A 70568-nucleotide genomic window follows, 5' to 3' on the forward strand; every position below is an offset into this window, starting at 1 on the left:
AGAGAAAGAGAAGGGCATTTAATGAGACCACAGCAAGGGGGAGGCATGGTGGCAGAGGCAGACACACAGACGCTTGGACAGATGGACAGAAGGCAGAGCCCTGGATCCCATGGGACATACTCTGAGGGAAGCACAGCCCAGCACTGGGTGGGAAAAGCCCCAGGGAGGGAGGGCTGGGGAGACTGGGATGGACAGACAGACGGACAGAGCTCCATCTCCCGGCCTGATTCCCCCACCCCCATGCCACCCCCCCATCTCTATCTCTATCTCTGTGTTTCTGTCTCTATCAGTCTCTCTTTTTCTCTCTGCAAACCACAGCTTTTTGGAGCCCCCAAGAGAAAAATGGGAAAAGAAGACAGAGATGAGAGAAAAAGACGAGGGATCATGTGTGTGTGTGTGTGTGTGTGTGTGTGTGTGTGTGTGTGTGTGTGTGTGTGTCCAGCACAAGGTCTAGTTGGAATTTTAGGAGGGAGGGAGGGAGGAGATGAAAGGAGCAGAGGATGAGCAAAGAGACCAACAGCAGCATGGAGCCTCAGCCTGGAAGGATCAGGAATGTGCACGTGCCCCAAACACTGCACACATCACACACACATTGCACACACTAGAAGTGCAACTGGTGGAAGGGAGGTCAATGAAACCATGGAGAAAGGAAGGCAGGGAGGGGGCTGAGAAAGAGCCGGCACAGAGGGCCTGACACAGATCCACAGGCAAGCGCGTGCACTCACACGGGCGAGCAGGGCTGCAACAGGATGGGGCCCGAGGTTCACCTTTAATATAAGTTTTACATATGAATATCTGAAAGAATCGATAGGCCAGCAACCCAGAGTGGCAGCCAGTAACTACGGGCCAGAGGATGGAGAGACAGAGAGACACACTCAGAGAGAGACAAGGAGACGCTGAAGCCAGTGGGCAGAGGACAGGAGACAGGCCCGGATGGACACACACCCAGAAACTTGCCCCATCCTTTCTAGGTGGGAGGGAGCGGGTAGAGAGCACAAATTACCATCTTCTTGTATATGCTTTTCTGTATCTTCCCTACCCTACTATAAGGAATTTTTTTTTTCCCATGGGGGCAAACATCATCTTACTTTTCTCAAAAAGAAAAAAAAAAAATGCATGTGGAATGAGAAAAACCACTGAAACCAGGAAGGGAAGGCGGACGGGACAAGGGGGTCCCAGGGTCTCCAATCGCCTGAAGTGGGCTGGAAACTGAACAGGGCAGCAGAAAGGGGAGCAGGCAGAGGGGCAGTGAAATGGGGGTCCCAGCAGAGTAGACGTCACTCGCCTTTTCGCTCTTTCTCTTGAAGAGTTGAGCAAAAGCAAACTGAACAGAGGCCCAGAGTGAGGAAGTCAAACACAGTGGAGCCAGAGACAGTAGGTGGGAGACACAGAGCAAACTTCTGCCTCCCTTCTCTGATCAGACAGCACCCCGGTGGGCCAGATCTGGGTGCATCAGCCAGAATTTCCCCCAGGCCCTCAAGCTCTCATTCTGGGGGGGGGGGAGCTGTGTGAACGGCTGTGACCACCCTTGCAAGTTCCAGGGGGTCAAGGAAAGCATCCAGAGGTGGTCTGTGGCCTTTGAGATGTTTTGAAGGATGAAGAGGAGTTTGCCAGGTTGCAGAGAAGAAAGAAAGGGCACCCTAAGTCGTGGAAACAGCCTGGGCAAAGGCACGGAGGTGTGAGAGGGTCTGGAGGAGAACCAGAGCCGTACAGAGATTGATAAGGAAATAAAATCTGAGACAGAGACACAGAGAGAGAGAGACTAGAGAAATAGAGATTGCCACGAGGCACAGAGAAAAAGAGAAATTAGCAACAGTGAGAAACAGACACATACAGAAACGCAGACAGAAAATCAGAAGCACACAGAGAAAGACCAATTAGTGCCGGGGGGAGGGGGTTCAGGGAAGAGGAAAGAAACACAAAAAATTGTGAAGACAAGAGAGCCAGGGCCAGAGAGCCAGAGAGAGCGCTGAAGAGTCACAGACAGACAAAGAGAGACAAAGACGGAGGAGGCAGAGAGAGACACACGCATTGAATCACTTGGTGAGACCGGCGAGAGATGGAGATAAAGGGGTCTCGGCTGGACCCGCTGCTCAGCGCCGCGCAGGCGCACTCCCGACCCGCCGCGGTAGCGCGGACGAGCGCTTTGTCCCCACCGGGGCTGGGGCGCGTCCCCGGGCTGGGCTGCTAGCACGTGTCCTTGCAACCCCCGGTGCATGTGGGCCCTGGCGGAGCGGCCGGCGCCCCGTGGACGCCCTGAGCCCACAGGCATCCGCGCGGACACACACACTGCCCCGCGCAGACAAGCAGAGCCCCGCCACACACATCGGGGCCCGCGCCCCCGAGGGAGTCCACAGATTCAGGCAGAACCACCTAGAGTGGTGTCCCCGCAGTACACACAAATCTCTGCACACAGGGCCAGGAAAAACAGGTTCACACATCCGGGCATCCAGACTCACAGGCCACCTGGACACGTGTCCACACACCAACACAGACACCCATGAGCAAACAGGGCCACACGCATACCCCAGTGAGCACAAAGGCACACACCCACGAGCGCACACTCACACCCATGCTCCAACCTCTGCTCCCAAGACACACGTACACCCATGGGGACTCCAGGTGTCCACTCTGACCGGACATTGTGGTATTTGGCTTGTGAAAATAACAGTGAACAGAGAAACATCCTGATTTTGAAATCTGTTTTTAATTATACAGATTAAACAGTGTTACTACGACCAGAGGTAACTTACATGGATCGGTGTGTCATCTGATATAAAATAAATTTCTTCCTATAGACTGTTGCAAATGAACTTCCCAGATTGTGTGCCTTGGTGGAGTGGATAAGGGAGGAGAGGAAGGGTCTTTGGATTTTTCTCCAGAGTGCCCAGGGCTTCTGCTAACCCAGTCTCACCACCACCACCACCACCCAGCCCAGCACTCCTGGGAAACACACAGCATGCACACAGCCACATCTCCCTGTGAGGACATCCATAACTCCACAAGAGCCTGACAGAGTGCAAAGAGTCTTCAACTGCTCACACTTCCTGCTCACAGGCCCTGGGCTTCGCCTGGTGCATCTCAGACACAAGCAAGGTTTCTGCCAGGCACAGTCACTCCCCCAACTCAGGGATGGATGTGCACACACAGCCGCATTCCAGAGATCTCCAATCTGATTATGTCCCTCTCTGGCCTCAAGCCCTCCAGTCACCAATGCTGCCTGCACAAAGGCCCCTCTGACACAGTCTGTCCTCACATCCCACCCCCTCTCACTCTCCAGCACACAATAGATACTCAAGAAACCTCTGACCAAACTCTGAGGTCTGTTTGTGTTTAATCAGACAATATGCAAAGTATTTACAACCAGTTCCAAATCCCCCCTCCCCCCACAGGCCTCGCCGTGGAACGCAGGAACCCCAGGCCCTGCCCAGAGCCGGGGGTCCCCTAGGTCTCTGCATAGTCATCTGAAATCTACAAAACACTGTTTGTTTTAAAAAAAAAAAAAAAAAAAAAAAGACGGTATTAGGACACCTTATACAAAGGACACTGGGCAGTCAGAAGGGGATTTGGGAGCACGCTGGGGTGAGTGAGTCCAGATTCGACTGGGAAGGAGACAGGACAGGAGAAGACTTGGGTGATAAACATGTATGAAAGGAAAAGTTGAAATTTCATAGGCAGGCACCACTTGGCCTCCCTCCCCACTGGCAGGGCCTGGCTGGCTCGAGAACCCCTGGCAGCGGGAACGTTATTGCTATGATGGGGGGCTGTGGGTGAAATGTACAACAGGTCTGGGGGACAGAGCAGGGGGTGTTTTTACATGTTAAATATGAACACACATGGAGGAACATACAAGTGCACACGCGCGCACACACACACACACACACACACGCACACAGGGGCCCTTGGCAAGATGCCTACAAACCGTTGGCTGCCCCGTTTAAGAAGGACACACTGAGGTCCAGGGAGAAGCCACCACGTAGCCCAAGGGCCAAAACACGGTCTCCTGATGCCATGGGCTGAGCTCACCACGTGATGCCAGGCCACGGGGTCTGGACGGGAGTGGGGCAGTTGCAGAGGCCATGGCCACAAATGGAGGCAGACGCTGCAGCCCAGAGAAGGAAGCAGGGGCTGCCCGAGGGCACACAGCCAGTCCTGGTGTGTGGCAATAGACACCCCAGTCCTCTCTCCTCACCCCAGTCTAGGCACTCCTTTCCGTACTCGCGAGTTAAGGGTGCCAACTTGGGGAGAAGAGCAGGGGCCAGGCGTTGAAATGACACTGGACAAACTGGGGCAAGGAGGACCTGGGGTTCCTTCCTGAGGCCAGGGCCTCCCAATCATTTGGATCTTCTTTTTCTGCTGGATTGCCTCCAGAGCCGGTGAGCTCACTCCCTTTCATGACTGGCTAGCTCCAAAGGTCAAACCACCCACCTTCTGATTGAAACCTGCCTCCCTACCCTTGTACCTTTCATTTCTAGCTCAGCCCCACATCTACCTCCATTCTCTCCCCCCACAACAGCCCACTGAGCAAGCAGTGGCAGCAGGACTCTCTGCTATCTCTAACCCGTCCTCAGGCCCCCTGTCCCCTGGGCTGCCCGAGTCTGTCCACAGTGTCTCCAAGGACAATCTTGTTGGTTCCTGAGGAAGACAGAGGGAGCACCAGGTTCCAATCCCGCCTCAACCCTGAACTGCTCTGTGGCCTTGGGCAAGTCACATTCCCTCTCTGGACTCAGTTTCCCCATGGGTAGTATGGGGACAAGGAATTGAAGATCTCTAAGGATCCCTCAGGTCTAAGAAGGGCAGGGTTTGAGGGAGGTGTCCACCCCACCCACCAGCATCAAGTCAAGCTAGGCCTCACCAGCCAGGGAGCCACAGCAGAGGGGCCTGGACCCGGCAGCCTCCACCAACAGGCGTTTCAGAAATGGATGGCAAGGGGCAGGGTGGTGGCAGGCAGGCCGAGGGCCAGTGGCCCATCACTCCTCTTTGGAAAGGCTCTTTGGCTAGCTCTGCAGACAGACCTGGGGTGGCGTGGAAGTGGGAAAGGGCCAGTGCGTGCAGTAGGTTGAGGCTAAGAAAAGGGTGCCCTCAGCCCAGCCCTTCTTCCCAGCTCCTCCTGCTGAGACGCGCAGAGCTCCAGGAGGGAACGCAGGGAGGAGGCGTGCGGCTGGCCAGGGGCCGGGGCACAGTCACTGCGCCAGCCTTGGACCCTGCCCCCAGGGCGGCCCCAGGCCCCAAGCCCTTCCATGCCACAAAAGAGGGAGGGGCCTCGTCACTGGCAATTCAGCCCCACAGAGAGGATCAACGGGGGGCGGGCAGGCAGAGGCAGGCAAGACCCCACGTCAGGGGCCACCCAGCTCAGGATCCAAGCCAAGAAGGCAGTCTGGCCCTGTAGCCCACGCCCTATAGGTTCTCTCCGGGCTGGTACTGGGGCTCGGTGGACGTGAAGTAGTCCTCCAGGAAGGCCTGCAGGTACTCGAAGGTGGGCCGTTCCTCTGGGTCCTTCCGCCAGCACTGGCACATGAGGTCATGCAGAGACTCGGGACACTCGGGCGGGCAGGGCATCCGGTAGCCCCTCTCCACCTGGTCCAGCACCTCGCGGTTCACCATCCCTGTGCGCAGAGGGAAGTCGATGGGGACAGCAAAGAGGGCTTCCTGCCTCAGAGAGGGTGGCTGTGACCGTGGGTAGGGCCCTCTCCAAGGCTGGGAAGCCCTGACCAAAGACAGAGCCTAAGATCAGATGGTCGACCTCTTTGTTATACAGATGGGGAAACTGAGGCCCTGGATGGGGTTTGACTTGCCCAAGGTCACCTGAGCAGAGGGGTCACCCGGGCAGGGGCGGAAGGACCCAAGATGGGCTGTGGGGAGCCCTCTTACCGGGATAGGGCACCCGTCCCTTTGTTGTGAGCTCTGTCAGCAGGATCCCAAAGGACCACACATCTGACTTGATGGTGAACCGGCCATAGAGGGCAGCTTCTGGAGCCGTCCACTTGATGGGGAATTTGGCACCTGCAGGACCAAGAAGGGTCGGGGGAGCTCAGGAGAACGTCGTGACCGTTCCGCCAGATAGGCACCATTCTTATCCCCACTTGACAGAGGAGGAAACTGAGGCTCAGAGAAGGGGTGTGACTCCCCACGGCCACACGGCATCTGCCGGGAGCCTGCCCACCTTGCCGGGCTGTGTACTCATTGTCTTCAATGAGCCGAGCCAGCCCGAAGTCAGCCACTTTGCACACGAGGCTCTCTCCAACCAGGATGTTGGCAGCACGGAGGTCTCGGTGAACATAGTTCATCCGCTCCACGTACGCCATGCCTGAAGCGATCTGTAGGCAGAACCCAGGAGCCTGGTTCAGGGGCCACCCCTTGCCCTTCCCAGATCACAGGGCACATGCCCAGGGGTGGTGTTATCCCCGGGAGTGGATAGCCAACCAAATGCCCCACCCTTCCCAGTTCTTCAGGCAATGAAGTCACTTTACAATAAATACTATTGGCACAAAAACAGGACCAGTGCCCAGCAAGAGGAGGTAGTATAGGGCAAAGGACAAAGGGGAGGCACAAGACAAGATGCAGCCAGGGAAGTGGGGTGACCACGCAAAAGAGGCCCCACATGCTCCCAGAGACACAGATGAGTGTCAGGTCCCGCCTGTTGTCCCAAGTCCCCTCCCTGAGCCTCAGTTTTCTCATCTGTCAAATGGAATAAGAGCCATCTCTACCACCTGATTGTATTAAGGATTAAATTTAAAAGTAGTTGTTGAGCACTGCCTACAGCAAGCGAGTACTAATACATGTTTGATGAGTGACTAACGTTGACAGAGAAGAAAACTGAGGTCTGAGGTCCCATAGCAAGTCAGTGACTCCTGATGCCCAGGTAAGGGCTCTTTCCTCTGCCTGAACCACCACTCACAGCACCTGTAAGTGGTCCCAGTAATACATGGGATGAGATCAGTGAGTGTGGGGCAATCAAGACAAGTTCCTTGGAGGGGGCAGTCAAGAGGTCAGACATGGCCGAGCCAGGTGGGCCAGAGAGCTCGAGGCCAGGTGTGGGAGCGGGGAGGGGCTGACTCACCTGAGCAGCCATGTCCACCAGCTGAGGCAGCCGCAGGTACTTGCCCGTCTCCCCCTTGAGAAAGTCCAGCAAACTCCCTGGAGAGAGAGAAAGCAGCTCTAGCCCCCGCCCTGTCCTCCCTGCGCCAGGAAGCAGTGATTCCCAGATCTTGTCCACCGGGGCAGGCCGGCCTCACTTTAACCACACAGCAGATTTTGTGCAAACCCATCTCTGAATAAAGTCTGTGTTTGTCACTCAAAAGGTAAGCAGGATGGGAAACAACCAAATGTCCGCCTCTAGGCAAACAGAACTGTGGTACACAGCTATACTACGGAATACTACTCAGCAACAAAAAGGAACAAACTACTGACACTCACAAGAAGGAAAACCCTTGGATGTAAAAGATTTACCTATACGAAATTCTAGAAGAAACAACTCTATGAAGACAGAAAGCACATCAGTGGCTGTGTGGGTTTGGCGCTGGACAGTACTATCTGCAAAGGGGTACAAGGGTGCTTTCTGGGGTGACGGCGATCTATATCTCGATTGTGGTAAGAGATACACAGCATACCCATTTGTTAAAACTCACCGAACTGGACACTTAAAATGGGTGTATTTTATCACATGTGACTTATACCTCCAAAAAGTGGAATTTTGAAAAATAATTAATTTCAAAACTAAGTAAAGTCAAGCCAGGAACTTGACCCAGATGTGGCTCAGCTTGGAGGATTCCGGGAGTTCTCCTTCCAGCCCCAGAATGGCAAATGGCTTTACAAAACCAGCAAACCGGGGGACACAGATGCATTGTGGGAAATCTTTAAAAACAAAATGAACGGAGAAAGGAAACCTTTGGTTTCACTTTCCATTGACATGGGAAGTTGATTCTTTCCATTCATTCCACCTTTAAAGGCATATGCTCTAGATGTGGTGGGAGGTGAACCACAGCCCACCTGCCCTTTTGTGAGGACCCCAGCCAGGGGCCACCCATGTGTCCATGCCATCACGCAGGCCTCACCCTTGCTCATGTACTCCGTGACGATGTAGATGGGCTCCTCAGACACCACCGCGTACAGCTGCACCAGCTTCTCATGCCTCAGTTTCTTCATGACCTGGGCCTCCTGAAGGAAGGCCTCCGGAGACATCGTGCCGGGCTTCAGAGTTTTGATGGCCACCCTGGTGGTACCATTCCAGGTCCCTGCACGGAAAGGGGTGCAGGCTGCCTCAGGGGAGGACCCCTATTCCCACCCAACAGGGACCAGGATCTGCCTGCCTGGGAACCAAATTTCAGCTCTGGCCTCCCAGGCCACGTGACAAGCCCAGCCAAGGCCCAGCCCCTTTCTGGACCTCAGTGTCCCCATCTGCAAATGGACAGGACACTCCTCACACAGGGCACGCTCAAGAAACAAGAGCTGTTGTTCGGACGCTGATTATTAGAAATGTCCCCCAAAGCAGCACACTCATCTGAGAGTTGGGGGACCATGGTTCCAACTCAACTGCCCTCTCCTGGGTAGTCAGGTTCCTTCTGGGTGGTCCAGGTGTTAGCAGATGGAGCATGTACTCGTGGGGGCGGGGGTGAGGCAGAGCCGGCCTCAGAACAAGGTCACCAGAAGAAGAGCTTGTCTCAAGCCACACTCCCCAAACAGTAAGGCATCACACTAAGTAGAAGGGCTCGGAGGTCAGTCTGGCAGGAGTTTGGCTCCCACCTCTGCCTCCTTGCAGCAGTGAGACCATAGGTGAATCAGTTCCCCTCTCTGAGCCTCGATTTTCTCATCTGGAAAATGGGGATGCTATAGTATCCACCTGTGGGCTGATTGAGGATTAAATGAGATTTTAGCCACTGGGCCAAGCCCGCCGTAAGGACACAGTTAATAATAGCTGCAGCTGTCATTTTATTATTAACTGGTTTTTAAATTGTGAGGCCTCAGGGGAAGCTGTGTTCTAAACCAGTGTGTTTAATCTGAGATGTGTCCCAGCCGGGCCTGAGGCGCCTTGGGCCCATTCTTCCCCATCTCTGGGCCTCCAGGTGCGAGTTGGGGCTCGAGCCCCTGTCTGTGGCCTTCCCGGCACAGGCCCTCTGGGCATGCGTACCAGGCACTTCGTGAGTCTACCTGGATCATCAAGGGAGGAACGGGGGCCTCCCCCACTGACTGTTCACCGCACGCCCAAGCCAGGAATGACTTCTGCAGCCACAGGAATGGCTGACGCCATGGATGTTTCAGGTTTTGCTCACGTCCTTTTTGTGCCTGTGCCTAGGAGCTGGCTTCTCATTCCCCTCCCCTCTCCCCAGCTCAAAGCCTCCCCTTTCCTGACTTGGCCTGACCTCCAGCCTGCAGGCCTCTGTCCCTGCAGTGCTGCCACCCAGGAACCCCCTCTGCTCTCCTCCATCATCTCTTCCTCTGAAGGGAGGGAAGTGGTGGCGGTGATGCCAAGTGAATACTGCGGCTCAGATGAAACCACCTTGAAAATAGCACACGGCCATCCACCGCCCCCCTCCCCCCGCTGGACACGCAGGCTCACGACAGCCAGGCCTGCCTCACTGCTGCCTCCGCAACTCCTGTGTCAGCAGAAAACAAAGCAGAAGGGGGCCTGGGTTTTGTCAGGGCTGCGTGGCATTTGTTTTCAAGGACAGTTTGGCCGTCTCTCCAGAGTTAGACAGGAGATCGTTAACAAGCCTGGAACATGCCAGACCCTGTACTGCTTCTGTGAGCGGGGGCTTCTCTTCCCACAGCTGAAGCTAACATGTGGACCCACACGGGGCCAGCGGTCTCTCAACCCCACCAGGGGGTCCTATTATCACCAGCCCCATTTTACAGTTGGGAAGATCAAGGCTCTGTCCACGAGTGTGACAGAGGACAGCTGTGCACGCAATAGCAGGTGGGCTGGGTGGCATCCTGGAAGGCTTCCCAGAGGAATTGGCACCTGAGCTTGGATCCGCAGGAGGGTGAGTGGTTGACTCGGGAAAATAGCCCTCCAGAGTGAAGCCACCCAGCCCAGGCCACAGGGCACGTCACTGGGGAGTCACGATGCCCAGCCCTGAGCAGTTCTGAGTAAACAGGTACCATGGTGTGCAGAGGTGTGGAGGTCTACACCCCAACTTGCTGTCAGCCACCACTGGGGGAGCTCCATGTTGAAAGTAGGGCCCACTGTTCAGCAGAGGTGATGGGACTCGTGGAGGTGAAGGCTGGGGGACTCATGGGGCCTTGAGCTGCCACTTTGGACAGACATCTGCCTGGTTCGCAGGTGGGCACATGGCGGGGTGTGCGGGGCTGGGGCAACGCCTTACCCATCCACACCTCTCCGAAGCAGCCCTGGCCCAGCTTGACCTCCAGCCGCAGCGACTCCCGGGGTATCTCCCAGGCGTCCTTGGCCAGGCCCTGAGTCTGTGGCTTGGACATGGGGCACACAGTGGTGAGGCGGTGGCACAGGCCATCAGTGTGTTCTGAAGACAGAGGCAAGGAGGTGGAGTTCAGGCCCGGCGTCCGTGCTGGGGTCTCCATGTCCCGCGGTGTGTGTGTGTGTGTAGACTTACACACTGTATGCACACAGGCTTCGGGGAGGCACAGGACACCCCCAAGGCCAGGCATCCATACCTGTGTGTATACAACCGTCCCCAACACAGGCCCTCACCGCCTCATGCATCTGCTCCCTGAGTCATTCATTCATTCATTCATCAGACTTTAAGCGGGGGCTACCTAGGCAGGTGCCAGGGACCCAGTGGAACCCTGCCCTCAGGAAGTGCACAGTCCAGGATGACACCCAACTTCCCTTAATCACCTCCCAGGACCACGAGTGTGACAGAGGAGAGCTGTGCACGCAATAGCAGGTGGGCTGGGTGGCATCCTGGAAGGCTTCCCAGAGGAAGTGGCACCTGAGCTTGGATCTGCAGGAGGGTGAGTGGTTGACTCGGGAAAATAGCCCTCCAGGCAGAGGGCACACTGCTTCATGCATGTGCAAAGGCCCTGAGGGAGAAATAAGCCCCTGGGTTGGAGGAACTGAAAGGAGGCCAGGGGGCTGCTGGAGAGTGACTGGGGGAAGGAGGGCCCCAGGTAAGGCAGGGAGGCCAGCCAGGTTTAGACTACCCAAGGCCTCAGAGGCCACATGGGGGTCTTTATCCTAAAATTCCAAGGTAACCCCTGGAGGGTTTTGATCTGGGGGAACGAGGTTCAGAATGAACCCTACAGTGGTGGCCAAGGGGACAGAGCGGGGTGGCAGATCCTAGAGGGAGTCAGGAGGCCTAGCCAACAGAGGAGGAGTAGCGGGCGCTCTCAGGAAAGGCCACACCTGCACGCCCAGGCCACGGCCACAGGCCCACAGACACACAGAGAGAGCTGTCCACATGGGAGTACCCAGGCCATGACGCCTCAGTCCAGCCGGGCAGCCCTGAACATCCAGATGGATCGGCCACACTCCTGCACACTCAGCCTGGCCCGCGCTCACGACCTGCGCGTGTGAGCTCCCCGCCTGCCTGCCGCTCTCTCGCTCTCTCGCTCTCTCTCCCTCCCGCTCTCTGCTAGCTCTCTGCTACAATCCAATCGATAGAGCCGCCCCCTCCTTGTCTCCCGGTAACCAGTTCTAACCGGTCCTAAGGCTGCAGGGACAAATGACACTGGCCGATACCCCCTCCCCTTCCTGGCTCACTCCTCCAGGCAGCCCCCTCCTCACCAGGCAGCTGCGGAGGAGAGAGGACAGAGGGGCAGGTTGGGGTTGGGGGAGGGAAGAGGGGAAACAAGGAGGAGAGAAGGAAAAAAGAGGGGGTGGGAGGAGGGAGAAAGGGGAAAGGAAGAAGGGGGAACGGAGGCCCCCCTCCTCAGGGTCTGCAGCTCATAGGATAGGTGGAGACCCCCCCCACCCCGCCATGCTCTCCGAGGGCCTACCCTCCCCTGCGCCCAGCTGGCCGCCCGGGAGGCCTGCCCGGCACTCACTGGAGTAGTAGGCCACGAGCTGCTGCAGGCTGTTGAACTGGGTGCGGGAGGTGATGTAGAAGCCGCCGCTGTCCAGCTTGCGGATCTTGTAGTGCTTCACGTTGAGGCCCTTGGCGTTGTCGAAGTCAGACACTGAGAGGCAGTAGGCGCCTGCAGGGCAGGCCAAAGAGAAGCCGTGACCACCATGCCGGCCCACCCATGGGCCACGGCACTGAGCACACCTACCCGACACGGGACGGAAGGGAGGCACAGGCAGAGCCAGGTCTGGGCCAGCCTGTCTCTGAGCACCCAGTTCTGGGGCGGCCACTGGGGCAGAGCCAAATGACAAAGGGGCACCTGACCGGAGAGCCTTTCCATGACCCCTTTCCATGGCCCTAGCAAGACCTCTGAAGCCCAGGTGTGCATCCCAACTGTGTGACCTGAGCAAGTGGCTAGCCCTCTCTGGGCCTCGGTTTCCCCCGCTGCACAATGGGGCTACTTCCCAGGCTGCTGGGGAGATTCAATGAGACTACGTATAAGAGGGCCTGACACACAGTAGGTGCTCGAAAAATGTTGGCAGGGAGCCTAACAGGAATGGTCCCAAGTGGCTGTGTGTCCCTGGCCTAACTGCCTCCCTTCTGTGGGTCTGCCCAAGGGCACACTGTCCGGGCCCTGCCCCTTCCTGAAGACTCCAGGCTCAGGCAGGAGCCAGTGGTTGGCTGAGGCTGGGGCGATCCCGGGCAGAAGACCACGTACCGGGTGTGGCCTGAAGACTGCCAAAGCTAAGCTGGGCCAATCCCAATGGCCTCCTCCCTGTTTCCCTTGAGCCTGGAAGAGCTCCGGGCTGGAAAAGTTTCCTTCTGCCCAACAGGCCTGGCTAGGCCTGTTAACCTGAGCCTAAGAGAGGCCTGGGGTGGCATCAGGGAACAAGGCTGAGCCCCAGGGGTAGGGGAGGAGGCTCCAGTGGCCAGACGAAGCCTTTCTCGGGAAGCAGCACACAGGCGTCATACTAGAAGCCCAGTCCCCACAGCCCACAAAACCTCTGGACAATCCTCAGGTGGCGGTTACAATCTCCAGTGTAAAGAAGGGAAAATGAGGTGCAGAGAGGGAAAGCAGCTAGCCTCAGGTCACCCAGCAAGTCAGGCACAGAGCTGGGACTTGAACCCATACCTGGGTCTCTAAAGCCTGCATTGGACAACCGTGACTTTCTACAGATGGCCAGGCCATGTGCATACAGAAGCCACAGGCCTGAGTCTAAGGCCAAGCCCTGACCACATGTGCACACACGCAGGCATGCCTGTGTCCAGTGGCTGCATGATCACACAGGTCCACACTCCCTAGGCCCTTGGGCACAAGGACAAACCCATAACAATTCACTCCCACACAGCAACCCACAGACAACTCCACCCCCACGTGTGCACACACATGCCTGGACCCACACACGGCATGCACAGCCACAGGACCTCTCATAAATGCACACACATGACACGGATGCTCTGCTTTCCCATCTCCCACTGAGCCCCAGGCCCACAGGAAGCGGGAGCTTCGTAGCTATGGTGGTGGAGAGTCTGCAACCCACGTGCGGAGGGGCTGGAGAGAAAGGGTTGATCATTCTCTGGTGGCGGGGAGGGACAGGAGAGGAAGGGAGGCCAGGACTGTTGGGGGAAGGGCAAAGCCAGGTCCCAGCACCCAGTCCAGCCCCTGAGGCCCCTGGAGAAGGGAAGGAGAGGGGCCCATTGCATCAGCACCCTCCCTGGGAACAGCCTTTTGCTCTGTGACCCTCAGACTCCCTGACAACCTGTGCCCATTCCTCACCTGAGGAACCTGAGGCCAGAGAGGCTGGCCTCTTTTGCTGCACCTGTTGCATCATCTTTTGCTGTATCTCTGGTCAACCCAAAGTGACTCAGTGTTCCTCAAATGGACCTCCCTGCCTTTAATCCTGTCTTTTTCTCTAGCTAGAGGGCTCTTCCCACCCCACTCCATATACCAAACTCCTATTCATTCCACAATACCCAGCTCAAATAACCCACAAAAGGCTCAGTTCCCACTGGTCAGCAGAAGCACTCATACCTTTCGTGGTCTCGCTTTCTCGCACTAGGAAGGTCCCTCTTGGGTTCTCCGCATTGAGCAGTAACCGCTCTGACTCCCGTCTGGTGATCTTGCCAAAGTACCACCTGGGGCGGGAGGGAGGAGGATGGTGCTGGTGGTCCAGGCTTCCGCCCACCCACAGTGCCTCTTCCTGGGATGTGGCTGGGGCCCTGGGCAGCCAGACCTCCCACTCTAGCCCAGGAGAGAAGCTCTGAACTGGCAGCGATGGTAAGCAAGCAGGAGGCCAGAGTCAATACTCACTCCTCGGCCTGGATGGAGTCGGAGGGCGCGACGTAGTTGCTGGGGATATAGCCCGTCTGTCCTGTGCTGAGTGAGTGGGCCAGCCACCAGTCTCCCTCTCTGAGCAGGGGGAGAGGGAGGGAGTAAAGGAGAAGGGAACCATCAGCAATGGACCCCGATGCCTGCAATCTTCATAGGGGCTGTGCTGGGGGCTCTTGAGGCTGAGTGAGGTGCAGGGAACAGTGAGATCAGGCCTCTCACAGCTGCCAGGCCGAGGTGGCCTGAGACTCTTCCCCTCCCTACCCCAGATGCCTCTTGGCCAAAGCTGACTCAGATGACAAGGCCCGAATTCATGGGGCAGAGTCCTGGGACAGGAAGTGATCTGCTTTCCTTCAGATAGACCAAGCAGTCTCGAGATGCCAAGAGCCGCCTTGGGATTGAGGGAGGGAGTTCCCTGTCTCTGGGGAGCAAGCAAGTTGTAACAGGAAGAGATTCCTCCTGAGATGGATGTCAAATCAGACCTTCAAAGCCTCCCCAAGTCCTGAGATTTGGAAGCCCACGCCTGGGAGCTGGTGAGACCTGAGTGGAGGCAAGGGGTGGCTCTTTGGGGGCTTGGTGACAATCCAGGCGCCAACCCCGCAAACTAGAGCAATGCTTGCCTTTGTCACAAATCATGGGTCACACCCACAGGGCTCCTTGACTGAAAACTACAGGCCTCCTCCTGCAGCCTACCCATCTATGGGGGAAACTGAGGCCAGAGGGGGCTGGGACTTGCCCAAAGTCACACAGCGAGTCGTGTCAGAGGGAGCTGAGGTGGCAGAGCCCCAGTACCCAGGGCCCTTCTACACTGATTGCCCCATGAGGAGGAGGAGGAGGAGGAGGAGGAGGTGATGGGGACAGGGTGATGGGCAGGAAGAGCCCCGGGCAGGGCGGGTCCCCGGGGTCTGGGTGGGAGTGGGGAGGGGGCAGAAGTACCTTTGCAGCCATCTGAATGTGAACCAGGTCTGGCTGGAGCGGGGGTCCAGAGACACAGAGGAGGGAGGAGAAAGCGAGAGCCCAACAGGAAAGAAGAGGCAGAAATGGGGGTGGTGAGAGAGAGAGAGGCAGAAAGAGCGAGGGAGAGAGCTGAGCGCCAGGCGGTGCTGGGGACGGGGGAGGGGGGACAAGGAGGGGCAGCCACTAGGGCCTCGCATCCAAAGCAATCAAAGGGCACAGGGAGAGGGTCTATGGGGAGGGAGGAGAGGCCAATGGGAAGGGCTGCCTGGGAAATAGGGTCCAGCCCCCTCCCATTCCCACTGTGCAGATGGGAAGACTGAGGCTAGAGAAGCAAAGGCCTCTGCTCAAGGTCACGTCACGCAGCCAGGCCCAGGTTCCTAACTCCCAGATGAGAAGGGAGCCTTTCCTACAGGGTGCAGCGGGGCTTGATACCTTGCTGAGCTTCTCAATCCAAGGCTGCCTTTGACCTCATCACAACCCTGAGAAGACACACAGCAAGCAGGACGTGCTCCCCCGCTCCCCATCACCGGGACCCAAAGAGAGAAAGGCCCTTGCCCACAGCCACAGTCTGGACTTGAACCTAGATCCCTGGCTCCTGGTTTTTCTGAGCTGCCTCTGACCCATATTCTTCAGCCCATTTTGAAGATGGAGAAGTTGAGGCCAGGAGAGAGTGGGGATGGGGGAGCTCTCTGAGAACAGGTGAATACAGGTGAGCATCCCAGAGACAGGGGCTCAGCCAGGTGGGCCGAGGCTCAACCACAGAGTGTGGGTCCCTTCTGGATGGAGTGAGGCGAAGAGAGAGAGAGATTGGGGCTGTGCGGTCTGACTTGGCTGTGAGATCACCGCACGCATGCTCAGGCAGGGGCACAAGCTCACATGGGGGTCTCTACGGGAGAGGGAGGGCCCTGGAGTAAGAGGGCGAGGCCCGCCTCAAGGAAAGAGCCTAAAGATGCCCAGGCCCTCCATCTACCTCTCTGTGTGCACCCACATGGGGTGGGGGATCCACACTTGTCTGTTCCATTTGACCCTCAAGGCCACCCTGCTAATAAGGAAGGCAGGCCTTAGCCCCCCAGATGATGAAACTATGGCTCAGAGATGTCTAGGCACCAGCCCAAGGACACACAGCACCCAGGCTGGAGTAACCCAGCACTTTCTTTGTAGAGTTGGGGAAACTGAGGCACAGAGAGGGGCAGAGACTTCCCAAGGCTACACAGCAAGGACTCAAATCACAGGGAAGAGCTGAGATCTTCCAGTCCCAAGTCTTCATTTCACCAAGGGGGAAAATAAGGCATAGAGAAGGGTGGTGATTTGCCCAAAGCCACACAGCGAATCGACAGCAGAGCAAGGGTGAGAACCAGGGCCCCTGTGTGCCTACAGCCAGACACAGCAGCCCTCCTGGACCCCTGCACCCTCCCCAGGCCTCTCAGAGGCTCAGAGACCCTCAGGGAAACCAGGGGAAGATGGAGGAGGAGGCAGCAGGACTGGGCCAAGGTCTAGGTCAGAGACTACAAAATGAAGCAGATTGACAAAGCCAGGGTGTGCAAGCTGGCTGGCCTCTGGGAAGCCCCCAGCCACCCACTCACAGTGGAAGGCCGGCAGGAGCATGCGCCCAGGGGCCAACCAAGCAGGGCCCCAGAAGCAAGGGTGAGGGTTCAGCTCTGCTGACACTACCCAGACTTCTGCCATCAGAGCCTCCACCTGCCTAACATCAGCCCATGTGTGAGTTTGGGCTCACAGTCCAGTTTGGGGGTTTTCTTTCACAAGGGCAGGGATGGAGGTGCACTGCAATCTCACTAAGGGTCCAAGGTCCACCTTCAGCCTGGCCCCAGCTTGAGAGGTACGGTACCTCAGAGCCTGAGCACCAGAATCAGAGCATCCTGGCGCCAGCCCAGCTCACCATTTGCAGGCTGCATTACCTTGGCCCTGCAGGACCTTGGTCCTCATCTGCAGGAAGGGGATACTCATGCCTCCCTCTGAGGATGTGAAATACCGGCACAGGGCCTGGCACATAGTAGGTGCTCAGCGTGCATGAGCTGTTAGTATCTTGATTTGGCTTAAAAAAGAAAAACAATTAAATCTGCAACTCTGTGGTACTCCTCCCCACTCTCCAAAATGTTTTTAAAAACCAAAGCAGCTCAGTTCCAGTCTCCGATAAGGATTTGCTGTGTGACCTTGGGCAAGTACCCTATCCTCTCTGGGTCTTAGTTTCCTCATCTGTAAAAAGGAGATAATATTCACAAAATCTCCCGTGCAGGCAAAGTGTGTAAATCAGTCAGCATCAAGCCAGGCTTTGGGTAAGCTGATTACTGTGATTATCGTCTGAGCCTCAGTTTGCCCACCTATGAAATGGAGATATCAAGCCCCATCTTCCCATGCCAATGGTCTGAGAGGCTCAAACCTGCCTCAGGTGGCTGTGGGCTGTCTCAGCCAAGGCCCAGGGACTGCCCTCACCATGAGGGGCCCCGTAGCTTCCCAGATCAGTCCAGTCTGGTGGGGATACCGATCTGCGCCCGGCTCAGAAGTAACAGCGGTGGAAACCTAACAGGTTGAGCAGATGTACTGCATCTGGCACCTTCCCTGGGGCCCGGTTCCTATCAGATAGGCAGGAAGAGGGAAGGAAGGGAATCACACATTCCCTGCCTGACCCCTCACCTTCCCACATGTGGCAAGAGGAGAAAGCACTGGACCAGGAGTCCCCAAGCAACAATTTTACATCCCAACTGCTCTCACTAGCTGTGTGACTTCACGCTACTGACCTCACCTCTCTGAGCCTCAGGATCCTCTTTTTGGAGCCTAATCCCGCGGCTGATTCAGGCTGGTGTGTGGATTGGGAGTGTGGCAGCTTTGGAACCTGGGACGTTATGCCAGTTTGGGCCCTTCTATTTAACTCATTTGGGCCGTTGGGACTGGCCAGAGGAGCCGTTCGGGGATTACAGGCAAGCCAGGGCAGCTGGGTACGGCCCAGGCAGTCAAGTTTCCGAGCCTTGAGGCCTGGACCCATGGTTGGTGGGGAGAGAGCAGGGTGAGGCCAAGGCAAGTCGTGTGAGGAGGGCAGGAAGGGGTCCCTCACCCCATGGTGGGAAGTAGAACTGGAGTGCCCAGGGCAAGGGGACAGAAGTCAGTGCCTGCTGGAGCACTCCCCCAGAGAAGCTGCTGGAATAGTCTGGGTAGAAAGGGCAATTCAGGAAGCATCCCAGAGTCAGACCCAGAGGGGCTCTGACTCCTGGAGACTTAGACACCGGGGCAGGGGCTCAGGGCAGTCACACCTCAGACCCCAGTGGCTTCCTCAGACCCCAGACCACACAGCACCCAGGATTCTAGGAGCAGAACCGTTTGGCATGGAGATCCAGGGAGTGCGGGCTCCAGGCTGCTACTGTGAGGACCCCAGCCCAGCCAGCCCTGGCCAACCCCCAACAGACAGGCTCAGCTTTAAGCTCTCCCTCCCCAACTCCCAGCCCAGTCACAGGCTCGACTCAGAAAGTCCCTCATTCCTACAGGGAGGGGGGGCTGGAGCAGGGGGTTCACAATAATAGACCTGAAGCAATAACAGTGGAAGGACATGCAGGGTGGTCCCTGGGTGAAGTATGAGACATGAGCACCTCAAATGTGGGTGGCCCATCTTCCACTAAGCCTCTCCCCCCATCCCATTATCCCCCTTCTTCCTCTAATACCAGCCCCCAACTCTCCCAGAGGAGCAGCTGAGCTTTGTGATGTGAGGAAGGGCTCCCCAACCACTCCCATCCTCCCCCACCCTCCAATCGGGGTGACTCACTGCCACCCAAGGGCTTCCCACGGATGGGACTCCATCACTTCCTGGCAACCCCAGCCCATCATGGAAGGCAGGAAGAAGGAAAGGGAAGGGGCTGGACAAAGGAAGAAGTGAGGGCTGCCCTCTGGCTCTGAGTGAAAGAGGCAGAATCAAAGTTTTGAGAGCTTTGCTCAAGCTGTGACACCCTGAGACACTCTTCCCATCGTTGCTGGTTGAGATCCTCCAGTACTTCAAAGCCTCTAAGCTGAGGCATCCTCCCCAGCTCGGGCCCTTCCCTCCTCCTGGCTCCTCTGCACCTCCACGGAGCTCCTCTTCCAAGGGCTCGGGGTCATACCTACCCCTCCCAGCTCTGCCACTACTAGCTGTGTGACCTTGAGCAAGTCACTTCACCTCTCTGGGCCTCAGTCTCCTCATCTGTAAAATGGAGCAAGTAAGCATTTCCACTCTCCAGGGCTGTGGTGCTGTGTAAATAAAACAACGCAACCGCTCCACATGAGAACGGGCCCACACTCGAGGCACCAGAGACGGGGGCTATTTTATGAGTGTTCACTCATCTCGTGCAAAATCACCACCCGGGCACCCACAGTGTGCTGAGCAACAGGTGATGGGGGACCCAGAAATGTGGCAGGCCCAAGAGCAGCCCTCAAGGAGTTCCCAGTTTGAGGGTAGGGAGATACAAACCCCCGGAACCATAAGAGAACTGGAGCAGCATTGGGACTCAGACAGAAGGTAGCTGGGAGGGGGGGCGGGGTGGAGCTGAGAAAGCCCTCTCCCCCCCTCCCCCGCCGGGGTGAGCAGCTTAAGGAAGGGAGAGAGCTGCTGCCCAAGTTCCAATCCTGACTTTGCTACTTGGTAGCTGTGTGACCTTGGACAAAGGCCTTCACATCTCTGAGCCTCAGTTTCCTCATTCGCAAAATGGAGATGGCCCCTCCCCCATCACTACAGCCCCGGTGGGAGGGCAGCAGAGCAAATACAAGGACATGGGTAAAAATGCCTGCTACCTCTTTTCCCCTTTGCCTCACAAAGGGGGCAGTTCTGAACTGGATCTTGAGGGATGAACAGGAGTTTGCCAGACAGAGATGGGAGAAAGGGCGCTTTAGGCAGCAAGAATGACGTGCACAAAGGGCAGGGAGTCGTGAAGAAGCAAGAAATGCTTGGAGACGGTGGAGACGTCCAACCTCCTTAGCCAGGCCTTCGAGGATGCTCATGGATCAATTCTACTCTACCCTCTAGAACCTTCTCGCCCTTCCACAGCCCCGAAGGCCACCAGCCCCCTCCAGCGCTGCACCCTCCCACGAGCCGCCTTTCTGTGAGGGGGACTGCCTTCTTCCACTTCCTCCATCCCCTCAGCTTCACTGTGCTTCCTTCAGGGTCCTGCTTGAAACCCCCAGCCCCTGTGGTCACCAGCAGAGGGGGGCACACAGCAGGGGCCCTAAGGCCTGAGCCGACCCGGCCCCACCCTCTGCCTGACACTTGGCCTGGACTGGGGCTGCATCCCGGCCTGTGGCTCCAGGAGGGCGTGGCCTTCTCCACCCGGGCCTCGCTGGGCCCAGCACTGGACCCTGCATGCGGCCAGCACTCAGTGTGGGCTGAACAGGGAGGGGGTGCGTTAGCATGAGGTGGACGGGGAGGAGTGAGATGGGGGGTGACAGGGGTGATGGGAGGACCCTCCCCATTCTCAGCCTGGGATTAAGCTAGGGATCTGGTCAAACCATTGCGGGGGAGGACAGAAGCTGGGGAAGCCGGAAGGGGCGCAACCAAGGGAGCCAGAGACCATATGAAGCACATGCTGGCAGCAGCCCACCCCCACCAGTGAAGCGCCCCTACCCAGCCCGCCACCCACGGAGTGTGTACACACCTGACATCCACCTTCCTCCTAGGGCCAGCGAGAGAGAAGCAGAGAGGGAGAAGCTGAGACAGAGCTGGAGGGAGCAAGCACGGGCCAGGAATGGGGACGGGGTTCCCCGAAGCTGTTGGGGGGACGGGAGGTGGCGGAGAGGGGACGCAGGCCCTCCGAAGGCAGGAATGCAGCAGGTGTGGAGCTGTACCCCGCCCTCTGTCGGCAGCTCCGCCCCCAGTGTGATCACCCCTGGGCTCATGACCCATAGCCTGCACCCCCAACCCGCCATGACAGGTGCTGCACCCCACCTCACTGCACTCTAGGCAAGGAAAGGAGGGGAGTGGGGAGGAAGGGAAGGACGCCACCCCATGGCCGGAGCCTCACCCACCCCTTGCCAGTTCACTAGCCCTGCTCACAGGGGCCCCCGAGCCTGGCAGGGGCCCCCATCCCCCCCATACGCCAGCTTGGCCCTAGGATGCCCCACCCCAAGGCTGGAGTCCCTGGAGGTGAAGCAGAGTTGCCCACCAGGGTGCCCCGTCCTACACACCCTATCCCAACACCTCATCCCCAGGCCCCATCCTGACCCCCCTCACGCTGGGTCCCCAGGATGGGTCCCCCAACCCTCCCAATGAGGGCCCTCTCTCTACCGCTGCAGACTCTGGCTTTACTCGTTGCCCAGGCTCTCCAGCACCTCTGTGGGTGCAGCCTCCAGCTCCACAGGCCCTGCTTTTTGTAGTCCTGGGTCCCCGGCCCAGTCCTGCGCTGATCACATGCCCCTGTGCGGGTTCTGGGATCTGGAGTGCTGTGCTCTGCTGTCCAGTTACTGCACCCAGATCCCTGTCCCTGGAGCCGTCCCAGACCCCCAACCCCTGGCGCCTGCCTCATCACCCCCAGAAGCCCCAGGACAGTTCCCTGCACCTCAGCTGCCTGGACACCCAGCTCTGCCTGCTGCCCATCAAGCTGGCCCTGGGACACTCAGAAGTGGCTCTGTCCCAAGACCAGGCCCAGGGTTGGGGTCCTGAGGGGCAGTGGGGTAGGGGGGCACTCACGTGTTGTTGACAATCTGGAGCCGCTCCCCTTTCTTGAAAGACAGGTCAGTCTCTGTCCGCGACTCATAGTCATAGAGGGCCACAAAGGTGGTCACTCCGCCTGCACAGAAGGTGGGGCGTGTCAGAACGGCCAGAGCCATGGCTGGGGGGAGAGGTGGACAAGAGAGCCCTGCACCCTGGGTGGGGGTGGGCTTGGTCTCCCACCGCCAGCCCAGAGGCCTGGTCCCATTCACCGGGGGTGGGCCTCTACGCATGCCCCCCTGTGTCTGTGTGTCCCGCACGCTTGTGAGGGCGTGTAGGAAGCATGTGCGTCTCTCCACCTCTGAGTGCGCCCACTAGGCTTGAGGGGATGCTGGGTGTTGGCTTCTCTGTTTGCTATCTGTCTTCCCCACAGCACCAGAAGTCCCCAATAACAGACATCTTTGTTTTGTTCCTAGAGCCTGGTGTATAGCACGTGCTCAAGAAACAACCATTAGATGAATGAAGCAGTGAATGAAGGAAACTGCACCTGGGGATGTGGCTGTGTTCTGGGGAGGCATGACTCTGGATGCTTCTGTGTGTCAGGAAAGATCTTGGCTGCAGGTAACTGTCCCCTCCAAAGCCCTCTCTGTCCCCCCATTTGAAGTTACAAACTCCAGCCACACATCCACCAACACCACTCCCTGCCCGTTTTGCTCTTTCACAGCAGTTACCACCCACTAACACCCTGCATGGTTTACACACCCTGCTCTTTGCTTCTCTCCCCCACAGGGGTTTTGTCTGTTTTACACTTTGCTGTGACCCCAGCACCAGAAGAGACCTGGCACACAGGAGGGGCGCCACAACTATCTCTTGAACAAACGAATGGGTATGTTTGTGGGTCTGTCTCACTTGGGTGGTGTCTGTGCCTGTCTGTTCTCACTGCACATATGTGCATCTGTGCGTCTGTGGGTCTCCGGGATGGCATTTCTAGCTGGGCACATGTGTGCTTTTGAAGGGCTTCTGACCACATGTGTCTGTCTCCATCTGGGAGTATGAGGTTTTTTGCATATGTGTGTTTGTATTTGTGTACATTTGCGTTGGGTGTGTGTCTGTGCCTGGAGGGTGCACATCCATGTGTCCCTGAGTGTGTCTCTATGTGCATGGTGTGTCTTTACGAAAGTGTCTCTAGCTCAGCACGTGTAAATGTCCTGTATGGGTGTCTCTGAATGAGTTGCTGACTGTGTGTGTGTGTATGTGGGGGGGGGGGCTCTGTGTGAGGGTGTCCGGGTAAGAATACACGAGTTTATGTGAGGGTCTTATGTCTGTGTGTCTCCAGGACCACTTCTGCATCTCTTAAACATCCTTTGCCTGGCGCTGCTATACCCCCAAAGCGCCAGCAGAGGGTGCAGGGGCGCATCTCGGCATTGGGCCGGGCCTCTGAAGACCCCAGTTCTCTTTCTCCCTTCTAACCCGCCCCGCCCCCTTGGCCATTCACCGCCTCCTGTCCTGATCCATCTCTGGGCTGACCAGATCAAAAAGCAATGCCTCAGACCTGTCCCCGTGCTTCCGAGAAACCCCCTGGCTCTCTGGGCCTGTTTCCGCCTATAGTCCTATATCTCTAGGGCCCTTTATACGCTACATCGGATTCACCCCTAAAGGCAACGGAGTGTGCACCACACTTTCCAGTTTATAAGGCCACCAGGAAACTCCCAATAGTCCCTAAAGCCAAGTAACCCCCAGACTCCTCCCCGTCACTGAGTGAAAGAAACAGCAGCCCAGAGAGGGGGCGTCGCTCCCCCAGGGCACACAGCCCTCCTGGGGGAGGGGCCAGGGCCACCCGGCTCCCACAGGCTCCCACACTCCCAGGCGCACTGACCAGCCAGGGGCCCCGCCCTCTGCGGGGAGGTGACTGTGTCGGAGGAGTTGAAACCTCCGAACAGCTTGGGCTCGGCGGCTGCAGGGGCAAAGCCCGTGCTGGGGCCCCGGTGGCCATCAGCGGAGGCCGGCTTGCTGGGGGTCTGTGAGGTGGGGAAGGCACCCCCGCCGCCGCCGCCGCCGCCGCCGCCGCCGCCGCCGCCATGGGTGTTATCAGCAGGTTCCAGGCTGCGGCGCCGCTGGCTGGCATCCTTGGGCTTGCTCTTGTTGCTGCCCATGGTCCTGCTGGAGACGAGAGAGGACCCTGGGTGAAGGGCTCTGGGAGCCGGCAGAGTTGCCTAGGCCCCTTAGCCTGCACTCCCATCCATTCTACAGATGGGGAAACTGAGGTCCAAAGAGGCGTCTTTGGGTAAGTTACCTTTCAGAACCTCAGTTTCTCCATCTGTAAAATGGGAATAGTGATGGCAACCATAAAGGGCTTCCTGGGTACAGGGCCAAGCACAGAAGAAACACCTCATAATCAGAAGCTCTAACCTTCCCCACGTTCCTCTGAGTCACTGTTTCTGTCCCTTGTGGGTAGGGATAGTATCTTGAGTCATGTCTATGTCCCAGGCATATAGGAGAAGGCTGAGGGTTTGTTGAGTGAATACATGACTGACTGAAATTGTCTAACACCAGGGGGGAAGGTACTAAAAGTGGCAACTAGGGCAACTAAGGAGAGATGGCTGGGAGCTCACTCCAGGCCCAGGGCCTTTGCACATGCTGTTCCCTCTGCCTGAATGCTTTTCCCTGACCACTTGAGCAGAGTAACTCATGCCTCCTTCAGTTCTCAGCCCAAACGTTGCCTCCTTGGAGGCAGCATGTGGGGGGTGGGAGGGAAATGTTTAGGGGTGATGGATTATCTTGACTGTGCTGATGGTTTCATGAGTGCATCCACGTGTCAAAACTTATCAAACTGCACACCTTAAACATGTGCAGTTTATGGTATGTCAATTATACCTCAATAAAGCTCTTAAGGAAAAAAAGGTCACCACCCTGGGAAGTGTTCCCCAACTTCTTTTATTGGTTTAAGTCCCCTTGCCTTTTGTGCCTCTCCTTGATAACATGTGGCCCAGTTTTGTGGTGTCTGTGTGTGTGTGTGTGTGTGTGTGTGTGTGTGTGTATGTGATTACATGATTATCATCATGGGCTTTTGTCTGTCTAGTTCACTGCTGTGCTCCCAGTACCCAGCACAGGGTATGGCACACAGTAGGTGCTCAATAAACAGCTGAATGAATGAGTGTGAATGTGTGACTCTTCAATAGTTAAGAGAGTTCTGAGCCAGAAATCTGGGAGGGCTAGAGATCGGGAAACACAGAGAAACCCAAGTTGCAAACTCCCCAGTGACGCCCATTGCCCTGCCACCCCCCTTTGCTCCCCACGTTGCCATCCGCAGGTCCTCATGGAGCCTAGCCAGGGCCTCCCCATACACCATGGCCACCCCTCCCAGCTCCCTCATCTTGGCAGCCCTGATGGGTCATCACCTCACCTGGTGCAAGGCAGGGGCTATCCCAGAGGACCTGGGAAGCAGCCTGAGGTCTCAGCACGAACACCAGGTGTAGAGTCGGCGGTCTCGGACTACAGACCCTGCTCTACCTCTCCCCGCTGTGTGACCCTAGGCAAGTCACTTCCCTTCTCTGGGCCTCAGCGTCCTCATCTGCAAAGTAGGGATAAAACAGATTTCTCAGAACTGTTGGGAGGATAGGACTAGAAAGAGAAATCATCAAGGTTCTGTCTCTTGGGTCATGATTTATCAGGCTCTGACTCTGGCAGGCCCGATACTAAGAGCTTCCCAGACCTGAAATATCCTTCACTCCCCCAAAAGCAAGAGTGAGAGTGAGGCCATGTATGGCATGGCAGTTAAAGGTGGGCTCTGAAGCCAGACTCCCCAGACTCAGATCTTGGCTTTGCTCCTAATCGGCTGTGTGACCTCAGGCAAGTGACTTAACTTCCCTCTGTGCCCCACTTCTTCATCTGGAAATGACTGTGACAACTGAAGGAGGCAAGGCAGAGTGCTGGGAACACAGTAGGTCACCCTGCCACATCAGCTATTACTGATACTGTGATTCTGGACACAGTGGCGATATGAGCTCCGATTATTCTCCAGGGGATGCTGCAGGCCCTGAAATCAGTCCAGAACTTCCTCTGGGAACCCGTGAATGGGCAAAAGTCCCCTTGACTGGCTGGGGCCTCAGGCAAGACTGTTTGCTCTGAGCGCCAAGCCCAGCTCTGTGACACCCCTCCCTATGTGAACCTTAGCCAGTCCCTGTAACCCTCTGGGCCTCAGGCTGCCCGTCTGCACAATGGGGGCGTGGCCTGCACGCTCCCTGGGGGCCATCCAGCTCCGAGAATGTGGGGCTGGGGAGGCCCTGGGGAGACCTGCTCAAGGGACATGCCAACGGGCCTGGGAAGGCCAATTTCTACAGCAACCCAATCCGTTGAGGTCACGATGCCCATCAGCGCTCATACAGTTAGTGTCCTGTGGGATCTACTAACCCGGTTACCCACAGCCCCAGGCTCGATGGAGGCTGAGCCCCAGCCGCCACATCCCCACCCACCTGCTCCCTGGTATAGTATTCACAGCACCAACTGTACAGCAAGCCCTCTGCCAGTCACCACAGGGGGACACAGAGATGAACCTGGCCAGGTCCTGCCTCAGAGGGTGCATGCTCTAACAGGGGACTTGTTTGTGGGACTTTGAGAGGAAATAAAAGTTATAAAAACACATAAAAAATATTTTTTAAATTTTAATGAAGAACTTTCTAAGAGGCCAAACTTTCTTTAGAATGAACTAAATGATGAAGAGTGAGCCCCCTGTCACTGGAGGTGATCAAGGACAGGAGAAAGTATACTTGGCTGATGTGCCATGGAGGGGGAGGGAAAGCCAGGGCTGGAACTTGAAGGCCCTTCCAGCACCAAGAGGATGCATGTGCCCACTTGGGAGGGGGCAAAGAAAAAAGCTCTTGACCCCTAAGCTCTTACACTAACCAAGAAGACCACTCCGCACTGAGACACTCAGAAAAACATAAGAGGTCCTCCAAGACCAGACTAAGGTGGCCCAGGGCCTCTGCTTGCAATGTTTGCTGGTTTGTGGGGTTTGGGTTTTTGTTTTGGGGTTTTTGGGTGTTTTTTGTCCCTGTGGTTGATTCTGATTATACAAGTACCACCTGTTTGTGGAGAGGTGGGTGGGTCGAGATTAAGGGCCAGAGTACCGGAGCAGACTACTTGTGTGTGAATCCCAGCCCTACAAGCCCAGTGTGGGACCCCGTGCCTCAGTTTCCTTCTCTGTCAACTGAGGATAACAACAGTACCCATGTCATAGGGCTGCTGGGAGAATCCATGAGGAAGTACATGGAACATGCTTGGGATGCTGTGGCACGCTGGCAACCTGCCTCCAGAGGACAAGCCCCTGGGCATGGCAATGCGTTTCCTTCCGGCATCATATGAACATAGGACTGTATATTGGGATCCATCTAGTGCCTTGACTCTAAGCTCCCTGCAGGAAGGATCGGGTCGGACCCATCTCCATATCCCTACTAGGTGCTCTGAAATATTTGCAGAATAGACAAAAGACTAAATGAGCACAGACATGATTTGCATCCTGCTTTGTTCCTGCAATGACATGTTGTAGAGACCAAGTATCATTCTGCAATATTCAAACACTCCTAGAGCCTGGACCTTGTACTGGGCCCTGCTCTAAGCACTTTGCAAATATTGACTCATCAAATGCCCATGATAATCTAGGAAGTAGATACTAATAGTGTCCCTATTTTACTGATGAGGAAAGCAGAAGCACAGAAAGGTTGAGGCACCTGCCTGAGATAACACAGCGAGGGTGAGAATGAAAAAAAGTGGGGACATGAAACCACACTGGGCGGCAGGAATCAGGGGCTGCTCACAAGGTCCACCTCCTGCCCTCCAGACCTCTCTTTCACATGAACAGCAAGATGGGGTGTGAGTGGATAAGGCAGCCTAGCCCCATTCCTAGAGAAAGCCCAAGATCTCAAGCTTTGACATAGCAGAGTATGCTACAGGGGGGACAGCACATTTAGGGTGGGGTCTAGTCCCTGCAGGGCTGCCGCAGTGCTGTGTGACCTTGAGAGAGAGACCACCCTTCCGGACCGTGGTCTCCTTTCTTGAGGCAGGACCCTGTCTCAGAGCCCAAATGCTAAGTCACCATGAGCTGCCCATTTGAGAAGGGACAACTCCCCACATCTTTTCCGCCACTTGCTCACTCCAAGGCAGAGATAGATCCTTGGGGTCCTAGAGGAAGTGGGGGGGCTCCATACTCAGGGTGTCTGAGGCTCCCAGAGGAAGGTAGCCCCTTTCCTCTGGGGAGCTGCTCCTGACCACAGGCTCTGGACAGAGGGCCTGCGCTATTGCTACCATGAGAGGTACTGGGATGCCCTAGAGCACCTCCCCATCAGTGCCCCCAGCGCTTCGTGCTCAGCGGGTCCCAAACTAACTTGGCATCTCCCTCTACGACTTCCCCTCACCCCATGTCTCCATCTCAGGCTGGTTCGCCCGTCCTCCCCGCCAATCTTCCTCCAATGCATCCCTCCCCCGACGCCATCTCCACTCCCTCAGGCCAGGCCCCTGTCGTCCTGACCTGGGACAGCAGTGGGGCCCCTCCAGGGTGCCCTCATCCAGCAACCAGAGGCATCTCTGTAACACACACAAACAAATAGGGCCCCTGCTCAACGCTGTCCACGGAAAACTGGAAAAGACCTCAGTGTTTATCAGAGGGGGACTGGACAAAGTGGACAGCTGTGCAGATAAACAAACAGAATGAGAGCTCGGTGTGGCCTGGGAAGATGCTCACGACACACTATTAAGTGAAGAGGAAGATGGTAGTGTAGAATGTCCTCTGGGTCACTCGGGGCCACAGTTTCCTCATCTAGAAAATGGGGGCAATAGTGCTACCTATGTCAAAGCGTTTGTGGGAGGATTAAAGAGAATGCAGACAAGGCCTTAGTGGGGTGCCTGGCACATAGTACACATGAACTAGAATTATTTCTGTAAAGAAAATTGGCATGTGAATGTGTATGTGTGTGTATGTGCAGACGTGCACACACATGTGCTGTAAGGTTTAGAGAAAGTTCTGGAAGGAGTCCAAATTCTTCACAATATTTAATCCAAAAGGTGTGAAAGAGGGAAAGGAAAACCCCTTCTTTACTTTACATGTTGTGTCACTTAACATTTAGAAAGTACTTGGTCATGATTTTTTTTCAATGAGACTTAAAAAAACATTCAAGAGCTTCCCATCATCCCCCTCTGGATGAGGCCTAAACCCTTCAGCTGGGTCCACGCAGCCCTGTGGAGCTGGGGCTGTGGCTTCTCCCATGGGCCCCCTACAGGAGGGCACCACACTCTCTCACCTCCTGGCCTTTGCCTAGGCTGTGCCCCTAGGCACAGATACTGACAACATCCAGAAGAGTCCAGAAAAAACTGTAGTTCAGTCAGGTCATACCTGCTCCTTCCTTCCTGGCTCTGAAGAAGGTCACCTCCACCTCTTCTAAGAGTGGAGGGGAGGCCAGGAGCTTAGGAGTTGAGAGTGAGGACTCCAGTCCGACCTGGGTACAAATCCTGGCTCCACTACTTACTAGCTAAATCTTCTTGGGCAAGTCACTTCACCTCTCAGTTTCCTTATCTTTAAAATGGGTGTAATAAAAAGGAATGAAATTGAGTTATTTGTAGTGAAGTGGATGGACGTAGAGTCTGTCATACAGAGTGAAGTAAGTCAGAAAGAGAAAAACAAATACCATATGCTAACGCATATATATGGAATCTAAAAAAAAAAATGGTTCTGATGAAACTAGGGGCAGGACAGGAATAAAGACGCAGACATAGAAAATGGACTTGAGGACACAGTGGGGGAAGGGGAGGCTGGGACGTAGTGAGAGAGAAGCATTGACATATATACACTACCGAAGGTAAAAGAGATAGCTAGTGGGAAGCTGCTACAAAGCACAGGGAGATCAGCTCGGTGCTTTGTGATGACCTAGAGAGGTGGGATAGGGAGGGTGGGAGGGAGTCTCAAGAGGGAGGGGATATGGGGATATATGTATATGTATAGCTGATTCACTTTGTTGTACAGCAGAAACTAACAACATTGTAAAGCAATTATACTCCAATAAAGATGTATAAAAAAATGACAAATAATAAACAGATAAAAAAATAAAAAATAAAATGGGGTAATAATAAACTTAACATCTGAGAATTAAGTGAGAGTCCATGTGCCAGGCAGAGAATAAGTGCTTGATAAACAGCGCTCACTGTTGTTTGCTGTTATTACCGTTACAGGTGACAAGAGAAGCAACGCAAGAGGAAGCAAGAGTTAGTGGCATGGCCTTGAATGCCAAGTACAGAACTGAGCATGTTGCATGCAGTTGATACTCAATTGTCCCCACAGCACAGTGAAGTAGGGACTATAACTACATCCACTTTACAGATGGGACCAAAGTTCAGAGAAGCCAAAACCTTGCCTAAGGCCATACAGCAAGCGAGTGCAGCAGAGTTGGGATGCTCGAGGGTCAGGAGAGTAGTCAGAAGGCACCTCTGGTGCCCCGCCCACTGTGCTGATACCCTCCCTGCCCCAGGCACCCCCACCATTCCACCATCTCCACCTCCCTAACACAGAAGCAACACAGGTCAGAGGTCAACCTCCGACATCACCATCCATATCTCTGGACCCTCCAAGGAAGAAGAAGCATCATAGAAAGCCTGGAGCCATAATGCCAGGTTCAGATGCCAACTTGCCATTTCCTGGTCATGCAGCCTCCAGGGGGCCTCAGTTTACCCCTTATCAAAAATGGGAATCTGTGTAATTGTTCCTATATGATTGGGCTTGAGGGGAAAACATGAGGTAATACTGATAAAGTGCCTGGAACATAGGAAGTGCTCAACAAATACTAGCTATTATTATCATCACTGTGGAATACCTCTCTTCAGATCCTTGCTCTCTTTTCTAACCACTCTTACAATTAGGCAAAGGCTTCCAAAATTCCAACTGTGTGTAAAGCCCTGTGCATGGCCCTGGAGAGATTGTCTGGTAGAGTTGATTAGAACCAAGGCCTACAAAAGCCACTTCACAGGGAAAGAGTCCAGAAAAGACAAGCATGTCCACTAGTTAATCTTGCTCTAAGATGCTTGCCAGTGCGATGAGCTAAGAGAAAGAAATGGATGGAATTGGAAAACAGAAGACGAGTATCATCACTTGCAGCTGTTATCAATATAGATCTGAGAAATCCAAGAGAATCTTCTATAAAACTATTGAACAAAGAGTGAATTAAGTAAAGCAGAAGGAAATTAAAGGTAATATCCAAAAATCAATAATGTAGCTATATACCAACAGCAATCAGGAAATAAAAGGAAAGAAAGCTTAGCATGGGAATTCCCTGGCATTCTAGTGGTTGGGACTCTGAGCTCTCACTGCCAAGGGCCCGGGTTTGATCCCTGGTCAGGGAACTGGGGTCCTGCAAGCTGTGTGGCATGGCTGGAAAAAAAAAAAAAAAAGAAAAGAAAGCTAAGCATTGCAAAAATATCGATTCTTCCTAAGTAAATCTACAAACTGAATGTGATTCCAAAAAAACCCCAACAGGATATTTTTTCTAACTAAGCAGGTCAGTTTTCAAGTTTATGAGTAAATGTATAAGAATAGTCAGGAATGGGACTTTCCTGGTGCACAGTGGTTGAATCTGCCTGCCAATGCAGGGGACACGGGTTCACGCCCTGGCCCAGGAAGATCCCACATGCCACAGAGCAACTAAGCCCACGCGCCACAACTACTGAGCCTGTGCTCTAGAGCCTGCAAGCCACAACTACTGAGCCCATGTGCCACAACTACTGAAGCCCGCGTGCCTAGAGCCTGTGCTCCACAACAAGAGAAGCCACCGCAATGAGAAGCTGGTGTACCGCAACAAAGAGTAGCCCCCACTCACCGCAACTAGAGAAAGCCTGCGCACAGCAATGAAGACCCAACGTAGCAAAAAAAGTAATTAATTTTTTTTAACAAAAGAAAGAATAGCCAGGAAAACCTTAAAAAGAAGAGTAACGAAGAAAAAATAGTCCAACCAGGTAGTAAAACTTACTATAAAGTCATAATAATTAAAATTGTGTGATATCACTACAAAAACATATAAATTAATGGAGCAGAAAAGAGGGTCCAAAAATTGTCCCCACACATATGGAAATTTAATATATTATGAAAGTAGGATTTCATAACAGTGAGAAAAAGGTAGACTATTTTTAAGACAGAGTTGGGACCAATGATCTGCCATCAGGAAACAAAGCTGTATCTTGATCTCACTCTACATGCCTATAAATTCCAGATCAATCATATTTAAACCACACAAAAATAAAACCATAAAGGTCTAAAATAAGGTGGGAGATTAAGTTTTCTAATCTCAGAATGGAAAAAGCATTTCTAAACATGACCAAAAAACCTAAAAATCATTTTTAAAATAATAAATCAATCTACATAAAAATCTAAAACGTCTGCATGGCTTGATAAACATCATAAGTTCACAAGACAAACCAAAAACTAGGAAAAATATTTGTAACTCATAGATAAAGTTTTTTTCCCTTAATATATAATCAGCTCCCATAAAATAAGAAAAATAACCACAGATAGTTTACAGCAAATGAAATGGTACTTAAACATATGAGAAGATGCTCAATCTCACTCAGAAGATAAATCACATTAAAACTCCACAAGCCACCCAGCAACAGCAGAATACACATTCTTCTCAAGTGCACATGGAATATTCTTCAGGATAGACCATATGCTAAGCCATAAAACAAGCCTCAATAAATTTAAAAGGAGTGAAATCATACAAAGTATGTTTCTGATCACAATGAAATGAATTAATAAATCAGTAACAGAAATAAATTTGGGAAATTATATATATGTGAAAATTAATACACTTAATAAGCAATGAGTCAAAGAAGAAACCACCCAAAGAAGTAGAAAATACTTTGAGATGAATGTAAATGAAGACACAACTTTTCAAAATGTATGGGATGCAGTAAAGTAGAACTTAAAGGGAAATGTATAGCTGTAAATGCCTATATTAAGAAAGAAGAAAGATCTTGAATCAATAACCTAAACTTCCATCTTAAGACACTAGCAAAAAAAGAAAAAAAGAAGAAGAGCAAACTAATCCTAAAGCAAGTTAAAGGAAGGAAATAAAGATTACAGCAGAAATTAATGAAATAGAAAATAAAAAACAATAGGGAAAAATCAACCAAACCAAAAGTTTGTTCTTTGAAAAGATTAACAAAATTGACAAACAAGAAAATTGTTCTGAACAAGAAAAAAAGGGAGAAGACTCAAATTACTAAGACCAGGAATGAAAGAGAGGACAACTACAAATCTTACAGAAATAAAGAAGAATTTAAGGAAATGCTATGAACAATGCCATGCCATGCCAACAAATTAGATATCTTGGATAAAATGGACAAACACCTAAGAAAACACAAACTACTGAAACTAAGAAGAAATAGAAAATTTAAATAAAGCTAAAACAAGTAAAGAGATTGAATTAGTAATTTTAAAACATGTCACAAAGAAAAACTCAGGCCCAGGTGGCTTCACTGGTGAATTCTACCAAACATATAAATAAGAATTAATACCAATTCTTCACTTGGGAACACTTCCCAACTCATTCTATGAAGCCAGTATTACCCTAACACCAAAGCCAAACAAAGACATCCTAAGAAAAGAAAACTATAGACCATTATCTCTTATCAATATAAGATGTAAAAATCTTCAACAAAATACTAGCAAACTGGATCCAGCAACATATAAAAAGAATTACACATCATGACCAAGTAAGATTTACCCCAAGCATACAAGGTTGGTTTAACTTCTGAAAATCAATCAATGTAATATACCATACCAATAAAATAAAGGACAAAAAATATACAATAATCTCAGTAGATAACAGAAAAAGTATTTGGCAAAATCCAACACCCTATCATGATAAAAAACACCCACCAAACTAGGAATAGAAGGGAATTTCTTCAACCTGACAAAGGGCATCTATGAAAAAGCCATATCTAACAACACACTTAATGGGGAAAGACTGAATGCTTTCCCCCTCAGAAAGAAGAAAAGGATGTCTGCTCTCACCAATTCTATTCAACATTGTACTGGAGGTTCCAACCAGGGCAATAAAGGAAGAAGATGAAATAAAAGACATCCAGATTGGAAAGGAAGAAGTAAAATTTTCTTTATTTGTAGATGACATAATCTTGTATATAAAAATTCCTAAGGATTCCACTAAAAAAATTATGAGAATAAACAAGTTCAGCAACTTGCAAGGTACAAGATTAGTATATAAAAATAAATTGTATTTTTATACACTAGCAATAAACAATCCAAAAATAAAATTAAGAAAATAAATTACAAAAAAAAGAAAGAAAATAAATTACAATATCAAAAGAAGACTTAGGAATAAGATTAACAAAAGAAGTGCAAAACATACACTCTGAAAACAACAAAAATTGTTGAAAGAAATTAAAGAACTAAATAAATGGAAAGACATCCCATGTTCATGGATTGGAAGACTATGCATTATTAAGATGGCAATAGTCCCCAAACTAATCTATAGAGTCAACACAATCCCAAACAAAACCCCAGCTAGCTTCTTTGCAAAAATTGACAAACTGACTCTAAATTTCATACGGACCGTCAAGGGACCCAGAATAGAAAAAACAATCTTGAAAAACAGAAACAAAGCCTGAGGGCTCACACTTCTCAATTTCAAAACTTGCTGCAAAGCTCTGGAAATCAAGACAGTGTGGTATTGGTATGAGGATAGACTTATAAATCAATCGGAGAAACTTGAGAGTCCAGCAATAAACACACATTTATGGTCAATTGATTTTTGACAAGGGTGCCAATATAATTAAATTGAGACAGAAGAATCTTTTCAATGAATGCTGCAGGAATAACTGGATACACTCAGGCAAAAGAAGGAAGCTGGGCACCTTCCTCAAAACCTACACAAAAATTAACACACAGTGGATCACAAATCTAAATGTACAAGGTTAAACTTTAAAAATCTTATAAGAAAATAAAGGCATACATTTCCCCACTTTGGATCACAATAGTTTCTTAGTCATGACACAAGCAACAAAAGAAAAAATAGATAAACTGAACTTCATCAAAATTAAAAACGTTTGGACTTGCCTGGTGGTGCAGTGGTTAAGAATCCACCTGCCAATGCAGAGGACATGAGTTTTGAGTCCTAGTCTGGGAAGATCCCACATGCCGCAGAGCATCTAAGCCCGTGCACCACAACTACTGAGCCTGTGTGCCTCAACTACCGAATCCCGCACGACTAGAGCCCATGCTCTGCAAAAAGAGAAGCCACCGCAATGAGAAGCCCGCACACTGCAACGAAGAGTAGCCCCCGCTTGCCCAACTAGAGAAAGCCTGTGCACAGCAACAAAGACTCAACACAGCCAAAAATAAATAAATAAAATAAATTTACAAAAAAAAATTTTTTATGTTTGTGTGTCAAAGGACACCATCAAGAAGGTAAAAAGAATCCACCAAATGGGAGAAAATATTTGCAAACCATATATCTGATAAGGGACTTGAATCTAGAATATATAAAGATCTTTTACAACTCAACAAACAAAAAGAGAAATGACCCAACTTAAAAATGGGCAAAAGATCGGAATAGACATTTCTCCAAAGAAAATATATGGCTAGTAACTGCATGAAAAGATGTTGAACATTATTAGTCATCAGGAAAATGCAAATCAAAACCACAATGTGGAGCTTCCCTGGTGGCGCAGTGGTTGAGAGTCCGCCTGCCAATGCAGGGGACACGGGTTCGTGCCCCGGTCCGGGAAAATCCCACATGCCGCGGAGCAGCTGGGCCCGTGAGCCATGGCCGCTGAGCCTGCGCGTCCGGAGCCTGTGCTCCGCAACGCGAGAGGCCACAACAGTGAGAGGCCCGCGTACCGCAAAAAAAAAAAAAAACCAGACACGATGTGATACCACTTCACACCCACTAGGATGGCTGTAATTTAAAAGATAGAAAACAACAAGTTGTTGGCAAGGATGTAGAGAAATTGGAAACTTCATACATTACTGGTGGGAATGTGAAATGGTACAGCTGTTTTGAAAAAACAGTCTGGCAGTCCCTCAAAAGGTTAAATATAGAGTTACCATATGACCCAGAAGTCTCACTCCTAGATATAAACCCAAGAGAAAAGAAAACATACCCACATAAAAACTTGAACCTGAGTGTTCATAGAAGCATTGTTCATAATAGCCAAAAAGTGGAAACAACCATATGTCCATCAATTGATGAATGGGTAAATAAATGTGGTAATATCCATATAACAGAATATTATTTGGCAAGAAAAAAGAATGGAGTACTGATACATGCTACAACATGGGTGAACCTCGAAACCATGCCAAGTGAAAGAAGCCAGACACAAAAGACTACGTATTGTATGATTCCATTTACATGAAAGTTCCAGAATAAGCAAATCTATAGATACATAAAGTAAACTAGTTGTCACCTGGGGCTGGGGGAGGAAGGTTTGAGGGGCAGTGGAGACTGACTAAATGGGTTACACAGTGTCTTTTGGGGGGTGATGAAATTGTTCTAAAATTGATTGTGGTGATGGTTGTACAACTCTGTGACTATACTAAAAACCATTAAATTGTACCCTTTGGGGGAGGGATAAATTGGGAGGTTGGGATTGACATATACACACTACTATATATAAAATAGATAACTAATAAGGACCTACTGTATAGCACAGGGAACTCTATTCAATACTCTGTAATGACCTATATGGGAAAAGAAGCTAAAAAAAAAGTTTACACAGGTATAACTGATTCATTTTGCTGTACAGCAGAAACTAACACAACATTGTTAATCAACTGTACTCCAATAAAAATTCAAATAAATAAATACATACATACATAAATACATACAAAATAAATAAGCTGTACACTTTAAATGTGTGAATTGTGTGGTATGTGAATTCTATCTCAATAAAGCTGTGTTTAAAAAAAAAAAAAAAAAAAAAAACACTACACCAGAGGCCACTGTTCATCTATTAGATTGGCAGATCCCCAAATTCTAGATCAACCTGTTGGGTGAGAGCGAGGGGAAGAAGAGGATGTGGTGTGAAGGTACATCAGTGCCACCTCCGTGAAGGACCATCTGGCCATATCTAACAAAATTACAACTGCACACATTCTTGGACACTGCAATTTGGGATGAATCCTAGAGGTATCTTCACACATGAACACTAAGCACACGATGGAAGATATGTATTGCAGAATTGTCTGCAATAAGCAAAAGGCTGGAAACAACCAAAAGTAGACTTCTCTAATTAAATAAAGCATGGTCTCCATCCACACAATGAATACAACGCAATCAGGAAAAAGAAAGAAGCAGCACAAAATGACCTCCAAGGCACACGGTCAAGAGCAAACAGTCACATGTAGAGCTGAGTATACCATGCATGATCACTTGAGGTTTTTAAATTATTTTTTCTAATATCCATGCTTACATATGCCTGGACTCCCTGGAAGAACACACCAGAAACTCCTCCTGTGGCTGCCTCTAGCAAGGAGACCCGGGTGCCAGAGAGGTTTACTTGTCCCTGCCTTCTTTTTGTACTGTTTGAATTATTTTCTACTGTGTGTGTTAATGCTTTTTCTTTCCTTTTTAAGAAAAAAGTTGACATATACACACTACTATATATAAAATAGATAACTAATAAGAATCTACTGTATAGCACAGGGAACTCTCTACTCAATACTCTGTAATGACCTGTATGGGAAAAGGATCTAAAAAAGAGTGCGTATATATATATTTATGTATAACTGATTCACTTTGCTCTACAGCAGAAACTAAAACAACATTGTAAATCAACTGTACTCCAATAAAAACTAATTTTAAAAAAAAGAACGAAAGAAAAAAGACAGGTTTACCTGCTATCAGATCCTGGCACTCTCTCTCATAGCTGGGAAGTCACTTCACTTCTCTGAGCCTCTGTGCTCTGCAAATGGAAGGACAATAACAGTATCTGCCCTGCAAAGTTGTTGTGAAGGATTAAATAAGACAAGGCCCCACACACACACACGCACAGGGCTCCCCACCGTGTCTGTGTCTGGCTCCTAGCGGTAGGTGCCTGGTCCTACTCCACGTGGTAGGTGCATGGTTCCTGCTGGTTATTAACAGGCTACTATGGACACCAAGGTGGATTGTTAACAAGTGCCACCAGGGAGCCTTGGACCAAGTGTTCAGAGCATCAGCAATCCCCTCCAACTGGGAGGAACTGGGAAAGGATTCCTGGGGGAGGCAGAAATTGAGAAGGGCTTCAAGGTCGAGAAGGAGGTCTACAAATAGAGATAACTGGGGGCTGCGCCTCTGGCAGAGAAAGCTATGCAGGCAAAAGCCTGGAGCTAGGAAAGTCCTGGGTATTTGCTCAGTCGTTCATTCACTGGCTCCTTCAACAAAGCTCAGCTGAGCACCGACTATGCGCCAGACACTGTCATAGGAAAGACAGACACAGCCAAGTAGCTGGACCATCGAAGGGAGGAATTACAGAGAGTGTGAAGACAACAAGGGGCTGGGGCAGAGCCTCACCCAGGTCCAAGTGTTCATAGAGCAGACCAGGCAAAGAAGGCTCGGAGAGGGAGAGAGGCTGCCTAAGGTCACACAGCACCTTCTCAACTTCTGGAAAGGTCCTCTCCCAGCTCCACCCTTCCCATGTCCCACGAGCCCGGAGAAGAGAAAGCCCACAAGGGCCGTCCCAACGTGCACTCATCAGAAGGTGCATAAAGATGCCGTCTAAACTGGGGGTCCCAACAAAGAGGAGGGACAACTGGCTCTCAGATGATAACAGCACCTGGTTGATGGGTAGAGAGACTCCTGTGTGCCAGGCACCATGCTGAGAAGTGCACTGCATCTACGAGCCCAGGTGAACCCTCTGCAGTCCTATGTGGTCAGCCCCGTTTTTCAGATGAGGAAACTGAGGTCCAGAGAGGTCAAGCTACTTGCCTAAGGTCACACGGCTCATAAGAGACAGCATCGGCAGGCAGACTCGGATTCTCTGGGCTCCGTAGCCTCAGGTCCCAGGGCCCATCCCCCAAGGGAGCCACTGCCAGGGCCTGTATCAGCAGTCACATCCCTTCTCAAAAGCACCCAAGGTGGAAGCTGTTCTCAGCCAGTCCAGGAATGTCTCCTGATAACAGTGGCCCAACCGGGGGTGGGAGGAGTGGGTAGTGGTGGTTGTGTGGGGAATGGGGGGCGGGGGCCGGCAGGAGGGACGCAGCCCATTTGAGTCCATCTGTCCTGCCTCTGGAGAGGAGGAAGCAAAAAGGCCCCATCAGGCACCCATCAGAGTCAGGCGGGTTGCAGCATCCTGGTTAAGGGGGCTCCTGCTATGGCCCTGGGAGAACTCTGGGCAAGTCAACCAAAGCCTCCCTCAGTACCATGGAGACACCCATAATCACCCCCAGACAGCTGCACATGAGCTAACCACGTGTGCCCTGGGCATGCAGGCCATGCTGGATAAAGGGGGGCGCGACCACCACTGCTACCTTATTATTTCCACTGTTATTGTTTAGCCCTCTAGTTCCCACCGGGACCCTGCTTCACAGGGACGATCAGCCCCCATCTCCCAGAGAAGGCAACAGAGAGAGGCTCAGAAAAGCCAAGTCAGGTGCCCAGGCCACCATCCAAGACAGCAGAGGACCAGTTGGGGATCCTGGCTCTCCTGGCCCCAGGCCACGTTGGCCCCTCTCCCCCAAGGGCACCAATCCCAGTTGGGCTCTCACAGGGAGTTATTACACCAGGGACTAAGCAGGGCCCTCAGCCAGTCCATTTTCTACTGGGGTAATGGAGGCCAAGATAGGGGGAGTGGCTGGCCCAAGGCCACACAGCCCAAGAAAGACCACTTATGGAATGAACCTGTCACCCTTCTGAACCTCCAAGGCTGGGGTCCCCAGCTGATGCCCCGCCCTCCGCGCAACAGCCCTAGGGGGCAGGTACCACCAGCACTGGCCCTGTCCGCAGGGGAGGAAGCTGAGGCTGGAGGAGCGCAGGAGAGGGTGCCGGCTCATCACGCCCATCCCAAAAGTGGGGGCTGTGACCCTTTCCTGCCTCCCCTGGAGCCTCCCACATGTAGGCAGGAATCTTCTGATTCCCTTTCTTCCTTCAGACTCTCAAAAGAATGACGTGCTCAACTGAGGTGTTTTTCTACAAGTGGTTTCGGAATATAGAAGAGAGCCCTGCTTCAGAGGAAGGGAATATGAATAATGACAGTAATAAGAATAATGGCAGTAGCAACAGCTAATATTCATTTAGCACTTTTTTTTTTTTTTTTTTTTTTTTTTAGCCGCACCGTGTGGCATGCAGGATCTTAGTTCCCTGACCAAGAATCAAACCCGCACCCCCTGCAAGGGAAGCGCAGAGTCTTAACCACTGGACCACCAGGGAAATCCCTATGTGCCATTTTTATCACCCCATCTTACAGAAGAGGAAACGGAAGCACAGACAGGTTAAATGATGTGATTACAATCCCGCCTCTTAGCAGCTAAGTGACAAGTTCCTCCCTCTCTGAGTTTCTCCCTGAAGGGGGGCTGCCACCCAGTGGGCCACTGGGAAGGACCCAAGGAAGAAGCCAGGCCACAGCCAGCTCAGCCCCCTCCCCAGAACTCAACACCATCAGCTGCTCCAGTGCAGGCCGGTGAGGTGGAATGGGGTGTACTGATGGCGGTGTGGAGACCACACCTTTCCCCCTCATGCCCTCCCACCTGGGGTTCACACTACCCCTTCCATGCTCCCAACAGCCCTGGAACAAGCTATGGCCACAGTCATTTTACACATGAGTACACAGGGCTCCAGGAAGCTGCCCCAGCCAGGAAGTGGAGTGCAAAGGCCCTGAGGCAGGAAGGTCAGATGTGCAGGTCTGGACTGAGTGGGTTCCAGCTTAACTGGGTCGCTGTAGGCTTTTGGCCCAGGCACGAGGAGGTCGGAGGGAGGCCCCGAGAGGGACCCGTCCAGCAATTTAGGTCAGAAAGACCTGAAAATTTGAGAGAGAAGCCCATGAAGATTTTCTCAAGCCCCTGAGTGTGCTGCTAGGGACGCGGGGAGGTTACCGAGGCTTCATCCCACAGTGATCCTATCAGAGCACAGTGATCAGCTTCAGAGGAGACACCTAAACCATGGTGGACTTCCCAGAGGAGGGGACATTTCAGCTGAGGTCCAAAGGCTGAGCAGTTTGTGAAAAGAGGAAGGGGAAGCACGATCCAGGCAAAAGGGGTTACTTGGCCAAAGGCCCAGAGGTGGGACCATTTAGAGAAAGGCAAAGAATCAGGTCAATTTAAGTCATGTAGCCTCAGTTTCTCCAGCAGCAAAATGGAGGGAAAGACAGGCACACAGTGGGTGCCTCCATCTCCCCCACACCCACTATCTCCCTTCTCCAAGGCCCCCATCCAAGAGGAAGGGCACTGGGAAGTTGGCTGCGGGGTCCTCCTGCCATGGAACATCTTTGGGGCTGGTGAGGTTGGCAGGATTGGGAGGTTTCACTGACCTCCCCCTCCCCCGACACCCTCTACCCCAGAATCCAGGCCAGGCAGCCTGGCAGGTGGATGGGGAGGGCAGCTCACAGGCCAGGAGGCCACAGCCCTGATCTCAGAGAGCTTTGTAAGATCTCCCCCTTCACAGATGTGGAAGTGGAGGCTCAGAGAGGGGAGCACGCAGCCTCAGGTCACACAGCAAGGTGGAGGCCAGCTCTTGAATGAGGGTGTGGGACTGGGACCCGGACTGAAGATAAGATTCTTGGGGTACCAGGCCCAGGAGCGCTGGGCTGAGGAGGAGCTAGAAGAGGAGATGCTGGCCCCAGAGGACCACAGACCAAGCAAGTCCCAGGGACCCAGCCAGGTACCACCTGGCCCGGCCAGAGGAGGGCTGGCCACCATGTGGCTAAGTACAAGGCCTCCATCAGAATCTCCATGTGACCTCGGCAAGTCACGCCCCCTCTTGGGCCTCAGCATCTGCACCTGGACAAAGGCCCTGGCATGCCAAGGATTCCTTAACAGACCCCCAACATCAGTGGTCACCACAGGGAACACTGAGGTGACACGTTTTGCTCTCTCCCAGCCTCTCCAAGGTCATGTCTCCCAGGCCCCGCCCCCGTGGTTCCACCCCCGCCGGCTGATGGCTGACAGGCCTTGGGGGGACAGATGCCAGCCGGCCCCTGCCCACGGTGCCCGCTATTCCTGCCAGCAGCTCTGGCTGCTTCCCTGCTCTGGGAACACACAGTGCCCCCTCGTCCCCGCCCCTGCCCACACCCACGCAGGAGCTCCGTCCAGGGACACGGGTAGGCAGAAGCACCTGGCGGCCAGGCCCCTCCACACTATTGGCCCTGTGCTCAACCCCCCACACGCAAAGCTCACAGGTGCCATCCTGGACATGTGACCTCGGGAAGGTCCAGGCCTTCCTTTATTCATCCATGAAATGGGGACTCTGACAGGTCTCTGAGAGAGAAGGCATCCGAGCCTGAGGTTGAGGGCAGAGGTCAGCAAGAGAGCCGAAACCCTTAATGCTCCAATGGGCTGTTCATGGGATCAAGGCCAAGGGTGGAGGGGAGTCTGCTGCACCCTCCCTCCTCCCCACCACTTAACCCTCCCTGGACTCGTGATTACCCTCTAGCCTCCAGTCCTTTGCACATGCTGTTTCCTCTCCTGAGGCTTCACCACCCACCTCCCCATGTCCCCCATGAACTCCAGTGCACCCTATGGGCCTGACCACAGATCATACTTGACCTTGCCTACCATCCAACTGAGAGAGGTACCTCTCTTTTTCTGGCTTCACATAGCCTCCATCACATGGGGACTAAGAGTTGTACTGCTTGGGGACTTCCCTGGCAGTCCAGTGGTTAGGACTCAGTGCTTTCACTGTGATAGCCTGGGTTCAGTCCCTGGTCGGGGAACTGTGACCCAAAAGCTGTGCGGTGTAGCCACACACAAAAAAAGAGTTGTATTGTCTGGGTTCAAAACCCAGCTCTGACCCTTCCTAGCTGTGTGACCTTGGAAAAGTTACTCTACCTCTCTGTGCCTCCATTTCCTCACTTATAAAATAGGGATTAAAATAATAATTACCTCCAAGGATTGTTGTGAGGATTAAATGAAGTCATATTTGTAAAGGGCTTAGAACAGAGCCCAGACCTTAGCAAATGTGCCGTGAGTATTTGCCATTAACCAATAAGAGTAGCAGCTGATAACCGTTGAGCACCTACTGTATGCCAGGCCCGGTGCTCAGTATTTTACCTGGATTATCTCGCAACAGCCTGGGAGGAGGGGCCGTTATGAACCTCGCTTTAAAACGACAGAGACAGGGAGGCCCGGAGGCATCAGCTTCACCTCAAAATATATCTGGGGAGGAAGGGGATTTTGCTGATATTAAGGAACTATTGTGGATTTCTTTCAGGTAGATTATGGTTTTGTGGCTACTTTCTTAACATGAGTCTTATCTTTTAGAGACACATACTGAAAGATTTACACGTGAAGGAAGACATGCGTTTGGGATTTGCTTTAAAACGACACAGGAAGGGGGTGGGACGGAAAAGGTGTGGAGGGGCCAGGCCAGGCCATGCGTGGTGCTTGGGGCTCAGTGACAGGTTCATGGGGTTTGTTATACTAATATGCTTCCATAACAAAGAGTTTAAAAAGGAAGATGAAATAAAATAATGCAAAACAATGTTTGACCCCCTGCTGCCCCACCAACTGCCCCAGCCTGGGCCAACCACTGTCACCCCTTCCCCTCGCAGTCGACGACCAATGCAGTCGTCCCTCTGGTCCGCCTGTCTCCACCCTCAGCCCCCAGTCTGCTCGCCACACAGCAGCCAGATGCTCTCAGAAAGCCTCCTGCGGACCCTGCCTCACTGGGAGGTAAGAGCCTACATCAGAAGGGTCCAGAGGCCCTCCCTGGACACCCCCGCATCTTTCGGCCCTTTCCTCCTGTCATTCTCCCCACTCTTGCTCTGTTCCCCTGGCCTCCTCGCTGTTCCTCCAACACTTCAGCCTGCCACTACCTTCTGATCTTTGCACTGGCTGTTCCCTCTACCTGGGTTCTCTTGCCCCAGGGAGCTACATGGCTCCTCCCTCCCCTCCTGGGAGGTGAGCTTCTGGGAGAGGTCTCCCCTCCCACCCACCCCACCCCCAGGCCCACCATCCTATCTAATCACAACCCATTCGGTACAACCCAGCCAGTCTTCCCAGCTTTACATTTGACCCATGACACTTATCACATTCTAACAGACCACGTGCATATTCTCCTTATTTGTTGTGTTTTTGTCTCCCCCACTAGAATGTCAGCTCTGTGAGAGCACAGATTTTTGTCTGGTTGGTTCTTTGCTGTATCTCCAGCCTCTAGAACATTGTCTGGCACATAGCAGTGCTCAGTAAATATTTGTGGGAGGGAGGGGTAGATGGAGGGAGGGATGGAAGGAGAGAGAGAGGGAGAAAAGGATGGTGGGACAGATAGAGGGAGGGAGGGAGGAGTAGAGGGAGGGATGGAAGGAGGGAGGGAGGGATGAATGGGTCCTACCCAGGGCCCCAGGAGATAAAGAGATACAGGCCTCAGCCCCAGGTCTGCCCAGCCCCACAGCCTATGCCCCGACCACTGCACTCTCCTGCCACAGCCTGGCATGTCCCCGTGGCAGAGCCTCTGACCACCCTGGTTACATGGGACAGTGTACAAATCGGAGACAGCTGGAGACCCCGAGCCTCACCCGGCACGGCCTCAGGCATGGCATGGGTACCGGGGATGCCTGCTGCATGAGCCAGGACTGAGTGAAGCGTGAGCCAGGGGCCGTCCGTGGGCCAGGGCATCCAGAACGTGTCTGGTCCCGTGTTCCCGGTGCAAACACACTCAGGGTTGGCAGGCCTCAAACCGGCTCTGCCGGTGTGGCCAGGGTGCGGCGGGCACTGCAGGCTCAGGCTGGCACGGTGGGCACATGGAGGGGTGCTGCCGGAGCCGGGACCCGCAGCTCTGGGAGGGAGAAAGCTAAGCAAGCAGACGGTGCTGCTCCCAGTAATCCCAGCCCCGTGGAGACAGAACTGTTCCAGCCCGAGCGGCTCTTGGGTTTCTTCCTGGGCATCCCTTTCCAGACCCCAGGCCCTGACCTGCTCTGTAAAGGGCAGGATCCCTTCCCGCTAGGACCCGTCCACAGCCTAGAAGCCCGAGACAGAAGGGCAAGGCCGGGAAGTGGTCGGCACCGGAGCAAGACAAGGCAGCAGGGAACCTGGTGTAAAGCCTGGCTCTGCCCCACGGTGCTGCACAGTCCTGAGCCAATCGTGGCCCTTTCAGGACCGTTTCCCCAGGTGGAAAGCAGTGCTGGGCATGGATTCCAGGGACCCTCCATCCCAAGGTGCCGATTTATCTAGAAGAGGCCACCACGACGACTCCAGCCCTTCCCCCAAAGCCCACCTCTGGGGATAGACATGGCCAGAGCACGGACTCACACACGTCTTTACTCCCCACAGAAACAATGACAAAAATACCTGCTGTGGGCTTCCCTGGTGGTGCAGTGGTTGAGAATCCTCCTGCCAATGCAGGGGACATGGGTTCAAGCCCTGGTCCGGGAAGATGCCACATGCCGCGGAGCAACTAAGCCCGTGTACAACTTCTGAGCCTGTGCTCTAGAGCCCGTGAGCCACAATTACTGAGCCTGCGTGCTGCAACTACTAAAGCCTGGGCACCTAGAGCCCGTGCTCCGCAGCAAGAGAAGCCACCGCAATGAGAAGCCCACACACTGCAACAAAGAGTAGCCCCCATTCTCCACAACCAGAGAAAGCCCGCGCGCAGCAATGAAGACCCAACACAGCCAAAAATAAATAAAATAAATTTTTTAAAAATACGTGCTGATCACTGAACACTTAACTCTATGCCTGGCATCCAGCTTTACATGCACTGTTTCACCTGGTCCTCCCAACAACACTGTGAGGTAGGGATTGTTACTGTGCTCATTTCCCAGCAGAGGAAACTGAGGCGTAGTTGAGGCAAGTTGGAGTTCAGGCCCCCCACCCCACCCCTGGGCAGCCTCTATCTCCCCAAGACAGTTCAGGGTAGGAAAGAAATCTCAGGTACCCCCTGAAATGGCAGGGTCCATATTCCCCAAATCCATTGATCCTCCTGAGTCCTTAGAGGCCAAGCCCCAGCCCTGCCCCCACTGTGTAAACCCAGGCCATCCATGGGTGTACCACTCAGAGCCTCAGTTCTCTCATCTGTAAAATGGGTAGGATCCTGCCAGGTTTGCCTAAGGGATACCGCTGTTTAAAGCCGCGGGAAGTGGAAGACTCGGTCCAACTCTCAGAACAAGGTGGAGAAGCTGCTGGGCCTACGTGCCTCCAGATGGATTAGGGGGAGGGAGAGTGAACGTGAACCAGAAGCCCAGTGGTCTGTGGCGGAGACTCAGCCCCTCATCACCAGCAGCCCAAGAGAGGAAGGATGATTCTTCCTGTGCCCCACGTAATCCAGTTCCAAGCCCTGTCGGTCTCACCTCCAAACACATCCTGAATCCACCTCCTTCCCTCCCACCACAGTCAACCCCTCGTCCAGCCCTCCAGGCTGGCCAGTTGTAGGCAGAGAGCCTTTCTGAAATGTCCATCTGAATCCATCACTCCTGCTTAACACCCCTCACAGCCCACACTCCTAGACAAAAGACAAAGTCCTCGCGGCGGGGGGCGGGGGGCTTCCAAGGCCCTACAGTGGACACTGCCAGCCCCACCCCCTTCACTCCTTCTACTCCACCCACACTGGCCACTTCCCCTTTCCCTGAGAGCCCAATACACATCTGCCTCGGAGCCTTTGCACTTGCTGTCCCCTCCACCCAGAGCAGACTTCCTCCAGACAAATGCCTGACTCCCTCACTTCCTTCAGGTGATTTACTCAAATGCCTCCTGCTCAGAGAGGCCTTTCCTGACCACCGTTTTAAATGGCAACACGCCCAGCCAATTCCGCTCTCTCTTTGAGTCTCATTTCAAAAGCTACCTCCTCACGGGAGGCCTCTCTGACCTCCCCCAGCCCAAGTGAGAACCTTCAACTTCTTCCCAGCATGGACCATGGCTCTGATGACATGACATACCGTATGACTACATGTCTGATGAGGACAGGGGCCACTTCCGCCTCACTCACAGCTGAGTGCTCTGCAGTGGGCATAATATTCAAAATAGTTAACAGCTGGGATGCCGGGGCACCGTCTGGTCAGAATAGACACTGGCCCCAAGTACAGGGCCTAGCATGGAGTGGGTGCTCGGTAAGTACTGAATGAATGCACAAATGAACAAAAGGAGGAATGGAGGGATGGACGGATGAATGATAGATGGATAAGAAGGATGGATAGATGGATGGATGGATAAGGGAACAGGGCACACACAGTGGGCCTGGGGACCTACCAGGGATGCCCGGGGCTCTGAAAAGGTGGCCCGGAGAAGGGAAGGGTGCATCCAAGCTCACCAGCCAGACTCTGCAAACTGCAGCCTCTCCTCCTGCACAACCCGACTTTCATTTCCCATCCTCTCGGTCTGAGGAAGCTCCTTCCCCCAGGGGAACTGGGTGAGAAGGCGGGGCAGATGGCCCCCTGGTCCCAAAGAGGGGGGGCTCCCAGACTCCATCTGTCCCACCACAAAGGAGCTTTGTCCTTGGTGCTGAGAGCCCGGGGCAGACCGGAAGCTGCCCCTCAGCCTCCCAACAGGTCCCGGCACCCCCAGTCAGCTGGACCAACAGCTCCAAAGCCAGATCCCAGGGACTGACACAGTACTGGACACAGCCTTCTAAAATCTCATTAATCCTCCCTAGTAGCCCTAGGAGGGAGGTTCTAGGACGACCCGAATTTTTACAGATATAGAAACTGAGGCAAAGTTATCTGGCCAAGGTCTCCTAGCCAGCAAAGAGCAAAGTTGGGATTCAAACCCAGGCCCACCTGGCACCAGTCTTCAGCCCCAGCTCTCAAGTCACCACGTCTGGAGTATAGACCCTCTGGGTTCAGCAGGGTGGAGGGGGCTTTTGGAGGTACAAGTGGGCAACCATGCCTGACCCTTCACGCCACCAGGAGACTACCACCCTGGCGAGGTTTACCCAACAAGGGAGGGAGGTCGGGCCCTGAACCCCGGAGCCCTCACCCCACACCCGGCCCATGCCCCAGGTGCCTTTGGTGTCTGCTGGCCCCAACACGTCTCCACCGCTTCCTGCCAGGCAGGTGTGCACAGGGAAAGGCTGTGCGGGCAGGCAGACCAGGGGGCAGACATCCCCCACCCCTCACCCGCCGCTCCCCTTTTGGTCCCAGACCTGCCACCTGCCTGGCCGCCACCCACCTTCTCTCAAGGCTCATCTGCTCTCACGGCAGTCACCAGAGCCACTTCACCAAAGCCACACTGCTGACGGGACACCTACCCTCAGCTGGGGACTACCCACAGCATCAGACAAATCAGTTCTGCCCCCCCCTCCTCCGCGCCTCTCCTCGCTGCCCAAGGGCAGTGTGTAATCTCCCCAGACAAGTACTCCCAGCCCTCCATTGATTGGCACCAGCCACCTCTCAGGGCCAAACTCTACCACTCCTCTGAGCTCCAACAAGAGCAACTATTCACACTGCATCAGTCAGGCCTTTCTCAAGCTCCACCTGTTCCCAGAGAACCATTCCATTCTTCCAGGTATGTCATGTGTACCGCCTCCTCCAGGAAGTCTTCCCTGACCCACTCCCTCCAAGACCCCAGACCAGCCCCTACCTTCTGTCCCAGGTAGGGGCTCTTGATCCTTATCTTGAACCCCAGCCTCTGTGGGCTACCTTCACTTGGCAACAGTAACTGAGCACGTGAGCCCGGCCTGATCCTTCTCTCTGTCCTCCCTTTACACCTTCAGCAGGAGGCCTGCCCTGCTCCCAGCAGCCCCAGGCCAAACAGAGCCTTGCCTGATCAACTGAGTCATCGTCTAAATACCTTGTACTTGACCTGCCACTCCCCACCTCCCCAGCCTACGTGGACACACATCAGGCTCTTTCCCACCTCCAGATCTTTGCTCATGCTGTCTCTTCTTCCTGGTAGGCCCTCACCCTTCTTTTCCCCTCATGAGCTCCTGCTCACCCTTTAAGCTTCAGGCCAGGTTATCACCTCCTCTGCAAAGCCCTTCTGGAATAATAGCTGCCCCAGTTCATATGGTGCCTACCTCAGGGTAGGGCAATGATCAGGGTCTGTGTCTGGCTCCTCCAGGTTGTAGGTTGCTCCCAGAGTGAATCTTTGGGGTCCCCAGCACCCAGCACAAGGCCCAGACCTCACCAGCAGGTAATCAAAAGTCCAGCTGCGACTCCCTGCCTGGAGAGCCCAGGGGCAGAAGCCAGGAGCAGCTCCCAAAGGCGGTACTGAGTCCGATTTTGCCCACACTGCCCACAGATCTAAGGTAGGGGCGGAGTGGGGGAGAGGGCTTTCCACCAACGGCCAACTGGTAACCAAACCCACGTCGTTTCTGAAACTAGGGCACAGGAGAGAAACGGGAACAGCAGAATTGTCCCCAAATAGAACTGTGGCTCATCTGGTTCCAGGGCCTCCGGGAACACCTGGCAGGGGTGGGGGTGGGGAGGGCAGGTGGCTGCTCCCGAAGCTGTGAAAGGAAATCTAAAGTTTGGAGGGTGGGGAGGTCGAAGTCGGCACTGACACCCTGCCCACCTCCCTCAGGGTTGGTCCAAATCCTTGAAGGTGGGGGGTCCTCTCCCACTTTCCCCTACCCACCCATGGGGTGCTTCCTAAACCGTCCCACCTCCCAGCCTTTGCTCAGCCGGGTCCTCTGCCTAGAATGCTGCTGCTAGTCAGAATCCTGCCAATCCTGTAACCATAGCCACGGACTGGGCACTTTCTATAAGCCCGACATGGGCAGGCATCTGGGGGGGATGAGGCTTATCATATCTTCCCAACAGTCCTGTGAGGAAAAGACTCCTGCCCCCATCTCACAGATAAGGAAACTGAGGCTCAAAAAGAGAAGCCATTTGCCCAGGACACAGAGCAGAGGAGGCAGGTGGACCAGGTGATGTGGTGGGACCTGGGTGGTGGCAGCCAGAGGGCACCCAGAAGGCCTGGCAGGGCCTGGTTCAGCTTCCTAGGCAGGCCCAGCCTTGGTGACTTGGCGTAACTCAGGGCCAGAGAACACAGGGCACAGCCCCACAGGGCACAGGGGACAGAACAAGAGCCCCTACATCCCTCTGAGCCCCACCCTAGGGTGGCTGAGGACTGAGAAGCCACATTGGTACAAAGTGATGGAACTATCTCCCCCCAGATATGCACAGACCCACTGCACAGATGAGAAAACTGAGTCCTGGAAGGGGACAGTTTCCCCATCTGGAAAGTGAGATGTGCCACAGGAACCTTCTGGCTGTGACGTCCCCCTGTGGCCTGGTGGATGTTATTTCCTTTCTCTGGGTCTCAGTTTTCTTATGTGAAGAGTGGGGCTGTGATTCCCTTCCTCCCCAGGTTGAAACAAATTATAAAACAGCTAACATTTATTGAGCGTTTACTACATGCTGGCATTGCTCAGACCATCACGCATAGTGTCACACTCGATCCTTAGAACAAGTCTGTGATGTGGATACTGCCATCAGCCCTGTTTTTCAAATGGAGAAACTGAGGCAGAGAGAGGTGAGCTCACTCACCAAAGTCACACAGCTAATATGGAGGTAGAGGAGAAACCCGCGGGGCTAGCGGCGGGGTGGCTTCCCAGAGGAGGCTCCTGGCCTTCACGCTGCCCAGAGAGGAGCGGTGGGGAGGGGCTGGAGGAGGGGTCAGGGATCAGGCAGGAGGCAGAGTGGGGTTCAGCCCAGAGGAGGCAGGGCAGGCCTGCGGTACTGAGGAGGCCCGGGGTCCAAATCCATGCCCTGGGTGGCTTGGGCAAGCCTTTTTGCTCCTCTGTGCCTCAGTTTCCTCTTTGGTAAAATGGGGCCAGAACTGCTGCCTCGCAGGGATGCTGTGGGGGGACCAGACACAGCCAGTCGCCTGGCACTGGGCAAGGGCTCAACTGTGTGCTCAAGGGACGGATGACAATGGAAGGAATCCTCAGGGCTGGGCCACTGGGCTCACTGTTCCTTTAGGATCCGGGTGGTATCTGACTCTCCACTCTGAAGGGGTGGGAAGGGGGGCACAACCTGCCTCTTCTCTAATTCCTAGACGGAACCCTCCCAGCTCTGCCAGCTTTCCAGGCTGTGTGGCCTCAGACAAATCACTTCACCTCTCTGAACTTCCGGATCTTCCTTTTGATGATAAGTCGAGGCTTCCACAGGGCTCTGAAAGAGGAGTTCCTCACTGGAAGGACTAAGGGCTTATGCGGGGAGGGTGGTTCAGTTCCACCTGCCCAGACAGAGAGAGTAGTGTCTGATGCCATCCCTTGAGGCCTCAGTTTCTTCATCTGCCAAATGAAGATTTTTTTTTTTTTTTTTTTTTTTTTGCCATGCTGCGTGGCTTATGGGATCTTAGTTCCCCAACCAGGGATCGAACCCGCACCCCCTACAATGGAAGCACAGAGTCCTAACCACTGGAGCGCCAGGGAATTCCCCAAATGAAGATTTTTTTTTTTTTTTTTTTTTTTTTTTTTTTTTTTTTTGCGCTATGCGGGCCTCTCACTGTTGTGGCCTCTCCCGTTGTGGAGCGCAGGCTCCGGACGCGCAGGCTCAGCGGCCATGGCTCACGGGCCCAGCCGCTCCGCGGCATGTGGGATCTTCCCGGACCAGGGCACGAACCCGTGTCTCCTGCACCGGCAGGCGGATTCTCAACCACTGCGCCACCAGGGAAGCCCGCCCAAATGAAGATTTTGATGATGGTCTGTCGCCCTCCCAGCCCTGCTGCGGATGGCCAGAGGTGATTGAGGAAAGCGCTTTGTAAACTGTAAAGTGTGGCACCCTTGTGAGTGATGACTATCACTGTACTCCCTTAGAGGCAAAAAGAATCCTATGACTTGCCATCTAAGGCAGAATATGCTAGAGCCATGAGGGAGGGCAGAGAATGGGCAAGGCAGGTGCAGAGGAGGGGAGCGTGGAAAGTATGGACTTGGGTTGGGGCAGAGAGGGTGGTCAGCAAAAGCTTTCCGGAGACAGAGGCATCTTAGTCATGATGGGTGTGGAGAGGGAGGGCATACCAGGCAACAGGACCCACAGGGTAAAGCATGGATGCTGGAAAACCCGGGGCCAGCAGGAAGGCAGCTGATGGTTCAGAAAGGCTAACGGGTCACCTGAGTGAAAGGGAAGTGTGGGAGGTGATAGGGTGAAGCAGAGGGAAGAGCTCGGCCCAGACCACCAGCATCTCCAGGGGCCCTTGCTGGGGACCTTCGCTAAACCACAAGAGCAGTAACAGCCCCTGCCTCCAGGCCACGTGGGCAAACACACAAAGCACCCAGTGCTCAAACGGCAGCCACCTTCAGAGAGATGGACCCATTTAGTGAGTGGGCCTTGAATGCCGGGGCTCAGGGCACTAGGAGGCCTTGACAAGCCACAGGAGGGCAAGGGCTGAGGCGGGAGGTGGGCTCAGGGAGGCTGGCTGGCGTTGGCGGCTTCCAGTAGGTCCAGCCACCAAACTTGTCTGTCTCTAGTTAACCTCCCCCGCAGCCCCAGCCCATAGGACTAGCCTGGACACAGGTGTCCAGTCTCAGCCCTGGTGTCCCTGGATCAATTGACCTGCAGAGACCCAGAATTCCTGCCTCGTCAGGGAATTAATTACCTTCATAATGACAGGCACTCAGAAATCGTAAACATTTACTGTGCGGGGTCCTGCACCGGAGCAGACACAAATTCGCTCAGCTGACCCTCACGCCACTTTGTCAAAGCTGTACTGGCCTTGTCATCCCCACTTCAGAGATGGGGAGACTCAGGCTCAGAGCAACCATTTTCCCACAATCACACATAGCAAAAAAGTGGCAGAGCCAGGACTCAAACCAGAACCAATTCGCTCCAAAGGTCTGGCTACTTCCACTCCCTTTAGTCCATAAGCATCCATGGAGCACCCATTATGCGCCAATCCTGGAAGCTGGGGGATCCCTGCAAGATCCCAGTCCTCCAGATCTGAGTGGAGATCCACCAGCCGGAGGCGGAAGCCCAGAAAGCCAGGATCACCTGTCCACCCAGCAACACATCCACCCTCTACCCAAGGAAAGAGCTCAGCCAAGCTGAGTGCACACCCAGTGGGACTCAGATGCCTCACATCAACCAGAAGCCAGAAGTCTGGGCTCACATCTCACTCCGCTGGGTGATTGTGGCCCCAGCCCTTGGCCTCTCTGAGCCTCATTTCCCTCTTCTGTGTAATAGAAACAAAAATTCCACCCACCCCAGGGATGGGACAAAGAATGGAATAAGTCACCTTGCTATGACCTGGCCAGAGAGGGCACAAGTGAGGACATCGACATCAGACAGAGTAAAAGTCAAGGCCACAAATTTGGATAAAGCAGCGGGAGAAAAGATAATCAGACCTTGACAAGGAGGCTGAGCTTCCCGACACCACCCTAACCCCAACTTCCATCCCCCGGCCGGGAGACCACCTGTGCCGGCCTCACAGCCCAGCAGGTCTGAGGACTCCAAGGACCCATCCCCACAGTCTCTCAACAGCCCTTCACAGCCCCGCTGACATCGCCAGGCTCACACGGCATCAAAGAGGACTCAGCCAGGCCAGCCCCTGGAGAAACCCGGCTAGGATCCCTGTTGCAGAGCCTCAGGAGGGAAGATCCCATGCCGGACAGATGAAGAAACTGAGGACCAGAGGAGGAAAGGACGTGGGCAAGATCACCTGGCTTCTTCTCCTCTCTTGCTTCTCATTTTATTCTGGAACTTCTCTGGGTAGTTTCAAGAGGAGGGGAGGTTCTGGGGTTCAGGTTGGAGGGGAAGTCACTTGCTCAAGGTCCCACAGAAAGGGGTGGGGAAATCAGGGTTCTAGCTTCCACCTCTGGGATCTTCCCCAATCATCTACTCCTTGACTCAGGCCCCCATCCCCTGCATTGTATTGTGGGAAGGAACAGGCTGGCTGGGTGGGGAGAGCCCTGGATGAAAAGATAGGAGATGTGCATTTTTCTCCCTGCTTGGACAATATGTCCTGGATCTTTCTGGCCTCAATTCCCCCATCTGTGAAAAGAGAAGGTCAGAATAGATCAGGAATGACAAACTCATGGCACACATACAATGATGTCTAATCCTCTGCCTGGAGCAGACATTACTAATCTATCACAGCACTCTTTACCATGAAGCCAAGACTGGATCTCAGAAGGTTTTTCAACACAGCAGTCTAGGTCTGGGTTAGGCCTAACCCTAACCCGAACCCTAACCTTAACCCTAACCCTAACCCTAACCCTGGGCCATCCCTAGACTGGGTAATATCTGAGTCCCCGCAAGGGAGGGGAAGGGGGAAAGAAAGATGTAACATTTACTGGGCATCTAATAGTTTCAAGCTGCTGGGAGACATTCTCTGATTTAATCCTCACAAGGGAGGTGTGCAGAAGCTGAGGTTCAGAGAAGCTGAGTGATTTGCCTTTGGATAGACAGCTGGGAACAGGGCCTTGAACACAGGGGAGGTACCTACTGGGTCACCCACCCCAGGAACAGTGATGCAGAGCCAGCTACCAGGTGAGAGCCTAAGGTACAGCTTCACCCCATCCTCGTTTTGGCCGTACTAAGTGCAACCTCCATGCCCATTTTACAGCTTCAGAAACTGAGTCACAGGAAGGGGGTGTCAGCTGCCAGAAAACAATAGACTCGAGCAGGTGTCTGGCTGTTCCCCACCCGTATCTATCGAGCTAACGTGTGCTAAACGCTTTACTTCAGTCCCCTTGGGACATCCTGGGAGCCATGACTCATACTACCCCACTTAATAGATGAGGAAACTGAGATGCCCCCAAAGGAAGGGGCCCCCACCCCTCTAGGGGCTCGAGTGGAAACCAGAGTGGTTTACCCTGGAGATAAGGTGGTAGGAGCAATGGAGGGGAAGTAAAGGGCTGGGAGAACCCAAAGGGAGATAGAGGCTCAGGGGCCACACAACTCAAGCAGGAAATGAGGCTCTGGTCAAAAAGCCCAGGGCAGGGGGGTGGAGGCCTCTGAAGGGGCTGTAAGGCCTGCAGAGACACAGGAGGCCCAGCCCTGGACTAGGAGCCCAGAGCCCCACAGCCTAGGTGCGGCCCTGTCACTTGGCAACTGGGAGACCCTAACAAGTGTCTTCCCACTCTGGGTCTTAGAATTTACATGTGGAAAATGGGGCTAATCTCACCAAAGGCAAGCTTTCAAGAAGTTGGGATGCGCGACACCAGCAGAACCCTCCCAGTTCAGCCTCCTCACACACAGAGGGCAAGGCAGGACTCAAGTCACTCAGTATACAGGTGGCCTTGGCCGTCAGCATCCTTTCCTAGACCAGCACCTTCCGAATCAGTGGGAATCATCCACTCAAAGCCTTCACCGGACAGCTGGGGAGGCCAGACCTATTGGACGAACTGACTTGCCCAGTGTCACACCATACAAGGCAGGTCCCATTTCCTGAGCACCTGCTGGCTTCAGGCAATGGGCATTGGGCCCTCGTTTAACCCTCACCTGATAGGAAGATATTTACTGTTCCCATTTTCAAGACAAGGAAGCTAAGTCTCAGAAAGATAGAATGACCCAAAGACACACAGCAGGCAGGCACGGTCAGAACTTGAACGCAAGCCTGTCTGAGTCCTGAGCCCTTACCCTACCTTTGTCTCCATCTCCCCAGCCAACCCCTCCCTGCTCCCCACCTCACTCCCATCTTCCAGCCACCCTGCGTGGCACTGCCCCAACCCCTGACGCTCACCCTCTCCTGCCTTCCTGCTACCGAACTCCTACTCTACTTTCAAAGCCCAGCCTCAAATGCCTCCTCCTCTTGATATCTGATCTAGGCCCTCACAGAATACCTGGAGTCCAGCCCACATATCGTTTTCCACCAGGCGCCTTGGTCACCTCTGCACCCCTGGTCTCCAACACGGGGCTGTTAACACCGGGGACACCAATCAGCCCCCTGTGGGAAGATGAAGGCCAAGCTCCACCTCAAGGCCCATATGGCCCCACATGGCCCAGTCCTGCTGACAACACCCACTCCCCTTAATTTTCTATGCTCCAGACTCACAGGCTTTCTCATTGTTTCTCCATAACAGAACAGGCTTCCCCACCTCAGGACATTTGCATGTGGAGTTCCCTCCTCCTGGTAAGCCCTACCCCTAGCTCCATGCCTGGCCAACTCCTCCATGTTTCCTTCGAGATTCCTCTGCACCCCACGCCTCTCCCTCTGAGCCCTTATCACATCTGTGATTATATATTAATTTATTTGGCAACCTGTTTGCTACTTGACTCATCCTCTAGACTTAAATTTCTGGGCAGCCAGGGACCTGTTCACAATTCCCCAGCAAGGATCCACCCAGGCTGACCACTCCCCACAACCCCAGGGGCCCTGGGATGCGTCTGAGCTGAAGGGAAGAAAGAGCACTATGGCCCTTCTTCATTGAGGAGACTGCTGCTCCCTCCTGTCACCACCTCCTGGAAGCCTCCTGAGGCCTCCCACAGCTCCCACTGCTAGAACCCATCACCACGCTGCTCAGCCCAAGTTCAAAGCTCCTAGAACATTGTAGGCGCTCAATACAGGGCCATCGATGCTTGTATCTCGGCAGGTTTGGGGAAACGGGGTCAGTTGAGGACCAGGGGATGGGCGGTCTGTCAACAGGCCACTGAGCCATCTCCTCCCTGGCTCCTGGGGCCTGGGGGAGCTAGACAAGCCCCCCTCCCCACCCCGCCAACCCCAGGTCACAATCAGGGAAGAAGCCAAAGCAGGAACTAGCTATGAGCTGGGGATACTTCCTGCTCTGGGAAGAAGCTAGGGGAGGAGAGGAGAGAGCTGGGGGGCCTTAAGCTAAGCCTTAAAGAGCAAGAGCAGACAAGCAGCTCTTAGAGGAAAGGGCACTCCCAGCGGGAACACCTTCAGGAGCAAAGGCCCAGGGGCCACACAGGAGGGCCGAGGCAGGCAGTCAGCTGAAAGAGGTGACACACTGTAAATCATTTCCCTGGGTGGAAAGACCACATCACCAAAAGGGCCTCGTGGCTTACACCCAATCACTCACCCATCAGTGGAGTCTTTTCCAACACTGTCTCGTGCCTGGTCCCATACTGGGAAACCCCAGTTCCCCCATCACTGGAAGGGTGCAAGGGCAGCCAGACCAGGGACTCTGAGGTCTAGGCTCTCATTCCAGCTTCAAACTGTGTGGCTTGGTCAAGTCACTTCCCCTCTCTGAGCCTCAGTTTCTTCACCAGCAAAATGGAGATACACAAGAGTCCCTGCCTCATAGGAGGTGCTCAGTAGACGTTAGCAGCTATCATTATCATGGGCCCATTTTATACTTAACAAAACTGAGGCCAGAGGGAGTAGTGAGTTGTCTCAGGTCACACAGCTGCTGGGTGGCAAGACTGTGCCGGGGCTGTTTCTTTCTCGAGGGTTAGGAGGTGGCTTTTGGGGCACCAATCCACCCCCCTAGGACCAGCCATGTCACCTCCCACCCATCTTTTTTAGGCAACTCATCCAGTGAAGTGCTCATTTATTGAACACCTACCACATGCTAAGCCCCTCCCTGCAGAAGTGCCTACAGTCTTCCCCTGAGGATCCCCACTGCACACATGTGGACTCAGAGGGGTGGTCCCTTGGCCCAGGTCACCCAGTGAGACGAGAAACCTAGGTCTTGTCTCCCCAGCCAGGAGGCCAAGATGAGGGTCAGCAACAGGACCAGCCTGGTCCATTCTTGAAATCGTCTGGTCTCAGCTGCACTATGGCTGGGCCTGGACTCACCCCAGGTGACCCAGAGAGCACTGTCCCAATCGGACAGAGTTCCTGAAGCCTGGGAAGCTTCACCCAGGGCCATGCACGGGCTCCATGCACTCTCAAGTCTGCCTGAAGGCCCCAGAGGCTGAACTGCTACCCCACAGGTGAACCCCTTCTGTTCACCCCATCCTTCCACCAGCCCAGTAAGCCCAGCCAGGCCCACAGCGGGGCCTGATGAGGACTCCTAGTTCAGAGAGGGCAGGCAGTTGTTTGAGGACACACAGCAGGGCAAGTAAGTGGTGGCCCCTGTCGGGACTCAAACCCACCACCAAGCCCAGCCCAGGCGGACAAATGGACCCAGCCTGGTGGCGAAATCCCAAAACTTTTGCCAACTTCTGAGCAGACAGGCGGCTGGGCCTGTCGAGAGGCGAGGCTGGGGGCTGTGGGCAGCAGGGACCAAGCACAGTTTGGCCAGTCCCTTCCAGGCCGGCAGCACCAGGCCCTACCCGAGGCCCCACGAGGACAGGGCGATCCTGGTGCGCCGGCCTGCCACCCCCAACCCGGCGCCCCCAGGCCCACCCTGCCCGTCCCCTCTCCACCCCCCCCATCCAGGGCTGGGGGCGCCAGGCCGGGCAGCCGCGGCCAGAGGCGGCGCCGACTGGCTCAGATTTCAGATTTGGCCTAGACCTGGCCCGGGGGCTCAGGCCCGGCTCGCTGCTTGCTCTCAGGGGGCCCGTAGAGGGACGGTGAGCCGGAGGGGGTCCCCGCGAGGACCGGACTCCTACGCCCCCCCACCCAGCCCCCTCCCCCCGCGGCATCACAACAAAAGGCCGCGCCAGACAAGTCCCAGTGCGCCCGCCCTGCGCTCCCGGATCGCTGCTCGGCCCGGGGGTGGGTAGGGGTTGGAGGGGGGGCCAGGAGCCCCCGCGGCCCGGCGATCCGACGCCAGGGTCGTCCCCGGGCGGGGGCTCCCTCACGCGGGCCGGGACTGGGGGCCGGCGGAGGGTCGGGGGTCTCTCACCTGGGCCGGCGGGCAGGCGGACGCACCGGCAGACAGACGCACCGGAGGACCGGCCGCCGGACGGCCAGGGGTTCGGGCACACGGCGGCCTGGCCGCTCCGGCTCCCAGGCCGGAATGGATTCCGGGCCGGGAGAGACAGATCGAGAGAGAAAGGGAGGAGGAGGAGGAGGAGGAGGCGGCCTGGGGAGGGGAAGAGGAGGGAGGGAGCGCGAGAGCAGGGAGGAGGGGCCCGGCAAGCCGCCGGGAGGAGGAGGAAGGAGGAAGCGCGCCGGGACAGTTCCCCGCCGGTAACCTGGGAGAGACCCGTGCGCGGCCTCCCCACGCCAAGGGTCCCGGCGGGCCCGGGAATGGGGGCGGAGGTACAGGGCACAGAAGCCCCGCCCCCACCCCGCCCTGAGAGCGCTCCCTACTCTTCGGGGCACCCATCAGCCCTCAAGCCAAAATGCCCTCCCTAACTCCCCCCCAGCCCACCCACCCCATTTACCCCAAATCTACCTCTCCCGAAATTATTAATAATAATCAACAGCAGCACTGATGGAGCGCTCACTTCTTGCCAGGTGCCAGGCTAAGCGGTTCAGGTCAGTTTTAGGATCTATTCCTACCAACCAACTGGGCTAGGCGGGCCAACGATTATCCCCATTTTACAGATGAAGAAACTGAGGCACAGAGAAGGGAGTCACCTGACAAGAACCAGGCCTTAGACCCTGGCCTTGACCTGAGTTTCCCAAAGTGGGGACTGAAGCAGGAAGGATGGTGTGGTAAAGAGCAACATTTATCTAAATAGATATGCATTCATTTTTTTTTTTTTTTTTTTTTTTTTTTTTTTGTGGTATGCGGGCCTCACTGTTGTGGCCTCTCCCGTTGCGGAGCATAGGCTCCGGACGCGCAGGCTCAGCGGCCATGGCTCACGGGCCCAGCCGCTCCGCGGCATGTGGGATCTTCCCAGTCCGGGGCACGAACCCGTGTCCCCTGCATCGGCAGGCGGATTCTCAACCACTGCGCCACCAGGGAAGCCCGGCATTCATTTTAATGTGCATCAGAAAAAAGAATAACTAAGGCAGCCCATCCTAAGTCAGCAAGTTCCAGATACTCCTGCTTAGGAGGGGGCTGAAGCAGGTATTTAGTGGCATTTACACTTCCAAGTAGATAAGGAGGCTGAGTACATCTGGACACAGGAGGCAGGGAGTGCAGCGGAGAAAGGAGGGGACATTGAGGAAATGCTGGTTTAGCCACAAAACCTCCCCGCACCACTATCTGACCCCTCCCCCCACTCCCACCATCTCCCGACCCAGGCTTCAGGACTGCCCTATTGGAGGGGGCTGCCCCACCCTTGGCTCTTCACATGTCCTCCTGGAAGTACAGCACAGGGGAAGGTGAGCCTGAATCCAGCTTTAGATGCCACCATCTGCCTCTACTTTCCTTCTCTGAAAGTTCTCCCATATCACAGATGGGAAAGTAAGGCCCAGCTGGGCCAAATGGTACCAGCCTGGGCTTCTCCTGAAAGGAGCTGGGAGGGGAACCCTAGAATATGAGAGGCAAAGACCTCAGGGTACAATACAGTATCCAGGAGACCAGGAATGAGCAAGGCCTTAATCCAGACTGATCTGAGTTCAAATCTAGACTAGTTGTCCACCCACTGTACCTTGTACAAGTCCATCAACTTTCCCAGCCCAGGTCCCCTCAACTATGATACAGGAGTGAACATGGCCACAGAGGACTCCTGGGAAAGTTAAAACTGACAAGGGTGAGGGTGACCGAGGTTGTGTTCAACGAAGCGTAGCTCTTATGGTTGGTAAACTGAGGCCAGAGGGGGAAAGGGCTGCTTGAAGCCCCACAGCAAGTCAGCAGCAGAGCCAGCACCAGAAGCCAGCCTGGGCTGGTGAAATGGCTGCACATATTTGCAAGGCTGGCTTAAAGATTAACTGCAGCTTCCCGGGATACTGGGCGGGGCCCCTAGCTGGAGGAGCAGGTTTCTCAGCTCCCATTCACTCCTCAGACAGGCCTGAAGGCCTTTACTGGAGGCCTGGGCTAGGGGTGGGATGTTCATCCAGTGGTGTGCTGGAGCTGGCTCTTCTGACAGACTGTGTTCATCTCTTCCCAACTCCAAGTTCAATGATGTCATGTTGGTACCTTGGCATCAGCCATGGTGGAAGTACTAACACCTTGGAAATCAGCAAACACTACAAATCAAGGCTTTTTTCCTTCCGGAAAGCTAGTTGTTAAATATTTACTGGCATATCACTAGATTCATCCCCAGGAGTTCAGCTGAAAGTTCTGAGCTTCTTCTAGAGCTGGGATGACAGAGGGCTTAAAAGCACAGACTTGGGACCCACAGACCTGGGTTCAAGTCCCATCTCTGCCCCTTTGTGGATATGTGACCTTGAGCAGGCCATTTCTCTGAGCCTCACTATGCCAACCTGAAAAATGGGCTAAAGATAGTGCTCGTCTCAGAAGGCTCACGTGAGGATGAAATGAAGTAACGTACGCCCAGTATGTCTGAGCCTTTTTCATACCCTACACGCTCTCTTGGAGGAGTGGGGGCAGCTGGGACACATCTTGGCCCTATGAGCACAGATGCAGCCTTCCACCTGGAGCCACCACTGGCTCGGCTCAGCAGCTGAGGTTCTCAGGAGGTCGTTCAGGAGGATGTGGCCAGCACAGTGGTTTCATGATTGAGCGTTGGAAGAGTTCGTTATTTTCAACCACCCCTCTGGGCCTTCACTCAGGCTGTTAACCCCTACCAGGAATGCTTCCCCCACACCTCTAGCTGCCCAGCCCTCCCTGTCCATCAGGGTCCTAAGTAAGTGCCACCTCCTCCAAGACATGCTTCCTGACAAACCTCTGATAGAGACACACCCCAAGCCATTCAGGGTGCACCTGTCCCCACCCAGAGGGCAGGGACTATGGCCTGGCCCATGCCTGGCACAGGGCAGGCACTGCCCGGTTGGCCAGAGAGAGCACTCGGCCTAGGGATCCACATACAAGAGTTCCAACTCTTCCATTCATCGACTCTGTGACCCCACCCTCTCCGAGCCTCAATTTACTCATCAGTAAAGTGGGAGCAACGATCCTACCACCTTCCAGAATTATGTAGATGCAAGAGTTGACAGTCTGGCCTGGTGGATCAGTAAGGGACTCTTGGTGCATTATTTTGCTTAAAAGATAGTTAGTAAAACAGAAACTCATTGCTTAATACCTATAAATCATTCATCATCATTAATGGACAGCAAACACTTATTGACCACCGATGGTATACACAGTTTGAGCCAGGCCTGGAACGCCAAGAGGGATAATTTCCCAACCCAAAACACCCAGCAAATGACAGATGCTATTGATGTCAACATTGTGGAGATGGTGAGCACCAGCTGTATACAGTTCTCTGTCTCTGGAAACCTCCTCTCCCCTCCCTCCCCCCACTTGGGTCAAAGCCACAACTGAGGGCAGGATGGAGCACGGGGGGGCGGGGGGGGGGTGAGGCCTGGCCCGCCACAGCTGGAAGCAAACCTGTGGCGAGAGCTTTCCCATGCCACGGGATCAGGGGCACCGCCTGCGCCTCAGCCAGGGCCCTGGTGGCTCTGGCTCCCACCCACCCTGAGCCCAGCTCATCCTTGGAAAGCAACTGGGAAGCTGACCCATCACAGGCACTGGGTGGGAAATTCCAGACCAGCCCTGTCATTCCCCAGATGGTTTGCTGTGAGTTGTCTATTCGAAGAACTGGGCTCAGGGCTACAGGATAAGGTGGAAAAGTGGGCAGGCTCTGGCTTGAGGCTGTGGAATGGGCTTGGCACCTCTCATGGCACTGCACTTTACAGTTTACACAGAGATGCCCAGTGCCTCAGTGCATCAGCCTGATCTGGCCCTTGCCAACTGCTCAGGCTTCGCTTGCGAGCCCTGGTCCCCTTCCCTCCTAGTCAAGCCTGCTTCCCTGCTGTCACTCCATCACAGAAACTTATTCCGCCCTGAGGCCTCTGCACTGGTCCCCCTGCCTGGAATGCTCTCCACCCACCAGCCCCTGGCTAAGCCTTACTCTTCCTTCCGCTGCTCAGTCAATATTTACTGAGCATCTACTATGTGCTAGGGTCTGTGCGATATGCTAGGGATACAGCAGTGAACAAACCAGATCTGGTGTCTGCCTTGGATTTGCTCACAGCCTGGAGCAGCAGGGAAGAGTAACAGTGGGGCAGGCACAAGCATCGGGGTCTGGTGGGGCCCGGAGGAAGGGGTTCTAACTCGGCACGTGTGTTGGCGTAGGGGGGCTGGTGAAAGAAAGAGGTCATCTATGGAGAGTAAAGAAGCCGGAGGAAGAAGTTGCAGGTGAAAATGGGACAAAAGAGAAGGTGTTCTGGGCGGGGGAACAGCATGAGCAAAGGCACAGAGGTCAAAAACACTGCTGTGTCTGGAACCATGACGAGGCAATACTAACGGGGCACAACGTGATGGGGGGGCTGGGGTCAGGGAAGGGAGGCGGGAAGGGAGGCTGGGGGGAGCTCTGAAGATCCTTGAATGGCAGGCTTGGCTTCTGTCCTGGAGGCAGTGGGGAGCCATGGAGGGCTGTGAACAGAGAAGGGCCTGGGGAGAGGTGCTGTCACTGAGTTGGGGGCAGATTGAGGGGCAGGGAGGAGCAGTCTGGAGGCCTCTGGGCTGATGGCAACCACAGCTGAGGACCAGCAGAGGTGGCGCCCCCGGCTTACATCAGTGTGTGTGCATTTACATCGGTGTGTGTGCGTTTAAGTCAGAGTGTGTGCATTTACATCGGAGTGTGTGCATTTACATCGGAGTGTGTGCATGGGCACCTACCTGTGACCCAAGGAGCAAGGCCAAACTGGCCCGAAGGCCTAAGACACAGGACGCTAGGGAAGCATCCCCAGCCCCATGAGAGTCGAAAGGAGCTGGCAGCAAATGAGCATGTGCTTCCTCAGAGGCCGGCCTCCGGCAGGGGTGCTCAGCTGCCAGCAGGTTCCTCCAGCATCCTTCCACCTCCGGGGAAAGGATGGAGACAGTGGGCACCTGAGCAGGTGGAGCCCCAGTGATAACAAACAAATGACAGTGTTGACCTCTGAGTGTCGCCACACACACTCACCTTCTGGGGCTGTACGGCCGATTCACAGATGGGAAACACGTGCTGTTCAAACATTTTTCTCAGCTGGGAGTCTGGAGACAAAACAGGGGAGTGTCACAGGAGGAAAAGCCCTGTCCACGCGAAAATGGGGGAGACACCTGGCTGCCCCCCCAAGAAACTCAGCCATTCATCACATCACTCCCCTCAGGCCACAGTAGAGACCCAGAGAGGGACAGACACTCTCCCAAGGTCACACAGAGAGTCACCGGCAAACAGAGCCAGCCCCCACTCCAGCCCAGGCCTCCTTCCGCCATATCTCAGAATGTTTGTGAGAAAGGATAAAAGGAGCCAGGGCCCTTGATCTGCCAGGCCTGGCAGGAGGGCAGAGGGCAGGGCGGAAATCTGCAGCCAGAGCTGTGACCCTACAGATCAGAGGGGGTTAGAAACCTGCTGAGCAGAGAGGAGACAGGTCTGCAACAGGAGGTCTTCAAAGAATGCTTGTAAAAATAATCATCATCGCAATAGCCCACAGTCACCGTGTGCGGAGCTTCCTGGGCAGGGCCCCGTTCTGGGGTCCATTGTAGCAAGGTGTTTGTTCTTCACAGCACTACAATGTAGGAGCTATTGTTATCCCCATTGTACAGATGGAGAAAACTGAGGCTCAGCAAGACTGTGTGCCACGGCAAGGGAGGGCAGGACCTCAATTTCAAGCCTTCCTGAGTCTGGAGCTCAGGCTCTGTGGTCCTGTCCTGCCCAGACCTTGGATGTCTTTCACATCCAACAGGGAGAGGCAAGACCTACAGAGCCTGACCCAACCTCCGATCCCTCTCCCACCCTGAGCCTCTGCTTCCACCTCATGGAATGTCTCCATCTCCCACATTGCCCAGGCCTGTTGGGAAGATGGAATGAAGCAATGTTTTGTGGGAGTAGTTGAAAAGTAGATACTAAAGAAGAAAAAAATGCTAATACTATAATCCGCTCTCAAGGAGGGGTGCATAACTCCCAGCTCCTTAGGTGTGGGCTGCTCACAGCGACTTTCTTCCTTCCCAAGAGGACAGCATGGGTGGGTGGAGGGGTAACTTTACCTTGGAGAGAACCGACAAACACTGCCTCCGCCAGGTGGTCAAGGTCGACATCAACAGGGATAAGTCACTGTGATATGTACCCTTGATATGATGTGGTGAGCGTAGCACTTCACCTCTGTTGTCTTCCTCCCCAGAACCCATAATCCCAGTGTAATCACGAGAAGAACATCAGACACATTCCAGGAGAAAGATACTCTACAGAATAGCTGACCAGTTCTCCTCAAAACTGTCAAGGTCATCGAAAACAAGGAAAGTCTGAGAAATTGTCATAACCAAGAGGAGCCTAAGGATACACGATGATTAAATGTAATGTGGCATCCTGGGTGGGATCCTGGAACAGAGGAAGGACATTAGGGGAAAACTAAGGAACTCTGAATAAAGTATGGACATTAGTTAATAATAATACATCGATATTGGTTCATTAGTTCATTCATCGGTTCATTAGTAACAAATGAACCATATTGATGTAAGATGTTAGTTGTAGGGGAAATTGGTTGGGGGGTGGTATATGCCGTATCATGTTCTAGAGCAAAGGACAGAATTTTAGGACAGACAGGAAGCCAAGAGAGCTGTTGCTAAACATTTCCTTTTTTAAAAAATTTATTTATTTATTTAATTTGGGGGGGGCTGCGTCGGGTCTTTAGTTGCAGCACGCGAGATCTTTCGTTGTGGTGTGCGGGCTTCTGTCTAGTTGTGGTGCTCAGGATTCTTTCTACTTGTGGCATATGGGTTTTTTTCTTCTCTAGTTGTGGCACGAGTGCTCCAGAGCGCATGGGCTCTCTATTTGAGGTGTGAGGGCTCAGTAGTTGTGGCGCATGGGCTTAGTTGCCCCACGGCATGTGGGATCTTAGTTCCCCGGCTAGGGATTGAACCTACATCCCCTGCATTGGAAAGCTGATTCTTAACCACTGGGCCACCAGGAAAGTCCCTAAACATTTCCTTTTTTTTTTTTAACATCTTTATTGGAGTATAATTGCTTTACAATGGTGTGTTAGTTTCTGCTTTACAACAAAGTGAATCACATACATATACCTATGTTCCCTACATTTCCTTTTAAAGCTTGGGAAACTGAGGACTGGGGAATGAAGGGATTCGCCCAAGGTCATATGCAAGTTTGTGACAGCCTGAACTAGGATCCAGGGTTCTCAGTGTCACAGGTATTTATCAAATGCCTGCTGTATACAAGATACCAGTCTAGGTCCTCATCATGATGAAGGCAGGTTGAGAGGTTCAAAGATTTGTCCATGGGTCAGTACCTCCCCTGAGCCTGGTGTCCAGGGACACAGACCCTGCCCATTGAGGGCTCTCAAACCAGAAGGGGAAACAGGTGCTGAAACACTCTGAGCAGGAGAGCCAGAGAGCCATGAGCTTCCATGTCCAGAAGATGCGGCCCCACCATCTGCAACCCATGTGATCTTCCTAAGCCTCACTGTGCTGCTGGATGAAAAGGAGCTGGTGATGGAACCTTCTCTCAGTGATGCTGAGAGAATCCAATAAGGTGTCAGGGCTGTGAGGCATCCAGCACAGCGCCTTGGGCACTGTAAGTGCTCAATAAACAATGATTCTTTTTGTTTAAGGGCAGTCTGAGTGCTGGAGAGCTCAGAGAGGGAGCGATTTGTCAATCTGCTTTGGTGGGGATTTCTTGGGGGGCTTCCTAGATGAAGGACATCTGGGTTGGGTCTTGAAGGATGGAAAGGCGTTTGCCAGGCAGAGAGGATGTGGAAGCTGCAGCCCCGGCCTCCAGAGTTCACCAGCTGGTCTGGCAGAGAAGGAGATGCATCGGGCCGCTCTCCCAGGGCATTCCCACGCCAGGGGACTCGCCCATTTCTTAGCCTTGATGCCTCCTTCCCAGCCTCCCTGGGCTTTGGGGTTCACCATTGCCTGAGTCAAGGACAGAGGCAGCAGGGTATAGGCAAGGGCGGGGGCGGGCACCGGAGCCGACCAACTCCAGGACTGTCTGGAAATGAAACCCAGCCCTGCCTCCCACTCACCAGCTGAGTGTCGCTTATACAACTTCCTCCTTCTGTTTCTGTTCAGGAATTACCCGGGCAGGGCTCCATGCTGGTTGGGGGACTGCCCCAGATGCTGGGCCTGGAGCCTCCTGGGATCTGCTCTGGTCTCTCAAAGACTCATAGACACTTGGTCTCGTGTCCCATTCCTGCCCTCCAACATACACTTTCTCCTTCCCCGCTCCGTACATCTGCCCTTGCGGTATCGCCCACCATCTCTCCTCAGCTTTTGCAAACCCCGCTTGCCCTCCTCAGCCCATCCGCCACTCCTCCCGGAAGCCTTCTGCAGAGACCCCTCTTGGTCCTTGTATCCTCTCTACTCATTTATGCCTCCTGCATACCAGGCCCTGTGTCAGGGTCGGGGACGGTTGTAGCAGTGAGCAAGACTGAAACGGACCCTGTCCTTTGGAGCTGGGGCCTCTACCCTCTATGTCCTGTGCATCCTGCATGCTTTGTCCACCCCCTGGGTGGGGAATCGGAAGTCTGATGCAGCCTCTGTGGTCTTGGGCAAGTCCCTTCCCCTCTCTGGCCAGCGTAGTTTCCATAGCTGCTGAGGGAAGAGGTTCAATGTCATGTCCGGGGAGCCTTAAGAGACAGGCAGGAGGGATGGAAAGGATCGCCCCCACCCACCCCGCCGACTCCAATACAAAGCTTTCCTCTAAGTGGAAGAGGTAAAAGCATACACAGGACTTCAATTCATCAGAATATCTGGGTGGAAACGAACATGGGGGCCCGGGAAAGGGGACTTACCAGGTGGCCAAACAACATGGTTAAGAGCAACTATGGAGCCAGGGCTTTGAATCCTGCCTGGATAGCTCTGTGGCCTTTGGCAAGGCACTTGACCCCTCTCACCCTCACTGGTCTATTTGTAAACTGGGGATAACTGTACACATCTCCCTTGGTTGTTCAGTGATCAGCGTGACACGCACATGCTAGATGCTCAGTAAATGGATATTGTTATTGTTGTAATTATTATTATTTCTGGTGTAGCCAACCGAAGTTTCCATTAGAAAAGCGGAAAACTGTGACAGTCTTCAAATTAACAATGTACATCTATATGTTTTGCCCTGGAAAGAGTTCATGCTATACTAGTAAATTTAAATGTTATAGTATTAACAATGTAATCCCATTTCTGTTTTTAAAACAATGTGGGAGTAGGGAAAACAAAAGGATTAAACACTACCATGTTTCTAGCAGTTGTCCCGGAGATGGGGGGGGGGGGGGAGACTCACAGATGAGCTTAATAGTTTTTTCTTTTTTTTTTTTTTTTTTTTGCGGTATGCGGGCCTCTCACTGTCGCGGCCTCTCCCGTTGCGGAGCACAGGCTCCGGACGCGCAGGCCCAGCGGCCATGGCTCACGGGCTTAGTCGCTCCGCGGCATGTGGGATCCTCCCAGACTGGGGCACGAACCCATGTCCCCTGCATCGGCAGGCGGACCCTCAACCACTGCGCCACCAGGGAAGCCCAATAGATTTTTCTTTTGTGCTTGTCTTTATTCTTTAAGTTTTGGGAAATGAGGTCATGATACAGGGGCAATAGAAAGGGATAGAGATTATTTGTGACTCTGATCTGCTCCCTAACTGCTCTGGAGGCCCAATGCAAGGCCTGGTCATAGACTCCACAGCTCAGGGCTCCTGGGGGGCCAAAGTCCACGAGGGTGAGCTGGCCATGCACTTGGCCACCAACCCTCACCCCACCCCCTGCCCCAGGTGCCTCTGCCTGGGATCCTGGCCCTGCCTGATGAGAAAGAGACTCCCAGGGGAAGTGCCCACTTCTCTTCCATGACATCCTGGGGCTCTGCTCTTCCCCTTTCCCTCAACCTTGGCTCACCCTGTTTACATCCGCACACCCTTCCAGGATGGGGCAGAAGCAGGTAATGAGGAGGGGGGCTCCTCTGCCCGGGGCCTGGGTTTGGGGCCGAAGACACAGCCAGTAGTAGCCCAGGAGGAGCCCATAGTCTGATGACTCCCGCTCGACTTTACCTTAGTCGAGTTCTCCCAAAGCAGAGCCTGAGACCAGTACTCATTAGGGCAGTGATCCCAGAAGCTGCAGTGAGGGGACAGGAAGAGACAGGGAAGGAGAGAGGCCAATAAAGGAGGCTTAATCCAGGTCACTGCCAGAGGCAACAGGAGCTCCATTCCTCCGGGACCTCAAATGAGTTTCAACATGCCTCCCACAAATGCCCATCCTACGGGGCCTTTGTCCCCCACTCCTGACCCTCTTTGGCTTCAGGATGCCCGCAGGGCTGTTGAGTCCCTCACATTCCATAACCAAGCCTGCTCCCTGCCCCCAGAGAGCCAGAGGGAGACGATCTGAGAAGGGACTACCCACCCAGCCTCACCCCAGTCCCCCTCCCACGGCCTGGCCTCTCTCTAGAGCTCGGGGTCCATCTGTCCGTCATCCTCCAGACCTTTCCCCAGGACACTCTCCCAACCCCCATTCTGGCATCCTGGATACTCTACTTACCCTAAGCAGAGCCCGCCCTCTGTTCCCTAAGGCCGGCCCCCATCCTGGGTCCCAGGATGGAATAGCTCTTCCACCTTCTCAGAAACGCAGCACCCTCAGCCTCCTCAGACACCCACACACCCAAGACCGACTGCCTCTACCACCCCCTCCTTAACCGCCCCCTCCGTGGGTCCCTCCGCCATGCTCAGGTGGGCCTGGTGCATCCAGACACCAGCCTGGCCTCCTCCTGATCTCCTGGCCTCTGGTCTCCCCATCCCTGACTCATCCGCTAACAGCCTTCATGTTCCTCTTTCCAGGACACAGCTCTGGTCCTTCAGGGGCTCCCCTGTGACCTCAGGCCAAAGCCCATAAAGAAGGCCACAGAGGGCGGTACAGCCTCTCCACTGCTGTCTGCATCTTCCCCCAGGGCTGAATTCCTGGTCACTCCCCACCAGCAGCACTGTCTCACCTTTGCTCTTTATGCCACTTGGGATGTGTACCTCTCCCCACCTCTCCTCCCTGGTTAATCCTGTACATTCTTTGGCCCCTCCCCTGACACCCCCCCTCCCCAGGTCTGGGTCAAAGCTTCATGGACTCCCTCTGCACTTTTCACAGGGAATGTCAATTTTACCCATCCATTTCCCCCACTGCAGGCCAAGAACTCCAAGGGGGTGTAGTTTGGACCTGGGTCATCCTCATGCCACAGCACTGGCCCCATCAGGGCTTGACGCTGAATAGGTCCCATGCTTGTTGGGACAGGAATCTCAGGTCTGGATTCCCCAGGTCCACTGGAACAGTGCAAGGCCAGTCCCAGCCCCTGCCTGAGGCTAGCACATTCAATCAGTCTTCCAGAACAAGAACTGAGCCAGCCACCCTGCCCCAGGACACAGCCTGCATCTGGCCTCACCTTCTCCCCTCACCCCTGTCGGCTCATGAAGGGACTCAGGGGGTTTGGGATCCTAGCAGGAGCCAGGAAGGAAGCCAGCCCCGGTGCTGGCCCAGGCCTCAGCGGCCCCTGGGACCATGGTCCCTGGCTGAGACCTCTCCCATCCAGATGGTTGGGTCTGGGGAAGTCACCTCCCCCCAACCTCAATTTGAACCAGACCTCTTGCCGCCTCTTGAGATTTGTGGTCTATCCTCGACTTCCACCACAGCTACCTCCCAATAATTAAACGTATTTAATCATCCAATAGGTAAACGAGCTCCCTGGCCCTTGAGCTAGCTCCCCTGCCGTCTTCTCATTCCTGGAGGTTCTGGCATCTGTATTTCCAGGACCTTGGTGCAGGGCCATTTGACTCAGTTCAACTCAGCAAACACTGTGGAGCACTGTCCGCAGCAGGT

General features: G+C 53.9%; 1 protein-coding gene across 7 annotated transcripts; it reads right to left on the minus strand.

The window, feature by feature from the left end:
- Positions 1 to 3317: 3317 nt before the first annotated feature.
- SRC (SRC proto-oncogene, non-receptor tyrosine kinase) lies at positions 3318 to 58978 on the minus strand. 7 transcript variants are annotated; one of them, XM_067012007.1, is made up of 16 exons: positions 58630 to 58937; positions 37770 to 37837; positions 25287 to 25454; positions 23760 to 24043; positions 21923 to 22022; positions 20892 to 20909; positions 15244 to 15276; positions 14290 to 14388; positions 14011 to 14114; positions 11962 to 12111; positions 10323 to 10478; positions 8055 to 8234; positions 7061 to 7137; positions 6164 to 6317; positions 5872 to 6003; positions 3318 to 5606 (listed from the first exon to the last, which is right to left on the minus strand). In XM_067012007.1, exons 4-16 carry the CDS (start codon positions 24034 to 24036, stop codon positions 5398 to 5400), a joined length of 1689 nt encoding a protein of 562 aa, XP_066868108.1. In that variant the 5' UTR covers positions 24037 to 24043; positions 25287 to 25454; positions 37770 to 37837; positions 58630 to 58937; the 3' UTR covers positions 3318 to 5397. The 7 variants fall into 7 exon arrangements, with proteins under 7 accessions (XP_066868108.1, XP_066868110.1, XP_066868109.1 ...); XM_067012009.1 differs by having other exon boundaries at positions 23760 to 24040; positions 58630 to 58745; XM_067012008.1 differs by lacking the exon at positions 58630 to 58937 and adding an exon at positions 49009 to 49305.
- Positions 58979 to 70568: the final 11590 nt, after the last annotated feature.

Source organism: Kogia breviceps, chromosome 14 (genome assembly GCF_026419965.1).
Source record: "Kogia breviceps isolate mKogBre1 chromosome 14, mKogBre1 haplotype 1, whole genome shotgun sequence".
Taxonomy (NCBI): domain Eukaryota; kingdom Metazoa; phylum Chordata; class Mammalia; order Artiodactyla; family Physeteridae; genus Kogia; species Kogia breviceps.

Excerpts from the sequence above, each read along its gene's own strand:
- SRC (XM_067012007.1), bottom strand. The coding sequence starts at position 24,036 with ATGGGCAGCAACAAGAGCAAGCCCAAGGATGCCAGCCAGCGGCGCCGC. Across the intron at positions 14,115-14,289 it reads GACTCCATCCAGGCCGAGGA|GTGGTACTTTGGCAAGATCA; the intron begins GTGAGTATTGAC and ends CTCCCGCCCCAG. Across the intron at positions 6,004-6,163 it reads TGAGTACACAGCCCGGCAAG|GTGCCAAATTCCCCATCAAG; the intron begins GTGGGCAGGCTC and ends TTGGTCCTGCAG.